This window comes from Gymnodraco acuticeps, unplaced genomic scaffold (genome assembly GCF_902827175.1).
Source record: "Gymnodraco acuticeps unplaced genomic scaffold, fGymAcu1.1, whole genome shotgun sequence".
Taxonomy (NCBI): Eukaryota; Metazoa; Chordata; class Actinopteri; order Perciformes; family Bathydraconidae; genus Gymnodraco; species Gymnodraco acuticeps.
The window spans coordinates 719,611-791,699 of record NW_022990567.1 but is presented as its reverse complement, the minus strand read 5'-3'; the positions used below and the strand labels follow the sequence as shown (position 1 = coordinate 791,699).

At 43.8% G+C, this 72,089-nt stretch overlaps 2 protein-coding genes across 2 annotated transcripts; both read right to left on the bottom strand.

Moving 5' to 3' along the window:
• Positions 1-43,790: 43,790 nt before the first annotated feature.
• LOC117553788 (extracellular calcium-sensing receptor-like) lies at positions 43,791-49,793 on the bottom strand. The gene is made up of 10 exons (XM_034227858.1): positions 49,748-49,793; positions 47,955-48,102; positions 47,395-47,689; positions 47,168-47,254; positions 46,674-46,943; positions 45,953-46,159; positions 45,591-45,866; positions 45,009-45,233; positions 44,801-44,924; positions 43,791-44,710 (listed from the first exon to the last, which is right to left on the bottom strand). The coding sequence occupies exons 2-10, from the start codon at positions 48,062-48,064 to the stop codon at positions 43,791-43,793; spliced, it is 2,514 nt and encodes an 837-aa protein (XP_034083749.1). The 5' UTR covers positions 48,065-48,102; positions 49,748-49,793.
• Positions 49,794-53,340: 3,547 nt separating this feature from the next.
• Positions 53,341-57,395, bottom strand: LOC117553787 (extracellular calcium-sensing receptor-like). Its single transcript, XM_034227857.1, has 9 exons — positions 57,181-57,395; positions 56,793-57,087; positions 56,472-56,558; positions 56,000-56,269; positions 55,625-55,825; positions 55,259-55,537; positions 54,669-54,896; positions 54,437-54,560; positions 53,341-54,260 (listed from the first exon to the last, which is right to left on the bottom strand). The coding sequence occupies exons 1-9, from the start codon at positions 57,393-57,395 to the stop codon at positions 53,341-53,343; spliced, it is 2,619 nt and encodes an 872-aa protein (XP_034083748.1).
• Positions 57,396-72,089: the final 14,694 nt, after the last annotated feature.

Below are 72,089 nucleotides of genomic sequence, written 5' to 3'. Positions count from 1 at the left end.
GAGAACAGACCCAGAGAAGGTACAAGCAGTGGCACAATGGCCCAAACCTTCCACCAGGAAGCAGCTCCAACGTTTTTTGGGCTTTGCAAATGTCTATCGCCAGTTCATCAGAGACTACAGTCGTGTTGCCGGTCCTTTCAACCAGCAATCCCCTTCTCGTGGACTACTCAGGCTGAGGCTGCCTTCTCTGAGCTGAAGAGACGTTTCACCTCGGCTCCTATTCTTACAAACCCTGACCCATCTCTTCAGTTTATTGTTGAGGTTGATGCATCCAACACCGGTGTGGGGGCTGTTATATCACAACGCTCGGTCTCCGACCAGAAGCTTCACCCTTGTGCTTTTTTTTCCCGACGACTGACAACCCCTGAGCGCAACTATGATGTTGGCAACAGGGAGCTGCTTGCTGTAAAGCTTGCGCTGAAAGAATGGAGGCACTGGCTGGAAGGCTCTGAACATCCATTAATTGTGTGGACAGACCACAGGAACCTGGTCTACATACAAACTGCCAAACGACTAAACTCCCGTCAGGCACGCTGGGCATTGTTTTTTGGGAGGTTCAACTTCACCCTTACCTACCGACCTGGTTCTAGAAACCTTAAACCTGACGCATTGTCCCGGCAGTTTGCAGTGGATCAGGATCCCATAGCTCCTGACACCATAATCCCTGCTACCAGAGTGGTGGGCGCTGTAACATGGGAGATTGAGTACTCAGTGAGGAAGGCACAGAGATACCATCCAGATCCAGGAAATGGTCCAGATAACCGTTTGTTTGTACCTGACTCTGTCCGCTCACAGGTTCTCCTATGGACCCATGCTTCCCGCTTTGCCTGCCACCCGGGTGTGAGTCGGACCCTATCCCTCCTGAGACGACACTTCTGGTGGCCTTCTATGGAAGCGGACTCTCGAGCCTTTTTGCTGGCCTGCACTGTTTGCGCCCGTAGCAAGTCTTCACACCAGGCTCCTATCGGTCTTCTCCAGCCTCTCCCAGTCCCTAGTCGTCCCTGAAGTCACATCGGCCTAGATTTTGTTACCGGCCTCCCGGTTTCACAGGGTAACTCGACCATTCTCACTATTGTCGAGCACAGCCTCTGGAACTGCTGACCTCTTAGTCAATCATGTGGTCCGGCTTCATGGCATTCCAACAGACATTGTTTCCGACCGAGGGCCACAGTTTATATCTCAGGTATGGAAAGCATTCTGTCGAGCACTTGGAGCATCTGTCAGTCTGAGGATGATAGCCTGAGGAGAGACTAACGGGCAGGCCGAAAGAGCCAATCAGGACCTTGGAGCTGCACTTCGCTGTGTCACCTCTGTTACGATCTCAGGCACTTAGGATGTTTACCCAATTGCAGACAGAGAGACAGAGGTAAAGTATTGGTAAGATACTTTATTTTTCCAAAAAAAACACGATGAACAAAAGAAGGTCACTAACTAATCTCAGGATGAGATGACAAAAAATGAGACCAAAAGGAAAATTGCTCACGTAGTGAGGACAAAACTATTCTTGAGCATAAAAGAGCATAGACCTGACCATGGCAAGAAACAAAACGAACTGACACTGAACACTGGGAGACAGGGGAATTTAAACACAGGGTAACTAGACACAGGTGGGAACAATCAGGGGCGGGGCTGACACTGATGAGCACAGGAGACACACAAGGAGTGACAGGTGAAAACAATCAGGAAATTAGACACACCAGGGAACTAACGACAGACATGAAAACACAGGGAAAAGAGACCAGACAATATACATGACAAGGAGAACGGAAAAACACCCACACCTAGACATAGACACGTGACATGACATAATAATCCTGACAACCTCCCGGAATCCCACCTCCTGGAGTTTACATCTGCCCTGGATTGAATACGCTCATAACTCACTGTCTAGTGCTGCCACTGGTATGTCCCCATTTGAATGTTCTCTTGGATATCAACCCCCTTTGTTCCCAGCCCAAAAGGATGAGATCGCAGTTCCGTCTGTCCAAGCCCATCTCCGTCGTTGTCGGAGGATTTGGAAGGATGCCCGCTCTGCCCTTCTCCGCTCCGATGAACGCAATCGGCATATTGCAAACCGCTACCGGACTGCAGCTCCCCAGTTCCAACCAGGTCAGAAAGTTTGGCTTTCTTCAAAAAATATTTCTTTACAAGCTGAGTCTAAGAAGTTGAAACCACGCTTCATTGGCCCCTATGTGATCGAGTGCATAATCAATCCATCTGCTGTTAGACTCAAGCTGCCTCCCTCCATGAGAATTCACCCAACCTTTCATGTGTCCCAGTTGAAACCAGTGTTGTCCAGCCCTTTGTGTAACTATTTAAACATCTTCAGTCATTGCCTGCGCCTGGGTAAAACATAATCCTAACAACCATGACCTACGCACAGTAGAACAGTCCAAGTTTCGGAGCCGTCTATCACCCCCAATCTCAGGGAAAGGTAGAAAAGATGAACCAGAACATCAAACAGAAACTCAGAAAAGCATGTGAGGAGACAGGCATGAAATGGTTAGACGCCTTGCCCCTAGCCCTTATGTCAAACAAGAGCTCTATTAACCGAGGGATAGGTTTCTCCCCATTTGAGCTGACCCATGGCCATCAGTTCCCGGGCCCAGGATCCCTGAGCGTAGGAAAGGAAGTAGAGGTTCGAAACCTTATTTCCAGAAACTTAAGGGGCTGGTATCAGGCTTTTCCACACAGGTTGCTGACGCCAAAGGGGGACCCGAGAGGTACGAGGCCAACACAGCGGAGTTTGTCTGGCTGAAGGTCATCAGGCCCAAGTGGCTCAACCCCAGGTTCTCCGGCCCCTACTGAGTGACTCAGAGGACATCCCATGCCGTCCGCCTAGAAGGAAAGGGGGACAACTGGTACCACTGGAGCCAGTGTGCGGCGGGGAAATCACCTGGAAGAAACCTACACGACATCAGGACGGACTTGGCCCTCGTCTAGGACTCGACCCGGAAGCAGCCATCAGTGGACTGGAGGAGCAGGATCCTGAGGACATCCATCCAGCAGGTGGCCCAGAAGCCGCAGTCAGCAGGCTGGGGGACATCACGAGGAAGCAGAGGAGTCTACTTCTCTCTGATCAGATTCATCAGTTCCACCATTGAAGGAAAAGCTGCCCCTCCCCCTCCGTACCAAATGCCCTTGTTGGCGTATTCCTCTGAGGGGGAGGAGGACCCTGATGATTCACCAACACAAGGATACTGCTTTCTAGTACTCAGGTTGTCCCTCTAATAGTTCCTTCACTACCATGGAAAGTTGTGTTCTGTCTCCATGAAGGTTTCAAGTACTCTAAATCCCAGCTTCTGATGGATTTGTATAATGTTGGGGGACAGACACAGGGGAAAAGAATGACAGTGGTTATGTTGCACAATGCCTTGTGTAAGTTGATCTCTTTGAGATCAAAAGGGGGAATTGAAGATTATATCACCTGATATATAAGAAGTGTGTTAAATTTGAATGGCAGAAAGTCTTGTTGCAGTTTCCAGATATCAAGAGGGGCCCATGAGTCTCTTTGTTAATCATCAATGGTTTTTGCAATTAACATGGGAACTCCAAGAGAGATCTTTCTCAGATATAATCCAGTTAAAGTCTTGTTAAATTAATGATTCATTTCCTGCAAGGCTCAGAAAGAGGCCTGGAGACAATAGTCGGCCTGGATTATCAATAAATGTATTCATTCCAAGTAAGCTGACTTTGGGGTGGAATAAAGTTCAGGTGAAGGCCTTAGGATATAGGAACAGTTAAGCTTTGTTAATTAAATAATTCACATAGCTTTCAGAGGGGAAAAACATGTGACATTTGTGAGGGGCTGCATTATGAAATGAGTGTGCGTGACACATGCTAAGGGAAATGAGTGTGTGCTACTATTTCACTGCTTGAGAGCAGAGGTAATGTTTTCCTCGTTATTATTGATATTAAAGTAACTTACTTGTATTAGTCAACTATAAACAACTATATCTTAGACATATCTTTAAAATGCAAAGGGTGTGTGGAGCTGTGTGTTTTGAACTGATGGGGGAGGGGGCCATAGAGAGGGAAATCTATGCAGAAAATGTGTGTGTGTCCAAACTGCAAGAATGTGAGACAGCGAACACCAGATGTGTTTGTTTTGCCCTCAAACTGAAGAGACACTTTCTCCTGGCTGGCTCGCGCTCATTCGCTGCGACAGGCTGTCGTTTTTATATCGCCCAATAGATGACCCCTCTGGGAGGAGCATCCACACAACTCCTCCTGTTGTTCTTACATATCTTCTGTTGTGTGTTTTGTTCAGTCTTTTTTCCTCCTGCCGTCAAGATGATGGGATCTCCCCCCGGCAAGTGGACCAGAGCAAGGGGCGTCCTCTTTAAAGTGTATTGTATTGTTGTTTATCATTAAAACAGATTATTGTTTAACCCTTATTCTGGTGCTCTGAATTCCTTTATAACTCTGACCCAGCTCACCAAACGACACGCAGAGCCGAGGTGGGTTTCCGATCACTCCTTGCTCCAACACGTGTCGCACTTATCAATCATATCACATATCGATCATATAATATCATAATAGGCTATATCATATATTTCCTTATCTGAGTCAGCTTCTTGAGCCGTATCTGGCCGAGCAACACCAGTGTCACATACTGTATGCAGAAGTATTATTTTAAGCAACACATTAAGTTGACGAAACACTCAACTCAAATGTAATTAAAGTCAGATCCACTCGTGTCTTAGACAGGGCAGTGATATCATACAACTGTTGTACGCTTTCAAACACTCGGTAGTTTATTTATTTTTTGGTAACACTTTACAATAAGGTAAACAAAATGTGCTTAATTACTGCTTAGTTACTGAGGAACTACTCATTAACTAACTTCAGTGGCTGTAGATTGTCATTGTCATTGTCATCAACAGTGTTTGTTAAACTGCTTAACTACTGTTTTAGTAATGGTAAGTGTGAAATAAAAACTTCTTTGCAGCAATGTTGAGCCAATCATCAAATGAGGGAAACTGGATTCGCCTGTCAATACACTGATATTTATTGAGAGACAAACGGCCGGAGGATTAACAAAGCAACTTGCACTGTTCAATGCAAGCTGCCAAAATTAACTCTAAACACACAAGCCAGAAACATCTCTATATATCCTTTAAAGGAGGGGTCCAAACAGCCCGCCTTTTCCCCTAATCGATTACAGATGAACAGACAAAGAAACTCTGTCTGAGCGGGCAGTACCCCTCCCCCACACAGAGAAAGAGTAGTCACTCGTGAAGTTTCTCAGGTCAGCAAAGCATCAGACTAAAATATTCCTTTACAGATCCACCCTTTTATTAATTTATGATAATCAATTAACATTAGTCTAAAGAATATTTCAGTCAATACTTAAATCAATAAGCGTCTTCAGAGTTGTGTGGGCTCACTCACATTAATTACATCAAAAGTAGAACAAGATTGAAAACACTTCAATCACCATGATTGAACACAGTCAATCATAATACAAATCATCTCTCTTCAGTGCTTGTCATCATTTGTCAAAAAGCACAATAATAAACACGTGAAATACAACAATATTATAGAAGAATATATGTTTCAAAAATAAGATCTTTTATCATTTATCACTCAGTTAATCTCATTCATCAAACACAAATTCTAAATCAGCTTACATCTCAAAGATTTACTTCAAGGCAATTACTTATTAAAACACAATTAGAATTTAGGATTTATAATAAATCCAATTGAGGTATAAATCAGAATCATGAGATATCCAGCTAAGGTTCCTAGTTAAGGTATAAATTCACAGTGATGAATCGATCAATCTGTAATCTGTAAAGTTACAGTGTCCTCAATCTTTAACATTACTTTACGTTTACTTCATTACGCTTTATTCAAGAGTAAGGCATGATAACATAATTACATTACTTCAACTATCAATCATTATGTCATTTCAAAATCTGAAGGGAAAACTAAACAATTCTCAAGATGTTTAACAATCTGAAAAGGAAGAATCAAAACATCTGTTCTTTATTCAGAGTGTCAACTGTAATCAATATCAAAACATCTGTTTTACCTGGTAATGATTAAGGATAGTAACATTGTCTGTAATCAATATTAGAAATATCTTATTGTTCAATACCTTATAAATCTGAAAATATCAATTAATTAATTTGTTTAGTGTGAAAGTGTAATCTGATCTGACAAAATATATTTATCACCACTATTTAACACATATCTGTTCATTGGGAATACAAAAACAAACATTAATTGTACATCTGTAATCATCTGGTCATTCAATTCAAATGTTATCTTTGTATCAGAGCTAGAAGAACATGTTTTCCTCCTCTCTTTATGACACAGAATGTCTGGTGTGTAAAGGCATCCTGATACTGTAGATTAGCACTGAGGTGCTGATTGGCTCAAAACTCTTCTTCATCAGAGCGCCATATCTCAATCCCCCCCAATTGCTCTGCTTTTGTGGCTCAATTCAGTGAGCACTTTATGATCTCCCAGTGAAACAGAGGCTCATCTGCCTGCATTCCTTCTGCTATCTGCTTGAGAGCAGTGCACCTGCCTATTCCAAGTGGCACATCCAGATGCCCCCCCCGTGATGGGAGAGGTTATGAAAACATCTGCTCCTCCAAGAAACATGGAACCTTGTATGAAGCCTCTGAAGCCATCGCTCGTCCTGCAGAGTTGTCTGCCTGAGCCCACCGAGCAGAAAGATGAAGAAGCATCCCATCTCATCAGAAAGTTGAAGATTAGAATCCTCTCATCACCTCCTTGCCCGTGGATAAGTTGCTCTCTGCAGCCGGAGAGTGTGATCCTCTCTCTCTGACCCTTGGCCTTCAGAGCTGTCCTAGTTATTGGGTTAACACTTGATAGGGATGTTTTCCTGAGTGCAGACAACTCAAAGTAATGGATTAGCACATTATCATTCAATTACAAAAATAGGATAGGCCCCCTCAGAATGATTTGGGAGCCTTCCTAACACATGCACATTATAAATGTAAGGTTTGTGTTAGTCATTTAACATGCAAGAATCATATACTCATCAGTCCAAAGCAGAGAAATGTTATTTTAAGTTAAATGTGAGCTAGTCCCTGTGGAATAACCCTTTCTCAATGATTCTAAATGTTATATTAATTCACCATTTGATCAAGGATTAGTTTATCAGAAGTACATTTCCTCTTCCATAAAACATAGGTTTGAGAAATGAATGTTCCAATATTAAATCAATTGCTCAATTTAATTTGACTCTTCCCTCTCTTTTCTTACATATTGTCACATATGAAATAATAACTTAGGAGTCTATTTAAGCATGGTATTGTCTATATAAGCTATTAATCGAGAAAACTCAGAGTCAGCATGCAACTCGCAAATATCTCTCCTCCTTCCTATCCCTCTCTTCCACTTCCCCATCTCTTTCTATTGTCTCTTTCTCATCCCTCTCTCTTCTTCCTATCCCTCTTTACTCACTTCCCCATCTCTTTCTATTGTCTCTTTCTCATCCCTCTCTCTTCTTCATCTCCCTCTTTACTCACTTTCCCATCTCTTTCTCATCCCTCTCTCTTCTTCATCTCACTCTCATCTCCCTTTACTCACTTCCCCATCTCTTTCTCATCCCTCTCTCTTCTTCATCTCACTCTCATCTCTTTCTCTCTTACTTCTGTTAGATATGAAGTAAAACATACAAGTCCATGTAAGCATCTGAGTTACCACCGTTACCAAACGGTGTGCCGCGGCACACTGGTGTGCCGTGAGACAAGTCCGGGTGTGCCGTGGGATTTTGTGACAACCATACGTTATTATTGCAATATACAACTACACAAAAATAATTAAAAAAATTAAAAATTTACTATATCAGTACTTTGTAGATTTATATGTACGTAATCTGCGCGACTTGCACATCTCCACGTGCAGTGCTGCATAAACATGGCTGAGTCAGCGATAACTGTCGAGGGGTGGAGGTATGCCCATTATTTTTATATCACGCAGTCTGTTCTTCTTCTCTGTCTTCCGGTTGTTGCCTGTATTGAATGACAAATACACACTACCGCCATGGATGCACAATAAGAACTAGATACAGCGTGGGAGGCGGGGCCTCATTCATTCCTATGAGAGCTGCTCATTAGCGCATGATGATAAAATGGCCCAACTTTTGAGAGAGTGAAACGTCACAGATTACCCAGCATGCCTGAGAAGTACCCGTATGTGCACTCATAGAGCATGCGCAACTTTAACCAAAATGCTCGTTCACATCAAGCACGTCAATTTGCGTACACGTAACAGCACCGTGCGTTCATGACAGCATGGTAATGGATTGTTGTTATCATGGATTTGATATGAACGAGGCGGCAGTTAGCAGCTAGCGGCTAGCTAGTAATGATCTAGTGATATCGGTAATATTAACTCTATTTAATACAACATTTACGGTACAAGATTTAATCATACTGCCCATGTAGTATGACAATGAATTACAGCAAACATGTGCAATATATCCATTATTACAGCTCCGTGGGATGGCAGTAAGACGATATGGATCCGTTCCCATTGTGCATCCATGGGTAAAGATAAACGCAACTCACATTGGTCCTCATACAGCATCTCTGTAAACTACGTGTATTCACTGAATTTCACTCTCTGCCTTTAACGGCTCGTTGTAGCTCCAATAGCTCCAGCCCCACCCTCCCTGTGAGCACAGTGTGCTCTGATTGGTCGGGACACGTAACATGAATGTGAGGGCTGCGCGGTCCCGTGGATTAGATGCGCGTTCATAATGCAGAGGGAAATAACTCTCAGAATAACGTTATTAGCAAATTTTTACAACTTGAGGAACGAATGTTTTTAATAAGGGCTATCCAAGTGTTCATACTGGGTAGTTTATTTAGTTAAAAAATTATCCAACGAGTTACAGACCACTCTATCCCCATGTAAGTCAATGGGAAAAGTGTTTCCGGGCCTGGCAACCAAACGGAAGTGTAGTAGCGCCGTTTGGCCAGCACGAATATTTTCATCTGAGTCCGGCGCACTTCCTGGGGGCTTGACTACCGCCGCCTGCTGGTAAGGAAAGTTATTGCCACTCACGCATGCGCAGTTTGTACGTGCTCGGCGAGTAAAGTAACGAGTAAAGTAACGAGTTACTTTATGTAGATAGTAACGAAGTAGTGTAATATATTACTTTTTTAAAGTAATACATTTATAATTTATAATTTGTAGTTCCGGACCATGGACAATGCAGCTTCCTTGCATTGACAGTTGTCTGTGCTGAATTTCTGCTGAGTTTCCTTTGCCTCATTTTCTATTTTGTGACCTGTCTGGTGTAAATGAGTGTGTTGCTGCTTTGATGAAGCCTAATTTGATAAAGTTTCAAATGAATTTGGGAAATATTTCGTAATATAGTTGTCTTTGTCACATTTTATTTGGCATTAGTAAATAATTATACACATTTACAGATACTTTACATGATATGAGTGATAACGCGTGTTGTAAGGGCTATTTTTTTTTTCACAATAGGTGTGCCTTGAGATTTTTTTTTTTACTTGTCCTTTGGTGTGCCTTGGGCACAAAAAAGTTTGGGAACCACTGGCATAAATGATAGTGGGCGTCTGAGGGTGTCATTACTGCTTAGGTACTCAGATCTTGTTCTTGAGTACAAGTAGAAGTACCAGAGTGTAGGAATACTAAGTTACAGTAAAAGTACTGCATTCAAAATGTTACTCAAGTAAAAGTATAAAAGTATTGTCATCAAAATATAGTGAAAATAGCGACAGTAAAAGTAGTCACTGTGCAGATTGGTTTATTTCAGAATACTATATATGATATGTTTTATAATGATTGATCATAAAAGTGTTCTCAAAGCTGGTGAAGGTGCAGCTAGTTTGAATGACTTTGTATACTGCAGGGTAGCTTGTGGATTTACTCCAGGTGGAACTAAAGTCTGATTCAACACTTGATTAGATTTCTCATCATTCATCCACATCTGAAAGTAACTAAAAGCTATTAGATACATGTAGTGGAGTAGAAATACACCATGTACCTCTGAACTGTAGTGGAGTAGAAAAATAAAGTGGCAAAACATTTAAATACTCAAATAAAGTACCAGTATCTCAAAATTGTGCCCAAGTATAGTACTTGTTGAGTTTATGAACTTAGTTACTTTACACCAGTGGCTATACAGATAGAAAGACTAAGCCTTGCACAGAGGCATGAAAATACATTTTCAAAGTGCTCAACAGTTCTGCCAAAAAAAAACTGACTGCTGCAATTAGATCTTCCTTTGTGCTGAGGCCATAAAACCCCCCAACGCACCGTGCTGTGGTCTGCTTCAGATTATATTTTCCTTCCAGAGGTCATGCCTGTCTCTGACCCCGTGTCTTAAGTTTATTTATTTTTTTTTTTTCTTCTGCAGCACCAAGCAGAGTAGAGAAAAGGAGGGGATTTTGACTAGAAATAATTTGAAACAGTTTAATAAAGAATGTTGAACTATATTTAAAACTGTAATTGAACTTCAATTTATATCAATTCTCCAATTCCAGTGGCCAGTTGGAAACAGATAATGACAAAGTTTTCATTTTGCATCAATCGTGCAAAAAGGTTCAATCACCATTATGTCTGAGTCTTGTCTTATCTGCTTTGTTTCGGAATGTGTTCAATACATTAGGTTTTTTTATTTTCATTATTACCATACAATACATAGATTAAGAATAAATGAAACAAATAATACAACATTGATCTATTTGAGCAGACAGATGACCCGCAGTGATGCCTCTGAGGTTCCCGGGTGTAAAACAGAGGCTTTTTGCTATTTATTTTCCTTTTGCGGAAATTTAGATTACAAAGTATAATTTTGCTCTACATCCCTACATCATCCATTTTTTTCAAGTAATTTACTTTTGGTGAGATAACTAAAGTTTAGTTAATTTTACCTTGGCTGTGGACTGATTCATTATTAGTTGTTACAAAGCATGCACAAGACGGCGGGTAGACAAACAAACACGAAACAATTATACAAACAAACATGAACCCGCAACAAATCTCAGGTGACAGCTAAACTCATCCAGCTTAATTTAATCCGAATAAAAAGACTTCAGCAGGGGTTGGGAAATATATTTAATATGAGTACCTTCTTACTCATATATACTTGTACAAGTGCTAAGAACGGAATCTGCTGAAGAGTAATAACTACTTTATTCTCAATCAACAACCACTATGCTAATTTAGTGGTTTGTCCCCTCCGTCCTGAGAACAAAGGCTGTCTGTATCCAGCCAAATTTAGCAACCCATACATTTCTTACAACGATGAAAACAAATTATAAAAATATATAGCGCTATGTCACATTCTCGCGTACCGCTCTTCCCATTTATGCCGATTTGTTTAGTTCCAAGACGACGATGGTGCGAGGAAGAGAATGTTATAACACTGTGCTTATAAACCCATCATTTCTCCTCTCCTGCTGGTCTCCGCAGGGGGGTTAGGGAAGCTACACACACACTCTCCCCCGAGCAGCAGACAGGAGTTGATTAAAACAGTTTTGACCGCTGAAGTCTCCAGAATTCGGCGATTTGTTTCAATACAAATCTACATTGCTTTTGAACAGAAGTTCCACATTACTGATGCCCTCTTTAAGGTCTCTCCGAATATTTGCCGTGCACACACACAGAGGAAACCAAAAAAATTGCATCTGTCTGTTCCACAGGTAATTTTTGATACTGTCAATCACAGACCCTGGTAAGGCATGTTCAAATAGATTTGAAATAGCACTTACCAGTTTCTGAAGATGCTGTTGGTAACTGTTCGCGACGCCAATTGTGAAATAAAAACTTCTTTGCAGCAATGTTGAGCCAATCATCAAATGAGGGAAACTGGATTCGCCTGTCAATACACTGATATTTATTGAGAGACAAACGGCCGGAGGATTAACAAAGCAACTTGCACTGTTCAATGCAAGCTGCCAAAATTAACTCTAAACACACAAGCCAGAAACATCTCTATATATCCTTTAAAGGAGGGGTCCAAACAGCCCGCCTTTTCCCCTAATCGATTACAGATGAACAGACAAAGAAACTCTGTCTGAGCGGGCAGTACCCCTCCCCCACACAGAGAAAGAGTAGTCACTCGTGAAGTTTCTCAGGTCAGCAAAGCATCAGACTAAAATATTCCTTTACAGTAAGGTAATCATTAGTTAATGGGTAACTACTGTTTTAGTAACGGTAAGGTCATCATTAGGTAATGGGTAACTACTGTTTTTGATGCATTACTTTACTTGAGGGGACACACACTGCTTAAGGAATGGTAAGGTAATCATTAGTGTTACAACCTGCCTTAAGGCTGGAACAATTAGAGTTAATTTCCAAATATATGTTTATTTAATAGGTTAACACAAAACACCTCTGATAAATAGGGTATGTCGGAATCAGAGTGTCAGTAGTGTGAGCAGTGTGTGGGTGTGTGGAAGGGTGTTGGAGCATGTTGGAGGGTGCATCAAACCTAACACAGGCTGTAGGCTGAGGTTGCTGCAGCATGCCAGGATCAGATTCAGAGAGTGATCCTTGCAGCTGGGCAACCTTTATACCTCTGTGTGGCTCCGCCTCTAGATGGGCGGGCACAAACAGGACGACACTCCCAGTACCTGCCAGAGGACAGCAAGGCAGGGAGCACAGCCAGGCAGAAGGGGGGAGGGGTCGTCACATTAGTTAATGGGTAACTACTGTTTTTGATGCATTACTTTACTTGAGGGGACACACACTGCTTAAGGAATGGTAAAGTAATCATTAGGTAATTGGGTAACTACTGTTTTTGGTAACGGTAAGGTAATCATTAGGTAATGGGTAACTACTGTTTTTGATGCATTACTTTACTTGAGGGGACACACCACTGCTTAAGGAATGGTAAAGTAATCATTAGGTAATGGGTAACTACTGTTTTTGTTCGCGTTCCTTGAGTTACCGTACCCAAACGGCCTAAGTATGGTAAGGTAAATAATGATGATTTAAGCAGTAAAAACGTGAGTCGGATCCACCTCCACCAGTTGATCCAGGGTGGGACCCAAGCCAGCCAAAGATGGCAGGTTTAAAAAGTGCCCTGCTGCAGCGGACCATTGCTTCAATCAAAGTCTCCCAGGAACTCCTCATTAAGTAACCATTAACGAATGATTAATTAATACAGTACCCCCCAGTCTGTTTACCAGTAACTAACCATAAGTTCACCCAGGAACTCCTCATTATTATTACACAAACATTTGTATCATCTGTTGTAAACCCAAATAAATAAAATCAAATAAGAACTCATTCTCAAAAAAGATAAACGCCATTCTTAAAATGTATAAACGAACATTAGTTGGATTAATATTCATTAGAGTGCATAATAGAAATAAAATGATTGAGAGAAGAAAAAGAGATATGTTATCTATCAAAACCCAGTCAGATCAACACTCATTGGATTGCACACTTTGTTTGTTTGGATATGTAGCAAATTAACATTTTAAATAGCACTTAATGACTGAATGGAAATGACAATAAATGAAAATGTAAAACGAAAAAAAGCGATCATGAAAATGTTTCCAAAAAATGAATAAAATGATTTTTGACCACTTTGTTGTTCAGATATATCACATATTTGTAACTAAATGATACATGAATTGAAACAAAACACGGTATAAACTGAGGAGTGACTCCCGTGAGGTTCATGTATTTTCTTCACTCCGCTGGGAAACTGCTCTCATGTCAAGAAGCATCAGATCAGTGCATGCACTGCATCGTCCAATCAGTGAGCGATACACAGTAAGGGGGCGGGGCGAGTGTCTGAGGATTTCATCGAAGGATGGTCTTGTGGTTCCTCGATTTTAGCTCCTCCATTATCGCTCCTCGCTCCTCCGGCAAAAATAAGGCCATTGGGACGCTACTCAAGATGGCTCAGACAAATCAACTTCCGGTGAGACAGAGACCGAGGAGCGAGGAAATGAAAAATAAGAGAAGTGAAACGCAGCCTGTGTGTTCCCTCCTACCTGTTCCCTCCTACCTGTTTTCCTGATTGTGTTCACCTGGTGCCCCTGTGTTTTCTCCTCCCTCCTCACCTGTCTCTTGTTTCCTTGATTAGTCCTGTGTGTATTTTAGTTCTGGTTTTTCTGTCTGTCTTTGTTAGATCCTTGTTGTTGTTTGACTGTGTTCACAGGGAAGAGTTCTGTTTGTTTCATTTAGCCTTGAAATAAAGGTATTTTCAGTTAAATCTGCATTTAGGTCCTGCCTGCTTAACTCAACCCTGACATAAGGATCTAACCAAGGATGGGCCCAGCAGATCCATTTGAGCTGGAATTACTAAGTTTTTCCTTTTCTTTGGCTTGCTGCTCTGATAGGTGGAGGGGAGCGTCCGGTGTTCAGCAGAGAGAGGCTGCTCTGGCAGAGGCGCACCTGATGGCTATTGAGAAACGATGCTTAGTGAAGTTCTTACCTGACTGGATTTTGGACTTCCTTTCGACATGTGATTTCCGGCCTGCTAGCCCCAGGCATGCTAGCCCCTTGCCTCCCAATTCCCAACCTGACACCATACATCTCGGTGTGTTCCGTCTGGACTCAACCCCTTCTTCCCCATGTCCTGCTCCTGTCCAGGAGCCGTTCTCGAGTACTCGTCTGGCTTTTGGAGGTCCACGGAGCCTCCAAAAGGCTCCTAAGAGAAGGAGTCGCAAGTCCAGGCTAGCAGCCTGAGCCCCAGAAGCCATGCTTTGGGCTCCAGTACAGGCCCCAGCAGCCATGGTTCCAGCCCCAGCAGCCATGGTTCCGGCCCCAGCAGCCATGGTTCCAGCCCCAGTTCTGGTCCCAGCAGCCATGGTTCCAGCCCCAGCAGCCATGGTTCAGGCTCCAGAACCGGCCCACAAAGTCATGGATCCGTGCACCAGTACCAGCCCACACAGCCATGCTTCCGTGCTCCATTACCTGGCTCACACAGCCAGGGTCCAGGCTTCTGTTCCGTGCCCAACAGCCATGGTTCCGGCTCCAGAACCGGCCCCAGCAGCCATGATTTCCGGCTCCAGTACTGGCTCTCCGGCCGACGCCAGCTCCCCGTGTCCTGTCGGCGTACCGGCCGACGCCAGCTCCCCGTGTCCTGTCGGCATTCCGGCCGACTCCAGCACCCCGTGTTCTGTCAGAGTCCCCTCTCGAGTTCCCTCTCGAGTTCCCTCTCGAGTCCCCTCTCTAGTTCCCTCTCGAGTCCCCTCTCGAGTCCCCTCTCCAGCCCTCCTCTCGAGTCACCTCTCCAGCCTCCTCTCGAGTCACCTCTCGAGTCCCCTTTCAAGTCCCCTCTCAAGTCCCCTCTCGAGTTCCCTCTCCAGCCTCCTCTCTAGTCTCCTCTCGAGTTACCTCTCGAGTCACCTCTCCAGCCTCCCTCTTGAGTCACCTCTCCAGCCTCCTCTCGAGTCACCTCTCAGAGTCCCCTTCAAGTCCCCTCTCGAGTCCCCTCTCGAGTCCCCTCTCGAGTTTCCTCTCCAGCCTCCTCTCCAGCCGCCTCTCGAGTTACCTCTCGAGTTTCCTCTCAAGTCACCTCTCGAGTCCCCTCTCAAGTCACCTCTCGAGTTCCCTCTCAAGTCTCATTTTGAGTGCCCTCTCGAGTCCCCTCTCAAGTCACCTCTCGAGTTACCTCTTGAGTTCCATCTCAAGTCCCCTCTCCAGTCCCTACTCAAGTCCCTACTCAAGTGCCGTTGGAGGTTCCGCTGGGGGTTCTGCCAACTCCATGTCCTGTCCCGTTGGGGGTCCCGCCAACTACTCTTCTGCCGGGGGTCCTGCCAACTCCATGGCCTGTCCCGTTGGGGGTCCCGCCGACTACTCTTCTGCAGGGGGTCCTGCCAACCCTATGTCCTGTCCCATTGGGGGTCCCGCCGACTACTCTTCTGCCAGGGGTCCTGCCAACTCCATGGCCTGTCCCGTTGGGGGTCCCGCCGACTACTCTTCTGCCGGGGGTCCTGCCAACCCTATGTCCTGTCCCATTGGGGGTCCCGCCGACTACTCTTCTGCCGAGTTCCCCTTCTTCACGCTGTTGGAGCACCACCCAATGGCGGTGGTGGAAGGTTCACCTCTGCTCCGTGCGTCCCTTGATGACTGATGAGCTGGTCAAATTATAAAAGAAGGAACTCAAAGCACCAGAATATAGGTTAAACAATAATCTGTTTTAATGGTAAAAGCAACAATACACAATACAGAGCACTCTGCAATAGTACAAAATACAGAGTACTCCGGGCTCAATTCCTACGACTGTGTGATATACAATAATTTAATTATAATAATTAATAATAATAATTAATAATAATAATAATAATTCCTTACATTTATTATAGCGCTTTATCAATGACTCAAAGCGCTTTACATATACACACATTACACATATATGATACATGCAATGGTCAGATACTGTGGACAATACCCACAGGAGCAAGTTCAGGTGAAGTGTCTTGCCCAAGGACACACCGGCTTTACAGACGCAGCAGCGGCGGGTTTCACCCCTTGATCTGATGATCATTGCACAGCGCACTGCGCCACACCGTCCATCTTCACGCCTCGAAGACATCGAGACGCTTTTACAGGTACACATTAGTATTATACATGTACTGTGGACAATACCCACAGGAGCAAATCCGGGTGAAGTGTCTTGCTCAAAGACACAACGGCCTGACACAGTGGCGCAGGAGCGGGTTTCGAACTGGAGTTCCCCAGCACTCCCCCTTGATCTGATGATCGGATGCACAGACCACTGCGCCACCCGTCCCTAAATATATATAAATATACGTACCACGACAGCCAGTCAGAAAAAGAGCGCCGAGCATAAGAATATCATAATATTTATACACACAAGTGGGGAGGAGTTGTGTTGGTTGCTCCTCCCTAGCTATTTGTTATTGGCGATTTCACTTCTGGGCGAGCCCTAGACCGTGAGCTGGTAGTTCTCCATTGGCCGGTTTCACTTCTGGGCGAACCCTAGGCAATGAGTCAGCATCTGTTGACTCTGTAGAGTTATATTTGTATTTATTCATGTTAGCAAACTATGGATAAGCTTAAAATGGGAATAATTTGGGTAAAACTGTGAGCTGCATTTGGGGCCTGTTGACATGTGTTTTTGAGGACAAAGGAAGATGGGGGAAGGTGAGAGCATGTCCTGATTTGCATTCAACTTAGATCTAGCTGCAGTGTTGTGATGTTAAGAGAGGTCCCTTGGGTTTCTCTGGTGCTTATCAATAGTAGCAGTTAAGTGAATACTGTTCAAACAATACCTGTGTTTGTGTTTTATATTGATTTCTCTGTTTTATCCTTTCATAAATGTAAGGACTACAAATGGCTATAAACATTCTGGGCTGGTTGGAGTAAACAGGGTTTTATGGCTCTGTGGGGGAGGTGTAGGTATGCAGGCCTTGAGACCTTTTGTTGTAAAGTGAGCCTGTTTGGTTTCCTGCTGCGTTTCCTGCTGCGTTGCGTCTCCCAATGAGATGACCTGAAAAGATGACCAGCTGACCTAACACCAAACCCCTCCTTCTTACTCTGGTATATATCCGGTGGATCCCTGGCGTTCGGCCTCTTCTTCACATGCTGCGCTCGGGTGAAAGTAGCTCTGCAGTATGCGGACTAGAGCAGGAGTAAGCCGGCATTACTCCTTAAGCATTGCAATATAACTGTAATATATCATGTTGTATTGTAATGATTGTATTGCATTGTCATATTGCCATTAAAGTAGATTATTGTTAACGGTTACTTTGTAGATATGGATTCCTTCCTGTATTATAACCAGCTTCATAGGAACGCGCGGAGATTTGAAAAGCGGATCAGATATCCCTTCAAATCCCCAACAAAATGGTGACCCGACGTCTATAACGAAGCTGAGGAAGAATTCAGACGCTTTCAAACATCTCAGACAATCAGCAGGACTCTGCAACTTTGCAAATAAGGTAAGCAGACGATGAAAGTCGCCTGTCTGTAATTGGATACGCTAAAACTTTAGGATTGTCTGTAGGGCGTTTCACAGTGTTTTTATAGTTTAAATGGAATATACAATGCATATTTTACTATGTTAGGAAAGTTATATACAAAACGTAAACGTGGATCGACAGGTAGACGAAAGTCCTGCGTGACGTAAATAGAGCAGTTTGGCGCGGATCTGCAGGTGTTTATTCCTGAGTGGCGTAGAAATGGTGCAGTTTGTGTGAATGCGAGGTTTGAATCCTGCACGGCAAAACCTGAAAACTCGATATATCAGATCGAGTCGCCGTTTAAAACTGGGGTTTAAATAACAGACCAATGCTAAAAGCTTAAAGCCAGAGGTCTGTTATATATTAAACCAAGGTAGAGCGTTTCCCTTTGTCTGGAAACTTCTGCTGCTGCCATCTAGTGGCTGAAAGGGGGTATCACACCCTTGAAACTTCTGCTGCTGCCATCTAGTGGCTGAAAGGGGGTATCACACCCTTGAAATTTCTGCTGCTGTCATCTAGTGGCTGAAAGGGGGTATCACACCCTTGAAACTTATGCGAGCTTAGAGTTTAATCATTACATTGCTGGCCGGTATTGAAGACGGGAAGCACGTTCCCAGTATATTATAACTGATTTTGGTAAACTGGTACAAAACAATAAGGGATTGAACATTTTTTACAACGACAGCACCAGGAGATGAGTAAACTCAAGAATCTGTAGAGTGTAAATACATTGTGCAAAACACATTTTACACTCGAACTGTTTGCAAATGTAGACAATATAAATAAATGTTCAGAAAGAAGACATAGGCCTACACTTGATTCAAATTTCATTACTGTGATCCGATTGGTGTGCTCTGCAGGTTTACTATTGTTCGAAGTAACAGTGGGATTTAAAATGAGAGAAGATATGGAGATGTTCTTTCATAGTGTGTGGAATATGTGATGCTGGAAACATGTAAGTATTTCAGAGTTGTGTTGGGTAAATATGTAACAATGGATGAAACAATTTTTGGAGTTAGTTTTTGTAATATCATAAGTAGACATTAATTATGTTGTTTAGATGGCATTTAACAACTAAGACAGATAGTATGATTAGAAAGAGACAGAGTGGAAAGGGTTGGATTTATTTAACATCAGTGTGCTAGACTTCTTATAGGTAATGTGTACCGGGACCTGGACTCCCCCTCTGAGTTAGAAAGGCTTTGATCCCGACCCTCCAAGCAGACAACGAGACCTAACCCAACAGGAGACTCCTCCTTCTCCATCGTACAGACAGAGAACCAGAGCTGAACCAACAACAACAACAAGACTACATCAAGACTGCAGCCAGAACTATCTCCACCTGTGGCATCCAGAACCAAACCAGCATGCTGACATACAGAGAGATACTCTCATCAGCCCCTCAGACAGGACATGAGAGCAGAATCCGCCCTCCATAAAAACAGCAGAGAGACTGTAAAGGAGGAGTGCAACAACAGTGGCATGATGGGGCTGCAGATGTGACTGGGCCAATGGCTGCCTACAAAAGTTACAGCGGATGGATTCAACAGCTGATGGACTGAAGAGAAGACAGAATCAGAGGAGTTGGCATGGTCGATTAGAAGTGAGGAGGCCGGGGGTCACGGCTTGAGAAAACCAGGGGAGGAGGAAAGGAGAACGGGAATGAGTGAGTTACACATAAACACACTTATTCACGAAACGCACATTTAAATAACTTGAATTAACTTCATAAATACGTAAAGACAGAAAGATTTATTAATCATTTGGTAAATTAAAAATAGCAGTAAAGAGGAAACTATTAAAGTAAAATGATAATCATCCTAAAACACACTGACAGAGTAGAACCATATTCTTCAATATTTTCATCATGTTAACAAATCATTCTTTAAGACATTTTTATTCACGTGTGAATAAAGTAGTGATCTCATTGGTTACAATATTGATCACCATTAAAAGGATAGTTTTAGGAACCACTCTATAAGACAAATCTTTGTTTGTATTAATGGCTAGTGCCAAGCCACATATTAAATTCCAATCTAAAGTGTTGATTTCACCATTGTGGCATAGTTATTACCAGACTTCGGTTTTAAATCCTTGATAAAGGAGGGAGTAATTGTTGCATGGTCGGACACCCAGGGTTCCACACACTGCTAAAGAGTTTAACATCGTTTTTTAAGTAGACCAGAATTATAATGAGCTATGAAATGCAGAGCGACACAGATCCTAGTAATGTTTTGACTCAAGATAATAGTTATGTACACAAGTTTCTGAAATAGATCATTAGACATTTTAATTAGTAGTGGTACTCGAAGGAAGTGAGTTTTGTACCAAGTTTCAGGAAAAGTGGGAGGCGGAAGTCCCAATGACAAGTGAGAATCATCTTGAAAATTATAGTTGAAATCGTGACATATTTTTGTAGACAAAGGATACTGGCCTATGCTGAAATGTCAAAGTCTCTGCAGAGCACGACACATGGCCAAAAAAGACGGAGACCAACTGACCTTTGACCCTGACCGACAGTGTAACTTGACAAGGCACTGTGGATGACTGACTCTGGGGTGAACCTGACCAAACTTGACATGACAACCAGACAGTGTGAGTGTGAATGTATGCCGGCATGTGATCAGTGTAACTGCATGATTCTAAAACAATAACTAACCAAGCATGTTTTTGGACTAACATATTATTTTGGAGCTCCAAGGGAAACGAGAGGTTTCCTAAAAATTCCACAAAAAGGGGAAACCGCACATGTGATATTTTCCTCTCACATGAGTTGGCGGTTTGCAAATGTAAAACTACAATCTGAAGATTCTGTTTCTTTTAGGCCTGAAGGACGGAGAGGAACACTTCTTTTCACTGAAGTGTTCACTGTGGAAATAATGATAATAATGTTCGTTATGTCCCTAACCAATTACCTGACAGTTTTTGTTCCCCTCCCATTACAGGCTTTTGTTACACATGATTTCATGTGTAAAAGGGGGGAGTGAGTATAATGTATAAATGTCAACATGGCTGTAAAATTCACAATTTACATTTTTTAAGGATTGAGCATTGAATGTAATTAACCTGCTCCATATCTGGGGATAAGATACTGTTTGATGAATGTTGAGATGTTTCTAAATATTGATTTGAATTATAGCAGGTAACAAAGAAGCAGTGGCCAAGGGGCTACTGTGAAACCGAAGAAGTTGACCTGTGATGATGAAACAATTTTGTAATATTTTAACAGACATTAGAGTAACTGAGGTTTGAAATGTAGAAAGAACATATTACAGTTAAAGCTAAAACATAGTAGTGTATTGAGACAGAATTTAATTTAGACAACATCCTGTAACTAGCCTGGTAAAGAAGTAAGAGCCATATACTTTATTATTTAGGTCATTATAGGGATATACATTTAATCTAAATTTATAATAGAAAGACATTTGATGACAGTTTGTTGGAATTCTGTATTCATTTTTTCAGCGTGATAATATCTAAGCACTGACAGGTAGAAGCAGTATCACCAGGAAATCATTCACTTTGTTAGCATCGTGATTTTGGTTGTTTTTGAATCCATAACATTAGTGTGTTTCTTTGCCAGAAACATTAGCAGTTCATATTATATTTGGATTTTAAATAGGATTTCATTTAAAAATAAACACAGATGCTTGTCAGAAATTCAGAGCTATTGAAATATGTTATTTAGTTTACCTAAAGATGTTGAGGTTCTTATTTAGTTGGCACAGTCCAAGTATTAAGATTCTGAAGCTGCACTGGCAGATAGGAGGTCTACAATTAATTTAGAAAACCTGTTCACAGACGGCTGTTGTTTCAAGACACCCCACCAACAGGCTCCAAGTGGGTCAAAACAGCTGAGCGTAGGCTTGAGGGAGTTGTATCAGATTTCTCCACACAGGTCACCGGCGCCAAAAGGGGGACCCGAGAAGCACGAGGACAAAGTGGCTCAACCCCAGGCTCTCCGACCCCGACCGAGTGACCCAGCGGACCTCTTATGCCGTCTGCCTGGGAGAAAAGGGGGACAGCTCGTACCACGGGAGCCAGTGTGCGGCGGGGAAACCACCTGCTAGGACCAGGGGACGACATCAGGACGGACGTGGCCCTGGCAGACGTGGACTACTCGGAAGCAGCAGACTGGAGGAGCAGGACCCTGGAGGCATCCTTACAGCAGACGACCCGGGAGGCATCATCAGCGGGCCGGAGAAGGAGGACCCTGGAGACATCTCTACAGCATCGACCCGGAAGCCGCCATCAGCGGGCCGGAGGACGAGGAGGAGGAAGACATCTCTCTAGCAGGCAGCCCAGAAGCTGCCGTCAGCGGATTGGGAGACAAAGACACGGCAAGCCAGGACGGCACAGGGAACTTGTCGAGGCAGCAGAGGAGTCTACTTCGCTCTGATCAGTTCTACCCGTGAAGGGCAAGCTGCATCTCCCCCTCCCTATTAGCTGTCCTTGTGGGCTATTTCCTCCGGGGGGGGGGGGGGGGGGCGGGGGGCTGATGATTCTAGCACTCAGCTACCCCCTCATGGTTCCTTCACTGCCATGGAAAGTGGTGTTCGGTCTCCATGAAGGTTTCAAATACTCTGAATACCAGCTTCGGATGGATTTACGGACACAGTAGAAAATAATGACCGTGGGTATATTTCAAAATGCCTTGTCTAAGTTTATCTCTGGAGAAGGAGATAAAAAGGGGGATTTGTAGAGTTATATTTGTATTTATTCATGTTAGCAAACTATGGATAAGCTTAAAATGGGAATAATTTGGGTTAAAACTGTGAGCTGCATTTGGGGCCTGTTGACATGTGTTTTTGAGGACAAAGGAAGATGGGGGAAGGTGAGAGCATGTCCTGATTTGCATTCAACTTAGATCTAGCTGCAGTGTTTGTGATGTTAAGAGAGGTCCCTTGGGTTTCTCTGGTGCTTATCAATAGTAGCAGTTAAGTGAATACTGTTCAAACAATACCTGTGTTTGTGTTTTATATTGATTTCTCTGTTTTATCCTTTCATAAATGTAAGGACTACAAATGGCTATAAACATTCTGGGCTGGTTGGAGTAAACAGGGTTTTATGGCTCTGTGGGGGAGGTGTAGGTATGCAGGCCTTGAGACCTTTTGTTGGAAAGTGAGCCTGTTTGGTTTCCTGCTGCGTTTCCTGCTGCGTTGCGTCTCCCAATGAGATGACCTGAAAAGATGACCAGCTGACCTAACACCAAACCCCTCCTTCTTACTCTGGTATATATCCGGTGGATCCCTGGCGTTCGGCCTCTTCTTCACATGCTGCGCTCGGGTGAAAGTAGCTCTGCAGTATGCGGACTAGAGCAGGAGTAAGCCGGCATTACTCCTTAAGCATTGCAATATAACTGTAATATATCATGTTGTATTGTAATGATTGTATTGCATTGTCATATTGCCATTAAAGTAGATTATTGTTAACGGTTACTTTGTAGATATGGATTCCTTCCTGTATTATAACCAGCTTCATAGGAACGCGCGGAGATTTGAAAAGCGGATCAGATATCCCTTCAAATCCCCAACAACTCCGCCCCATCTTCTTACAAGGAGATGTTAACAGATGACCAATGTATAGCTGGGATCACACACACACATTTTATCATGCAGCCATACCACACAAATGTCACATGTTTTTCTCTCTGAAAGCTATACTTGTATATATTTAAACTTCATCGTCTCATGACATCCTTAGAATTAGTTAACTAACAAAGGTTAACTGTTCTTATACCCTAAGGCCTTCTCTGAACTTCCTCTAACCTCGAAGTCAGCTCACTTAACATGAATACATCTATTGATAATTCAGAAGGACCATTGATAATTAGCAAAGAGACTCATGGGCCTCTTCTAATATCTGGAAACTGTAATTAAAGTATAGTTATATTTGAGAAGGTCCAAGAATTGGCACAATATTTCCTCCTTTTATTAATTTAAGTTTCCAGATCATACAAAAAACTCTTACAGATAACCTACTGAGTTCCGCCCTTGAAAGCCCAAAATGACTTTCTGAAAAATACTTATCAACGGGTAATCATTTTACGCAGAAATCACAGGTTGTACTGTACCTTACCTACTCACAAATAGCCAAACAAACACCTTTTGATTATAACACAAAAGTGGAAGAAAAGACCATTTGCGCTAATCTACTTCTACTTAAAATGGGACATCATTTTAGGAATATTCAAGTTTAACACACATCCTATATATCAGGTGACATTAAAATGAATATACCAGCAATACGCTGTATTAAACTTTCTGCTATAACACGTTACTTTAACGCCGGTTTATTTACTCAGGGAGCGCCATTCCTTCACTGTGGACTGCAGGACGCGCCCGCGCATCTCAACTGCGTCATCAGAGGGATGCCGCCCATACCACTAATATAAATCTCTGCTTCCTCAAAAAACACACACTCCCCTCCCAACAGCTGAAGCCTGTCAAACTTGCCTCCCTAAACATACAGTCTCTCTCAAACAAATCACTTGTTTTAAATGAATTTGTTGGAGATACAGTAATAACATTGACTTTTTATATCTTAGTGAAACTTGGCATAAAAATTGTGACTATCGATCCTTAAATGAGGCTACACCTCCAGGATATAAATACTTTGAGAAAGCACGCAACTCCGGGCGTGGTGGGGGGCTAGCGCTTATTTATCAGGAAACTTTTGGCATGGCTGAAATCCGGGTTCCTGATCTGCCATCATTTGAGTGTTTAGCTGCTAAATGCCTAGCTCCAGAACCCCTGCTAATCGTCTATCTATAGACCACCAAAGGCAAATAAAACCTTCATCTCAGACTTCTCAAGCCTACTTACAACTATATGCCCTACTTTCACCAGGCTGGTTATCCTTGGGGACTTTAACATTCATGTTGATGCCCCTAAGTGCTCACTGGCCACAGACTTTCTCAACCTCCTGGACTGTCTCCCTCTTTCCCAACATATACAAGAGCCTACTCATAAACATGGCCACACCCTTGATCTTGCCATCACTGGTGATGTCACGGTTACCAAAACCCACACTCTTGAGCTTGGCCTGTCAGACCACCGGATGGTGCTGCTGGATGTCATGTCTCACCCATTGGATCCTGGCAAAAAACGTACCTTAACCTTCCGTAAGACCAAGGACATAGACTATAGTCAGCTAACGTCTGCCCTCTCCTCTTCCCTATCCAGGCCCCATGCTGCACTCTCACTTGAACAGCATTTGCACCGGTATAATAACACCCTGCATGAGTGCCTAGACAGGCTGGCACCTGAAATGTATAACCCGAGTGGTGTCTTTCCATCGCTCTGCCCCATGGTACACTGACCAGCTCAGAGCGCAAAAATCAGAGGATCGGAAGATTGAGTGCAGATATAGGAAAACTGGCATAACTGTCCACCTGCTCTCTTTTAGAGATCACCAGAAGGCCTATTCCTCGGCATTGAGAGCAACCAGGTCAGCCTACTATTCCAATCTGATTGAGACAAATCATAACAAACCCAAGCACCTATTCTCCACAATACATCGGTTGCTAAAGCCTAGTGATCCCTCATCAACCACTCCTACAACTGATGACTGCAACCACTTTATGGAAGTTTTTAAAACAAAAATTGAAAACATCAGGCTTAACATCGCCAAAGCCTCCTCAAACCAACCTGTCTCTCCACAACATCCTGTACTTGCTCCATCAAATGAACCAACCCTCCACATGGATTAACATCGATTTAATACATTAATGTAGCCTTTGTTTCTGCTAAAAGAGGTGTCAACCAGCTGGGGCAACAAGAAAATCGGCGAGGGGTTAAGAACGGTTTGCAACACGTTCTCACTCCCAACCCGTCACATGTTGACGGTCGGTCAGGGCCCCTCCCCGTCACTCTAATACAGACAGGGTACCCCTTGATAGTCCGTTTTCAACGGACAGGGCGTCCCATAGACCAGCGGTTCTCAAACTGTGGTCCGCGGACCACTGGTGGTCCGCGAGGGTACTGCAGGTGGTCCGTGGAAAAAAGCTAAATAAAATCCACTTTTTATTATCAAGGATTTTCGGGGACCACCTCATATGTGACTAGCTCTATCAAAATCAGTCGCATTGACCTGAAGACACATTTTGAGTTGTATACACTGTCAGGAAAGAGGAGATTCCTAGCTTTCTAATGATATCAGGCAGTGGGGTAGTGGTCGTTGGGCTCATCGGACATTTATGAGAGAAAATCTCTAATGTCCGAGTGCAAGTCAATGCAACACAAGACACGAGCCTTGTAACCCCTCCCCCGGCCCTGGCGCGAGCGTGGAAATATGATTGGCGGCGATTTCATTTGAACAGGACGGCGCAAAACGAGAAGCATCCGGACCCAAGTACTGTAGACGGAAGGAACGAGGTATTTGCGGTCTACAATGACAGAGAAGAGACTGTCAAGTTTGGCTGTACTCAGCATTGAATCAAAACGCACTAAAGCTTTGGATCTTAATCAGTTTGTGAGGCGTTTTGCTGAACAGAATGGTAATCGCCGCATCATAACAGTGATTGAGTGATTGACAGCTGATAGGAATAATATGATTGTTAATATTATCATATTAATTCAGACAAACATCGATGAGACAGTTAATTAATGTACTTATTGCAGCAGTCTGCATACATTTGGTACCCCTGGTCTAAGAGTGAAACAAACTAATTCAGTTATTGTCCAGTTAAAATGCATTCAATTATGTCTGCCATTGTAGTGCCGAGAGACGGGAGTCGGAGGCGGGGTATCAAAGTTACAAGCTATACTTTTATTTAGCATCTGAACACACATGTAAACAACTTCATGCCCGGGAAGCGAAGACCGGCGGAAACAGGAAGTCCGGCTCACTCAAATGTCCGTGCGGAACAATACCCCAACCCATAGATCCGTGGGTGAATAATGTCAATCACCACACAAGCCCCCCCAGTATTCACCCATAGTCAAAATCCTCGTGCCTGGGAGGAAGTACCACCCGACCCCGGCATGTACGGACCACAGGGGCAGAGCCGCAGGCGAGGGCAGGGGCGCCAACGAGGGTGAGGGCATCCCCACAGGGGGCGGGGGGCGGGCCATGGGAGGGCGGCCCCGACGTGGGGGCAGAGCCAACTCCAACGGCCTGGAAATGTCCACGTGAGCAGGCTTAATCCGATCAACGGACATAGTCTCAGGCCTGCCACCAACGTCCACCACCAGGCTCTTGTCCCCGTGAAGTATGACCCTGAACGGACCGTCAAAGGCCTGGTCAGCACCCATGCGGAGGTAATCGAGGCCCAGCTGCACAGCTCGGATGACCGCTCTGGAGAGGCAGTCCGCGACCACGTTAGCCTTGCCAGCGATGTGTCGTATGTCCGTGGTGTACTCGGAGATGTACGAAAGCTGGTGTTGCTGTTGGGCGGACCACGGCTCGGCCACCTTGGACATGCAGAAGGTCAGTGGCTTGTGATCCACGAACGCCGCAAACTCCCGGCCTTCCAGCAGGAAACAGAAGTGGCGAACCGCCAAATAGAGACCAAGGAGTTCTCTGTCAAAAGCTCTGTACTTGCGCTCCCTGGGAGTCAACTGGCGACTGAAAAAGGCGAGCGGTTGCCAGGCGCCGTCGACCCATTGTTCATGCACCGCGCCCACTGCGTAGTCAGACGCGTCGGTGGTGATAGCGATGGGGGCCCTGTATGACGGGTGAGCCAACATGGCGGCTTCGCTCAGGGCAGCTTTGGTGGCCGGGGGACTTGTCCCTGAGGGCCTCGTACAGCGGGCGCATGGTGTGGGCCGCCCGGCGGATGAAACGGTGATAAAACGTCACCATCCCGAGGAACTCTCGGAGCGCCCGAGCTGTAGTCGGTCGTGGAAAGGCAGACACGGCCTCCACTTTGGACGGGAGGGGGGCGGCCCCATCCTTGCTGATGAGGTGCCCGAGGAAATGGATGGAGGACAACCCGAACTGACACTTCGCCGGGTTGATCATCAGGCCGTGTTGGTTGAGCCTCGCGAAAAGGACCCGGAGATGTGCCTGGTGCTCTCCGGAGGAGGAGCTGGCGACCAGGATGTCGTCCAAATAGACGAAGATGAATGGCATGTCTCTGAGCGCTGAATCCATCAGCCACTGAAAGGACTGAGCTGCGTTCTTAAGTCCAAACAGCATTCGCAGGAACTCGAAAAGCCCAAACGGCGTAATTACCGCAGTTTTGGGGACGTCCGAGGGGTGCACCGGAACCTGGTGGTAGCCCCGCACCAGATCCACCTTGAAGAAAACCAGCTTGCCCGCCAGGTGTGCAGAGAAGTCCTGGATGTGAGGGACAGGGTAGCGTTCTGGCGTAGTGGCGTCGTTAAGGCGGCGGTAGTCACCACACGGTCGCCAGCCACCGGCTGATTTAGGGACCATGTGAAGCGGCGAAGCCCAAGGGCTGTCTGAGCGGCGGATGATGCCCAGACGCTCCATGTTGACGAACTCCGACTTGGCGACTGCCAGCATGTCAGGGTTGAGCCGCCGGGTCCTAGCGTAGACAGGGGGGCCTTCAGTGTCAATGTGGTGCTCTACCCCGTGTTTGGTAGTGGCAGCAGAAAAGGTGGGCTGCGTCAAGTCGGGAAACTCACTGAGAAGGTGCTGGAACTTGTCGCCCTGTGAGAGTGAGCTGGAGAGCCCGCTGAATGACGCCTCGCCGCGGGTACACGTGAACGAGGCAAACGTCAGTGCATCCACCAGGCGGCTGTTCTTGACGTCCACCAGCAGTCCGTGAGCGCACAGCAAGTCTGCGCCGAGGAGAGCGAAGGAGATGTCAGCCGTGACAAAATCCCACTTAAACCGCTGACCCTCGAAGCACAGGTCCACTGTCTTTGTGCCATAGGTGCGAATAGGGGTGTCGTTAGCGGACGTTAAAGGTGGGCCGTGGCCTCCACCGGCAGCGTCCTCCACGGTAGCCGGCAGGACGCTCCGCTGGACTCCTGTGTCACAAAGGAGTCTGCGACCAGAGAGGGTGTCCCTGATGAACAGGAGCCGGTTGGATGTGCCCACGCTCGCGGCCACTACCGGGCGCAGGCCTTGGCGTTTCCCGTTACCTTGTAGGTGCAGGGAGGACGGCACATCTTCGCTTTCGCCCCGTAGCGTGCATGGTAATAACACAGGCCAGGGCTGGAGTTGCTGACGTCGGCCCCGGAGCTTCTGCTAGGTGGCATGCCTGTACCAGGGAAGGTGCCGCTGCGTGTCGGGGCCAGCACCTCCGGGGCAAAACACTGGGTTGCCAGGAAGAACCGGTCGGCTTCGTAGTGCCGAGAGACGGGAGTCGGAGGCGGGGTATTAAAGTTACAAGCTAATCTATACTTTAATTTAGCATCTGAACACACATGTAAACAACTTCATGCCCGGGAAGCGAAGACCGGCGGAAACAGGAAGTCCGGCTCCCTCAAATGTCCATGCGGAACAATACCCCAACCCATAGATCCGTGGGTGAATAATGTCAATCACCACACCATCTTATATATTTCTATTTAAGGCTTTACTGATGTGCCACAATAATGTCACCTAATGTTATTCAGTTAAAATATCAATATTTTGGCTCTCCAAGTTAACATTGATTGATATGATATGAGCGCTGTCTGCTTAGTAGTAATAATGTAGCTCAAGCCTTTATGCAATTTAGGCCTATAGGCCTACATCGTTTATGTTACTTATATGCCTGTGTGTCCATTGTTTTGAGTCTGTGTGTGTTGAGCGCAGCACCGTCTGCTTTTTGCAGCACAGTAACTAAAGCATACCGGTAGTTTTTTTGTAGACCTGTCTGCCCGTTTTGTGCACGTGCGTGCGTGCGCACTTGTGGCATTGTTTGGGATTACCTAATTAAAATACCGTCCGCCGTCCTCTTTGAGAAATATACACAACGCAGACAGACACCGGTCACAAAAATATCAGATAGGCTTCAATTGACTTTTGATTGTCTATGATTAACTATAAAAAAATATCGGCGTTTTAACACTACGTTTATATATGTAGTATACTTATTTGTATGGTTTGCATATGAGGTGGTCCGCGAAAACCCTTGATAATAAATAGTGGTCCGCATAAACAAAAAGTTTGAGAACCCCTGCCATAGACCTTCATAGACCTCCCATAGCGTTGATAATAGACGCCATGAGAACGCTCCCCGACGGTCGGTTGTTATTGTCAATATTAATATAATAATTATTTATTTTGTAATAGTCACACTCGATTTTGCCGATTTTCTTGTTGCCCCAGCTGGTTGACACCTCTTTTAGCAGAAACAAAGGCTACATTAATGTATTAAATCGATGTTAATCCATGTGTGTGGTTGTGGAATTAATGGACGTGCCGTTGTGCGATTGCGTTGCCAGGAAATGTACAAACACTTCACCTACAACTCTAATTATATTTAAAAACATGTTAGAAGGCCTCACAAAATACTTTAATGTAAATTTAAATTTAAATGTGAAGGGATGTGTGTAATGTGATGATTGACATTATTCACCCACGGATCTATGGGTTGGGGTATTGTTCCGCACGGACATTTTAGTTAACCGGACTTCCTGTTGATGTGAAATCCGAAAACATTTTTTAAAAATAAAATAATATCCTACTTTATTCCGAGTTTGCTTGCTTTTCTCTTTGGAGGTCATCACATAACGGCATTGTAATACACGGTTCGGCTTCATTAAATATTACATATCTGCCGTAGTTCGCTATTTAATAGAGCCCTGATGAGAAGACTTCTAGACAAACAGGAAGAACTGCCGCCGAAACTGAATATGTGACGTGGATCATAAGTATATCAGCAATTAAACAAAATCTTCAATTTCTCTTCACAATATAAGTCTCCTTGCAGATACTAATTCGGCTGACTTTTATATTTGATCCAATCGGTATATTGGTATATTTACACCATAACGGCGCACAGCTGATATAAAGGGACACCTGCTGGTTAAAGCACGTTATTGAAATGTATTATTTTTATTATTAGATATTAATAGGAGACAGACAGACAAACTAATAAGGCTTTATTTAAACATTAAAGAATACTTTAGGCTAAGGTCTTATTTTGAATAAGAAAAAAGCTTTGGGGGTAAATATTAAGCCTGACAAAGTACTAATATATTGCTTTCCTGCAATTTAACTACTGCATGTTTAAGCACTTATTTTAACTGAAACTGATATTATACATAATGTATTATACTCTTATAAGATGTATGTAGATAGTATAAGAAATGTGCAGAATACGACAGTTTAATGGTGGAGGTATGCACACATATTGATAGATGTCTTGTAATGCACTGTTGAGGAACCTGCGACCCAAGTTGTTAATCTCCGACCTTGTCAGGTATTGAACATTCAATAAATAAAGAACACAGAATTATTCAATATAAAACACAGAATTTGTGTGATTATACTAAATGATTTACAAGTAGGGAATGAGTCCTTACCCCAAGTGAAGGAGTTCAAGTATCTCGGGGTCTTGTTCTCGAGTGAGGGAACAATGGAGCGTGAGATGGGCCGGAGAATCGGAGCAGCGGGAGCGGTACTGCAGTCGCTTTACCGCACTGTTGTGACGAAAAGGGAGCTGAGCCAGAAGGCAAAGCTCTCTGTCTACCGGGCCATTTTCGTTCCTACCCTGTTGGAGTTTTGAGGTTTTTACAACCCCACTCGGCTCCGCGTGTCGTTTTGACGAGTCCTGCTTAAAATCATAACAGGAAGGAAATCAGACAGAGAACACCCAGATACCAGTTTAAACAATCTGTTTTAATTATCAAAGGTAATAATGCAATGCACTATAATACATTACAATACCATATAATACAATATACTAAAATCATATTGTAATGTTTAAGAAGTAGCCGGCCCACTTCTGCCCTGGTTCGCGTGCTGCGGAGATCCTTCCGGTCCTGACAGCATGTGAAGAGAGGCCGAACTCAGGAATCGACAGAATATATACCAGAAGACAGAAGGAAGGGGTGAGGTCAGCTGGTTATCTTTTCAGGTCCTCTCATTGGCAGACGCAAAATATGCTTTGTCACAGTGACCCAGCGCTGGCCATCAGAAAACCAAACGGGCCTATTTTACAACAAAACACATCTTATCACCCAAGTCATGTGTTTCTTTATGAAAGCCATACTTGTTAGGAATAAAACAGTCATTATCCCATGACATCCTCAAAACTAGCTCACCAACAACGCCTAACTGTCTTCATACCCCCCCCCAATCATCTCTGAACTTTTATTCACCCGAAGTAAGCTCACCCTTAGTCTAAAAGGACCATTGTCTCTCTTAACTGTGTGACTAAATTCTCAAGGCCTGCAGGATGCGCATAATTAACTTAGAACGAATTTAGCCACTATATCTAATGGTTAACCAAGAAAAACACTCAAAAGGGTAATCTTTTCACTCAAAACAGAACTCACAAGTAATTCTGCATTTTACCCCTCAAAAATAGCCTAAAGCACCCTTTTGATGAAAAGGGTAAAAGTGAAAGAAAAAGACTATTGCGCAAATCTACTTTAAAGAAAAAGGGAACATTGTTTCAGGAATCTATAAAAAACCTCTCTATATTTAAGAGGAAAAATGTATTTTGTTCCTTCAACTATTAATACACAGGAATGTATATACCCACACATATATTTAGGGATAACATGATGCAATACACCTCTTATACATTGGTGAGATTAAAATGAATATACCAAAAATATGCTGCATCACATCTTCTGCATAATTCTCTTCATAAACTTCCGCAATTCCCCCTTTTTATCTCTTTCTCCAGAGATAAACTTTAAACAAGGCATTTTGAAACATATACCCACTGTCATTCTTTTCTACTGTGTCCGTCCCCCAAACATTGTATAAATCCATCCGAAGCTGGTATTTAGAGTACTTGAAACATTCATGGAGACAGAACACCACTTTCCATGGCAGTGAAGGAACCATGAGGGGGCAGCTGGGTGCTAGTGCAGTCTCCTTGTGTGGTGAATCATCAGCCCCCCCCCCTCAGAGGAATACGCCAACAAGGGGCAGCTGATAGGGAGGGGGAGATGCGGCTAGCCCTTCACGGGTGGAACTGATCAGAGAAGTAGACTCCTCTGCTGCCTCGACAAGTCCCCTGTGCCGTCCTGGCTTGCCGTGTCTTTGTCCCCCCAATCTGCTGACAGCAGTTTCTGGGCTGCCTGCTAGAGAGATGTCTTCCTCCTCCTCCTCCTCCGGCCCGCTGATGGCGGCTTCCGGGTCGATGCTGGAGAGATGTCTTCCCGATTCTCCTTCTCCGGCCCGCTGATGATGCCTCCCGGGTCGACTGCCTTGACGAGGGCCAGGTCTGTCCTGATGTCGTCTAGGGTCCTCGCAGGTGTTTTCCCGACCGCACACTGGCTCCAGTGGTACCAGTTGTCCCCCTTTCCTTCTAGGCGGACGGCATGGGATGTCCTCTGGGTCACTCGGTCGGGGCCGGAGAGCCTGGGGTTGAGCCACTTTGTCCTGATGACTTTCAGCCAGACGAACACCTCTGTGTCGGCCTCGTGCTTCTCGGGTCCCCCCTTTTGGCGCCAGCAACCTGTGTGGAGAAATCTGATACAACTCCCTCAAGCCTACGCTCAGCTGTTTTGACCCACTTGGAGCCTGTTGGTGGGGTGTCTTGAAACAACAGCCGTCTGTGAACCGGTTTTCTAAATTAATTGTAGACCTCCTATCTGCCAGTACAGCTTCAGAATCTTAGTACTTGGATTGTGCCAACTAAATAAGAACCCCAACATCTTTAGGTAAACTAAATAACATATTTCAATAGCTCTGAATTTCTGACAAGCATCTGTGTTTATTTTTAAATGAAATCCTATTTAAAATCCAAATATAATATGAACTGCTAATGTTTCTGGTAAAGAAACACACTAATGTTATGGATTCAAAAACAACCAAAATCATGATACTAACAAAGTGAATTATTTCCTGGTGATACTGCTTCTACCTGTCAGTGCTTAGATATTATCACGCTGAAAAAATGAATACAGAATTCCAACAAACTGTCATCAAATGTCTTTCTATTATAAATTTAGATGAAATGTATATCCTCATAATGACCTAAACAATAAAGTCTATGGCTTTTACTTCTTTACCAGGCTAGTTACATGATGTTGTCTAAATTAAATTATGTCTCATTACATTACTATGTTTTAGTTTTAACTGTAATATGTTCTTTCTACATTTCAAACCTCAGTTACTTTTATACCTGTTGAAACATTACTCACAGGTCAACTTCTTCAGTATTCCATTCTGGAATCACATCTCTCACAGTAGCTCCTTGGCCACTGATTCTGCATCTGTGTTACCTGTTATAACTCAACCAATATTAGAAACATGTCAACATTCATCAAACAGTATCTTATCCCCAGATATGGAGCAGGTCAATTCTAAAACCGTCAATCAATGGTCAGATTGAACAATCGAGTTGGGGCAGCCGTACACTCCCCCTTTTTACACATGACTCATGTGTAACCAAAATCCTGTATGGGAAGAAAACCTTCAGGTAATAATGGATTCTAAGAAAATATCAAACATTTTTTCCCAAATGTACATCCATCATTTCCACAGTAAACACTCCAGTGAAATGAAGTGTTTCTCTCCATCCTTCAGTCCTAAAAGAAACAGAATCTTCATGTTTTAGTTTGAGTTCCACATTCTGCAAACTGCCACCTCCTGTGGGAGTGCACAAGTGCGGTTTTCCAATTCTGTGGAATGTTATTGAGGCCCAGAAAAATGTGTTAGTCCAAAAACATGCTTGATTAGTCATTGTTTTAAATCATGCAGTTGCACTGATCACATGCAGACATACACTCACATTCACACTCACACTGTCAGGTTGTAAAGTCAAGTTTGGTCAGGTCCACCCCAGAGTCAGTCATTCACAGTGCCTTGTCAAGTTACACTGTCGGTCAGGGTCAAAGGTCAGTTGGTCTCAGTCTTTTTTGGCCATGTGTCGTGCTCTGCAGAGACTTTGACATTTCAGCATAGGCCAGTATCCTTTGTCTACACAAATATGTATATATGGAGCGCCATCATTTATTAATTCACAATTACAACTATAATGTTCAAGATATCTCTAACTTTTCATTGAGACAGCTGCTTCCCACATTCCCCGAAAAGTGTTTAGCCAAAAAATGTCACTTCCTTATTGTACTACTACTGCAGTTTATCAACACCTAATCTATATTCAAATGTCTAATAGATCTATTTCAGAAACTTGTGCATATAATTATTATCTTGAGTCAAACCATTACTATGATCTGTAAAGCTCTGCTATGTTTTTCATAACTCATATTCATCTATCTTCAAATCCGTTCCACTTAAAAAACAATGTTAACCTCTTTAACAGTGCGTGGAACCTTGGGTGTCCGAATATGTAACAATCACTCCTTCCTTTATCAAGGATTCTAAAAACAGAAGTCATTTCATCAATGGTTTGTAGCTAAATTTAGGAATTATCACTTATGGTAGGTATGTTTTTACTCTTTAACATCTCTAAATGTCAGTTAATTACTAACTAAATTAATGTCCATTAGGAGGTGGTGACGCTAGTCTTCCAAACTCATAATCTGGTGCCGTGCGCTTCCTGTGAAGCTGCATAAGATTTTAAAAACCACTGCAGGGTGGGTCGAGTGACCCCTCCTCCTTATTAGTCGTCAATAATATGCACCATTACAATGGGTGATTGAAGGCCTCACATTATGTCCAATTACAGCATCAGTCTTCTTTACTCTAAAATTACTTTTTAAATAGGAATATTTAGAAATGGAACAGATATTCAATCTTCAGAAAAGTTCTCAACCAATGTCTATCTAGTGAATAGCCAACATATTTGAAAATGTCAGATGTATAAAAATAAGCCTAAATACTCCCTTACCATCAAAGTCCAAATCTAGACATAAGGTGAACAGTTTTGGTAATGGACAATTTAACCTAAAAACAAAACAAAATTGGACTTGTGTCCTTGTTATTTGTTCTTCAAAATACATTAGCAAATACCTTGTGAAGTATTCGCAACATAACTAACCCTCTCTAGGATATGAAATCCATTCATCTTTTTACTCATAGTTAGTTTATATGTCAAGATTATTAGGTGTGACCTAATAATCAGATGTGTTGTTTGCTAAACAAGGATATTAAACTTTAATCTTTTCAGCATTCCAGACCATCGTTTAAACAATCAGCCTCCCTTCTCAAACACTAAACCTATTGTTGTACACCACCCTCTGGAAAACTCTTGCACAGTTATGCTGTAAAATCATCGCATAATTTCTTCAGAGTCTGAACGATCTGAGACAAGCCCGGTCATAATGTGAACAGTCAGTGATGCGTTGTCTTCTGCAGCTGTAGTGAATTGGATCAATGAAACTCTTGTTTTGCACTGGGATGTCCTGAGGGGGAAGGAACCTCTGGATCAATGTGGTACAATCAGCAGACACACGTTGTCCTCTGCACAGCAGGAATCCCCAAAAACTGCAGTTCCTCTTCACACCACTGTTGCCTCGGCAACAAGGCCCAAGCAAAATGTCAAACCCTCCTCAGAGATGCGTTCTTTGCACAGTTCTTCTGTTTCTGTAGTGAGCAACTCTTCACCAACACACTGATTCAGAGTACAACCCAAAGGTGGCGCACAACTATCCAGTGCTGCTATAATCACAGCAAATCAGCAACTGGAGAAAAACTCAATTTAAATCTCTCCCCCAAAGGGTTACAAAATAAAACGGCTGAATGTCTATATGGTCAGGAATGCTGAAACATGTGAATGTTAAAACAAACCAATGGCAGTAGTCTACCCAGATTATTTACTCCATTAAAAGTAGTAAAACCACATCGTAAAATATCTTGTCTAGTTGAAGTCCTGCTTCTAAAATTCTAGTCAGAAAAAAATAAAATAAACTTCATCTTTAAAATCTTTTTTTAATTTGAAACCAAAAAAGGTCTTCCTTCTCCACCCCGATCCTATTTTTACCTCAAAGTCCAAACAAACTGATGATTTATCTTTAAAAACCATGAGGAATGACAGTTCTCATAAAACACTATTCTTCCTTACTTGATTTCCAAATCAAATGAGCAAAACAGGAAAACCTCCTTAACCACTTGCTTATTCTATTATTTTTTTTAATTGTTTATCTAACTTGTGTTACAAGCAGGTTAGATTTGTAACAGAACACAAAACTAACTGTATTTAGCGCTATATTTGAAAAACAAGTAATCTGATTACAGTTAATGAATATATATTTTGAACAGTTATTATTGGTGGAAAAGTTTCCTCACAAAATGTAATCTCCATTACTAAAGCTAAAACCTAAAGAAATCATCACGGAACAGTTTTCTGTCCTTACCACTTAATTCTTTCAATACAAACTAAAAAGCGTTGTGAAAACTCCCACTCTTGAGAACATCTCAACACTTTATTCCATCCGAGCACGAATGTTTATGACAGACACGCCCATCCATCCATCCATCCATCTTCTTCCGCTTATCCGTGGTCGGGTCGCGGGGGTAGCAGTTCCAGCAGAGAGCCCCAAACTTTCTTTTCCCTGGCGACATCAACCAGCTCTGACTGGGGATCCCAAGGCGCTCCCAGGCCAGCGAAGAGATATAATCCCTCCACCTGGTCCTAGGTCTACCCCTTGGTCTCTTCCCAGCTGGACGTGCCTGGAACACCTCCCTAGGGAGGCGCCCAGGTGGCATCCTAACTAGGTGCCCGAACCACCTCAACTGGCTCCTTTCGACGCGAAGGAGGAGCGGCTCAACTCCGAGTCCCTCCCTGATGACCGAACTTCTCACCTTATCCCTAAGGGAGACACCAGCCACCCTGCGGAGAAAACCCATCTCGGCCGCTTGTATCCTATTAATCCAAAACGGCCTTTAATGGTATCAATTGTGAACTTTCTTAATATGAATTGTAAATGCAACGTATGTTCTCTTTGGAACACAGATAGGACAGTAGCTGCTGAAACTGGTTAATAGCAGCTTTCTGTTAACCTAGATAAGCATGTTGTTCTTATATTTTTACTTCATGTTTACTCACAAAACAATATAACATTCTTCAGACTAGTAGTTAACTTTATATAAGTTGTACTCTCTCTGAACTCTTCAAAACATCTACTTCTCCTGTCTCTCTCTCTCTGTGCCCTGCAGCTGCTCCTGCACAAGCTTCTCTCATCAATCACCTCTCTGTGTTTAGCCAACAGTGTGCTTTTAGCCTCGTGCAGCACCTCTGTCATGTTTAAACATGAACAGATCCCTCCTGTTTACTTACTCTTTCTTCATAAACACAATTAATGTCTACTAATGATATTAAAAAAACTACCTAATGACAAATAGCACAAAATTCACAATGCAATAGTAACAATCAGTTCTCAAAACTTCTCATGAAAACCACAATGTGACGTAACTGCATCCCACAAAAACTATGCTAAAAACGACAAATTATAGTTTCTTATTTATTTAAATATCTACAACACATTGATCTATTAATTTTCAATGTTATTCACTCCAACTTCAGACCAGTCGTTGATTATTCACTCCTTGTTTTAAATTCAACGCTCAGCAGCCATTTTTGAGGCATTTTGAGAAGAAGCACAAGCAGTCACACTTCGGGCTGCTGCTTCAGCAATTAGAGGAAAGCTGTGAAGAAAAAGGGGGGCTTTCTTTAACCCCTGGTGACCACGCATTTCTTTATCTGACTTTTCTCCCTTATCTATTAGTAATTATTCACAGAAAATTATTCCCCGTACAGTCTATCCAGCTTTATGGTGCGATGTTTATTTCAACAGATAACATAATCTCTTTATCGTCACGTTTGGCCAGATAGATTTAACCCCACAGAACAAGAGAACGAGATTCCGGTCCTTTCAAAATGGTTATTTGAAATTTGCGTATCTACTCTTGGATTCACTTATAATGCAACTGCAGCTCCTATGAGACTGGAAAACATTATTCAATTTAGTTCTGGATGGAATCATTAGAAACCACTGAACTCCCCCGACGAGTTAGCCATGTCGATTTCTGAAAAAACCGCATGGGGCCTTTCACCTTCATCTTACAGTCCTCATCGCTTCACGTGGAGCTAACGAGTTAGTCGTGCGATTCTGAAAAATCCACGAGGTTCCTAACCGTTGCTTTATTAATCTTATTATTCTTAGTTAGTTACCTACCTATGCTAAAATATGCATTGCATTATCTTTAGCGTGAAGACTAGACACTGAGAAATATTCCTGACAACTCTAAAAAATTTGAATATAGCCAAATCACAGATTTTGAGTGTAACGGGTATCCGTGCTTACCTGATATTTTGTATAGAGCTCTGTTTTTAGTTGTCAGAAAGTATTTCGAGGTGTCACCCCTGGACAGCTTCGTCCGCTGGCTGCTGATGTGACTCCCTCTGAACGCCCACTCGTAAACGTCTGGGTCACCACTTTGTTGGAGTTTTGAGGTTTTTACAACCCCACTCGGCTCCGCGTGTCGTTTTGACGAGTCCTGCTTAAAATCATAACAGGAAGGAAATCAGACAGAGAACACCCAGATACCAGTTTAAACAATCTGTTTTAATTATCAAAGGTCATAATGCAATGCACTATAATACATTACAATACCATATAATACAATATACTAAAATCATATTGTAATGTTTTAAGAAGTAGCCGGCCCACTTCTGCCCTGGTTCGCGTGCTGCGGAGATCCTTCCGGTCCTGACAGCATGTGAAGAGAGGCCGAACTCAGGAATCAACAGAATATATACCAGAAGACAGAAGGAAGGGGTGAGGTCAGCTGGTCATCTTTTCAGGTCCTCTCATTGGCAGACGCAAAATATGCTTTGTCACAGTGACCCAGCGCTGGCCATCAGAAAACCAAACGGGCCTATTTTACAACAAAACACATCTTATCACCCAAGTCATGTGTTTCTTTATGAAAGCCATACTTGTTAGGAATAAAACAGTCATTATCCCATGACATCCTCAAAACTAGCTCACCAACAACGCCTAACTGTCTTCATACCCCCCCCAATCATCTCTGAACTTTTATTCACCCGAAGTAAGCTCACCCTTAGTCTAAAAGGACCATTGTCTCTCTTAACTGTGTGACTAAATTCTCAAGGCCTGCAGGATGCGCATAATTAACTTAGAACGAATTTAGCCACTATATCTAATGGTTAACCAAGAAAAACACTCAAAAGGGTAATCTTTTCACTCAAAACAGAACTCACAAGTAATTCTGCATTTTACCCCTCAAAAATAGCCTAAAGCACCCTTTTGATGAAAAGGGTAAAAGTGAAAGAAAAAGACTATTGCGCAAATCTAATTTAAAGAAAAAGGGAACATTGTTTCAGGAATCTATAAAAAACCTCTCTATATTTAAGAGGAAAAATGTATTTTGTTCCTTCAACTATTAATACACAGGAATGTATATACCCACACATATATTTAGGGATAACATGATGCAATACACCTCTTATACATTGGTGAGATTAAAATGAATATACCAAAAATATGCTGCATCACATCTTCTGCATAATTCTCTTCATAAACTTCCGCAACCCTCACCTAACCTATGGTCATGAAGGATGGGTCATGACCGAAAGAACGAGATCGCGGATACAAGCGGCCGAGATGGGTTTTCTCCGCAGGGTGGCTGGTGTCTCCCTTAGGGATAAGGTGAGAAGTTTGGTCATCAGGGAGGGACTCGGAGTTGAGCCGCTCCTCCTTCGCGTCGAAAGGAGCCAGTTGAGGTGGTTCGGGCACCTAGTTAGGATGCCACCTGGGCGCCTCCCTAGGGAGGTGTTCCAGGCACGTCCAGCTGGGAAGAGACCAAGGGGTAGACCTAGGACCAGGTGGAGGGATTATATCTCTTCGCTGACCTGGGAGCGCCTTGGGATCCCCCAGTCAGAGCTGGTTGATGTCGCCAGGGAAAAGAAAGTTTGGGGCTCTCTGCTGGAACTGCTACCCCCGCGACCTGACCACGGATAAGCGGGAGAAGATGGATGGATGGATGGATTTACAAATAAACACCACTGCATATTTACAACGGTTACACATGCTGATGTAACGCAATTGTTTCCAACTTGGGATCAATAAAGTATATCTTATCTTAAGATGATCGATGGCTACTGCCATATTTGCAAAATGTGCCTCTGAACCTTGACAAGTGCATGTTTCAGGCTTATCAATTAACAACAGGAGGGGTCACAGACATAAGACCAGCTGTTTAATAAAGCTCTTCTGACCTTAGCTGTCATGTGGGTATATATTAATGCTGCCCATTATGGGCACAAGCCATTTTCACCCATTTATTAATTATATGTTTTAAATGTGAGTGTTTCCTATCCCCTAAACCTCCAGGGATGTACACAGTTTAATACTGGCAACTTCTTATTATGGGAAATACGTAAACGTCTTTTAAAACTACAATTCCCAGTAGAGACGTGCCATAGAGCATGTTGCAAAACACACAATAGCCAGCATGTATAGTTCTGGGGACGGGGTGGGGGAGGGGGGGACTGGGTGGACCCGTTCAAATCCAGTTTTGGACAGTCTGCCGTGGTTCCATCCCATTTCAAAGTGTTGTTCGACGCTCGGCGTAACCCTCGGCGCACACTCAAACATCCAATCACAGAGCTTGAGGACTATCACAGGGTTTGTCAAGCGAAGCGGAGAGAATACTTACTTCCGGGTGTAAAATTCTCTAAAGCAACTACTATGAGCTGCTCTGACCCTCGGTCCTGACGGACTCCAACTTGTGTTTATTAATCAAACAAGTAAATAAACACAAGGATAATGATGTGTTATTGTTGAGTACATAACAGTGTGTGGTTTAGAAAATAATACAAAATTAGAAGGAAAAAACGATGAAACAATACAGATTTCAGTATTCTGAGCCCCTACTCTCCCCATAATTGACGGCAACAAAAGTCCTACATTATTCAATTAAAATAAATAAGTAAAAACAATAAGTGTGGCTTGATATTGAGTAAGAAAAAGGTTGATAAACGCTGTGAGAATGGTTCTGCGGAGAGCATTTTGCCGCGATCCCAACTCGTCTACTACCAACGTTCAGGGAGCTCTATGCAAGTCAATGGGACGCCGTGCCCGTTGAAAACTGACTCTCAAGGGGTACCCTGTCCGTAATAGAGTGACGGGGAGGGGCCCTGACCGACCGTCAACATGTGACGGGTTGGGAGTGAGAACGTGTTGCTTCACTAGCGCAGTAGCAAGGGGAAGGAACAAGTAAGAGCATATTTATTTGACTAATCAGACAAGTTGAAAATATTTTTTTTACTTTAAGAATGATATCATTTCAAATACACAATATAACAATACTAACGATTCTTAACATGTATTTCATAATTCAAAAGTATCTTTAGAATTTCATGAAAGATTATTTCTTGTGTTTACATTCAGCACAGTAATATTTTCTTCCTCAGTATAAATAACGTATCATTTGTACACATGTGCTGCTAAACGTGTGTAAAACGTACCATTGTCAGCTGAGCTGTGGCTCTGGATAATGTCTGCAGAGAAAAGACAGATATGTGTGCACCTAAAACAGCCCTACTATAACCACATAACAAGGGTTTTGCATTTCATTAAGATTAAGGAAGAGGGAAAACAAAGAAAAAGGAGAACAAAAAGACAAGGTAGATACACATAACAATGATGTGTCTAATGGCCTCCCCGCTCACATCTGATTCTATTCTTCATATAAGATTACTTAATTTTATAGGCAGGGATATTGTATGTTGTACCACCCATCAGGGAAAAGACTGGGGGCAGGACAAAGTCCACATTTTAATGAATTATGTTAGTTTAAAATGGTAAACTATAGAATAAATGCTATGTCATATCAGAAAATAGATTATTTGTTTCAGCAAATAAGTCGATAACCATATATTTTTTCATTCTTAAGTTTTCTCCATGGAATAATGAACACACAATGGGCATTAGTGTTTTTTTTATGAAAGCAACATAAAGAAGCTAGAACATGCAATAATATAAAGGGTTTCAATCTAGGAATAATAGTTGAACAATCCATTTGTGTATATGCACATGATATTTAATCTGTTCGTCTCAAATGCAAAAATGCTAAATATGATAAAGGAAAGCTGTACAATTCAGATGGTAAAGTAAGAGCAACCTAGGCTGAATTATGATTCTTTGCTTAGACAATGGTATCTTTACATCAAACTGTCATATATTTGCTTGTGTTATTATATTAAAACACAGGGAATGAAGGGAATAATATAGGAATAATCAGTTTTACCCAGACATTTCATTATTTATTCTAGAAATAGATTACATATTTAAGTCCTCAGGCAACACCACATGGGTATTTTTAATAACATACCAATTACTATGGCCTTTGGTCCACACCCAAACAGCTTCGAAGTCCATTGAACATTAAACTTATGTAAAACTACCAAGGTGACGATGTTCAGGAACTTCATTTTCAATTTGAATGTGGGAGAACAGAGTTTTTGGCAAGTCATTTATTGCCTCCTTTGAGGTGTCACAAAGGAGGCGGCATTTCATGTTATAGCTTTTAAGCCATAATAGAGCTGGTTCTAACCTTGTTATTTTGTTACATGTTAACACATAAATGCACAGTGTTTATTCCAACAAATTGAGAAACAGTGGGGTCACTGATACATTGTACACTGATGTCACATGGCCAGTACACAAAGGTGGCTGCCAACGTTATTGGTTATTGACCCTTTGTGTTGTCAAACCTGCCCATTGGCCCTAATTACCGCTTCATGTGCCTGTGTTAAAGTGCTTGTGTGAACAATATTTCTTTTTGGACAAAGGAAAGAAAACATAAAAACAAACCTGTTTAAAAGATAGCCAGGCCTCAGACCATTTTATATATTTATTGTGTGTGCTACATTTCCATCTTGGTTATTCCACGACCCATGATAGCTTTCTTTGTGTTCCTCTCTGGTCTCAGCAGTATAATGTAACATTTGGGACCAAACAGTGCCATCAAGAGGCCAAAACTGGAGGCCAGGATGGCAAATACCTCAACAACATCTGCATATTTGCCTGGGGAACTGATATAAGCAGGGACAAATGCCACCCACACAGCACAGAAGATCAGCATGCTAAACGTGATTAGTTTGGCCTCATTGAAGCTATCTGGAAGATTTCTTGCCAGAAATGCTAACAGGAAACTAAGTATAGCCAGTAAGCCAATATAACCCATTAACACTGCAAATCCAACTGTGGACCCGACTACACACTCATACACTATTTTGTCATTGTGGTATTGAGTGTTTTTATGAGGAGCAGGTGAGGAAGAGACAAGCCAAGCAGTACAAATCACTGCCTGAATGGATGTAAGAAGCACAACTGTCCCTCTCTGCTGCAAAATACCAAACCACTTCAGTCTGGCTCTACCTCCTGGCTTTGAGGCGTTGAACACAGCCAGAACCACCATGGTTTTAACAAGAATACAAGAGACACAAAGTACAAAGCTTATCCCAAATGCTGCATGTCTCATTTGACATGTCCACAGTCTGGGACGGCCGATAAACAGCAGTGAACACAGGAAACATAGCTTAAGTGATGCTAAGAGCAGGAAACTTAGTTCTGAATTGTTGGCACGTACCATAGGTGTGCTACGATGGTATGTGAAAATTCCTAGGACAATAGCACAGATACATGTGCCGAGTAAAGACGTGGTTGTCAAACAGATACCCAGTGGCTCTTCATAAGAGAGGAACTCTGTTTCTTTAGGAACACAGTGGTCACGCTGGGGGCTGGACCAGAAGTCCTCTGCACAACTGCTGCACTCCATGGAGTCTGTAAAAATAACGGAAAGTGATAAGATAGGTGTACTGTACATGCTAAAATGGTATCTCAAAAGTGCAATGTTTTAAGCAAAATACCAACCAGTGTTATTACTGATCTTTCCCTCAGAACAAGGGATGCAGTCAAAACAGCACTCAGGTTCCCCCTTCTTCCTTACCATCCGCGTACCTGGAGGACAGCTCTCACTGCACACTGACTGGGGTGGCTGGAGGGAGCAACACACATATCTGTTATTTCTTCTTTACACTGTATCTATGGGACACAAAAATATATCAAATTCAAAAGTAACCTGTTTTGCTTCAAAGTTCCAGAAGATTTTTTCTTCATCAAGTGTGAGTTCTCCACCTCTGTCTGACTCTTTGACCTCGCCCACACTCTGAACTTTAGTTTTTCCATTAGTGAGCCACTTCCAGTTCATGATATCATATATTGGTAAGGCATCACCATTCTCATCAAATGACACTTGATCCCCAAATGGTGTGGTGAAGTTGACCTTTTGCAAGTAATTCACAAGCTGTATCAGAAACAGGGAGAGAAAATTCTATATATTACCATGGTAAACGCAGCTGTACCTCATATTCAATAATCAAACTGCATTTTACACCTATGTATATGTCAAGATATTAATATACCGGGAAGCAGTTCAATCGATAGAAATTGACAGTTTTAAGACATGTTTGGCTCTGAATTTACAAAATTATCCTTTAGTGTCTACCGGTAAAGAAAGACTAGTCAGCTTTCTGTTGCGACCTTTATTATTAGGAATTTAATAGCTTTGTATGTAATCCTATACCCTAAACGCTCTCTGCAAGAAATACTGAAGCATAGGATTTAGTCACATAAAGAATAGGAGTGTAAACTGATATCACACCTGCCATGGCTCCATTCTTTGCAAATTTCCACAGCTGTGCCCACTGAAAGGCCCTCTCCCAGGCTCACACTGCAGCATGTTATCAAGAGCATACACCAGGGCATACACAGCCTTATACACGTTATACTCTGGTCTTAGGTTTGAAACATCCAAAAACTCAGTCTCCACACTTTTTAGATCTTCCTTCCCAGTGCATAGAGCTCCCCCAGCTTCCACCCAACCTGCTGGAGGTGGTGCAAATCTACAGTGAAATGTGTATTCCCAAAACTGATTTACCTGAAACATATACATGTGTTATAAATAATGTCAACATACTTGATTTTCCTTACAAATACCAGATCTGATTGCAATGTTAGACTTACCATGTTATTTCCATAGCTGTTTTTGTGGTTTAGGTCAGGACGTATTTGTAACAGGAAGTCCCTGAACCCTGGTATTTCTCCTCGACGGATGGCAATGCCCAGGGTGCCACCCAGGTACGGCATGAATTGGGGGGTCTGGAGCACAGCTGCTGCAGTCCAGGCTTCACTGGCCATCCACTGCAGGCCTGTCATATTCTGCCTCACCACCTGTGCATTGCATTATTTATAATAGATACATTTACTAGCATGACAGAGTTGATGTCCTACTAATTCATACACACGTGAAATCCAGTGTTTTGCACTTGTCACTAAAGTGATTCCAATTTCATAGCTGTGGGTTAGTGTTGTTTGAGTTAAAGACCCCATGCTAAAACACTACTCAGTGCTTTTAGCAAATAAGTTGTGTGATAAAATCACTTCAATCTATTTGTTACAAACAATGTTTCACAATTAAAACATCGATTTTCATGATTACATTATATATTATTTTGTTAGCCTACAGTTTTTCCTCCCAAAGCCCACACACACACACACACACACACACACACACACCCACACACACACACACACACACACACACACACACACACACACACACACACACACACACACACACACACACACACACATACACACACACACACACGCACACACACACTCCACACACGCACACACACACACCCACACACACCAGTATAATTAAGTTGTAATCAAACCAAACCTCTTCCATCAGATTTATCATGTGACTCTCATGTGCAAACACAATGACCACACGAGCAGTAGATTTCTTCATCACATCCACAATCCTTTTTATTTCAAATGGATTATTGCCCCAGGGCAGAACCTCCAAGTAGGCCAGACAACCTCCACCAGACTGAGCCAGGTCATATTGGAAGGATCGGGCAGCGTGGAGTCCATAATCATCATCACTGACCAGCAGACCGGTCCAAGTCCATCCAAAGCGCCTGAGAATCTGGATCATAGCATGCACCTAGGTAAATACACAGTAAAGGGATTATTGCATAAACTGGTATGATCTGCTAAATGTTTCACAATAGACTGTGTTAAATAATCTCCTAAAACCAATCAGCTATATCTATGGTAAAAAAAGATTTTGACAGGTATTACACAAAAGGAATATATTTTCAGCGAGAAGTTTATTTCTGTGTGCAGATGCTTTAGTATACATTTCCTTTCTTGCTAATTGATGTTTACCTGGAAAGCATCACTTGGGATCGTCCTAAAAAAGGACGGAAACTTTTGCCGGTTACTCAGGCACGAACATGTGGCAAAATAACTCACCTGTAAAAGACACATTTACATTCGAAAAATAAGCCTTTACAAGCTCTCTCAACTGTTTAAAGGTTTATTATTACATCACAATTCACATTAAATTGAAATGAAAACAAAATGATTAAAGGTTATTATGGTGGAAAACTTACCATAGGTACTCTGTACAAACCTAAGACGGCGGAGATGGCAATAGAACGTGTAGAGGAAGAATCCCCGACAATGCCTATGACTGGAGGGTTTCCTACACAGGTCTCGTTTAACATGAACTGCTCCTCTTGACCACTGGCTAGTGATAAAGCTGCACGAAACCCAATTCCTAGTTTGACGCAGTTGTCATAAAGACTGTATCCCAGTGTCACATTAGGCAGCAGGTCAGAGTTTCTGTTGATCTCATCAACAGCAAAGGCCATGGCCTGGGCCTGCCTAAATCCTAGAACATCAAAACTGAGACAAAAAAAACACTTTTGGAAAGTACAGCCTGAAACTTTTTTGCATAACTACTTATACTTTTCACAAACAGTTAAGCCAGTTGAATAGCAACAGTTGCAACAATACCTGAACACGAATAAAAGTAGATAATAGAGTGACATGTCTACAATGGCATGAATAAACAATGTCGTAAATTACAGTAATCTCTTAGTATTACATTGTAATAATGGGATTGCTATCCCCATGTTTCTGCTTTTTGTCGTATCCCTGACACACTTACCCATGGCAGATAGGTTGTTGTGGCTTTGAGGTAAAAGACAGGTCAGGAAAAACAGAAAAGAAGTGAATCTCAAACAGACCACCCAGAACCACATCCCCAGCCTTGTGCATCCCATTTAGTCGGAATTGTCCCTGTAAGTGGCAGGTGGTTGGATAAAGAGGGGAGGCCAAAGCAGAAGAAAAGTAGAAATAAAACATGAAATACACAAGTAACTTGAAATCTGAAAAAGGCAACATGACTTTCCTCCTGTATACCCCTTCTCTGAGCCAGGTCATAAAGTGTTATTGCTATGTCAACCCTTTTTATTGACTTGCATTATTGTTTAATATTGCACACCACCCATCAGAGCATAAGCAAAGGTAGGGGCAGGGCCTAACATACATTTTATTTTAGATTAATTTTTTATTAGAATTATTATGTCATAATTGTTTGCCGTTGATATATATATATATACATTAAAGTGATAATGTGGATTGATACCTTCCAAAAAAACATCTACTTGCTTTGCTGTAAAAGTCAACATTTCTTCCAGACAGCTCTGCAGCTTGACATCAGTAATAATGTGTGTATATTGTATGTATCAGAAGAGCTACTTCATACTGTGTATAATCCCACATTTGTGTGTGATACGCACACCAAATTACACTCATCAAAAACTCAAATCAGCCTCAGGAATGTCCACTAGATGGTACCATCACACCAAGATATTTAGTGATTTTTTTTTAGTGAAACTACCTTTTGCAGAATCATGTGTAAGACAGGTATCCCTATTGAAACTGTCTGTACAATTTGTATTGTTATAGGCACAGGTGGGAAGTAACTAAGTACATTTACTCAAGTACTGTAGTTAAGTACAATTTTGAGATACTGCTACTTTGTACTTTTACTCCACTACAATCCAGAGGTAAATCATTGACTTTTACTCCACTACATTTATTCTGTACCTTTAGTTACTCTACAGATGTGGATCAATAATGTGAAATATAATCAATACTTAAATAAGACTTTAGTTTTACTTGGAGTACTTTAAGTATATTTTGATGCTAACACTTTTGTACTTTTACTTGAGTAACATTTTTAATACAGGATTTTTACTTGTACAGTAACAGAATATTCATACATTCTGGTACTTCTACTTTTACCCAAGTACAAGATCTGAGTACCTCTCCCACATCTGGTTAATGATTTGACTTGTTCTGGCCCAAACCCAAGAAAGCATCTAATAGGGGTGCAAAATATGTTGTAATTCCAAAGGTGGGAAGTAGTAGAGTAAAAATACTTTGTTACTTTACTTAAGTAGGTATTTCTCTGGTATCAGTACTGTTGGAGTTTCTACGATCCGAGTTTAGGATTAGCTGAAAAGAGTACAGGAAGTTTATTTACAAGTTAACAGCGTTTAATAAAAACAATGGTACAATGATACAATGAATTTGCAAATGGATAGCCCAAGCGAGCTTGCTCCATCCATAGGCGCGTTCACACCGGAGTACTTTTCCCGTTTAGTTCCGTTAGTACCCCTTATGTCGCGTTCACACCAAAAAGAGTACTTAGTGCCGGGAACTTTTACCCCCATTTTTAGTGCCTGCTAGAGAGGTGGTACCAAAAAAGTACCAAAAAAGTACCAATTTATATTGGCTGGGCGAATTGCAAACCACGCCCCGTAAAACTCTGAAAAGTTTTTTGAAGCCGCCATTGTATTTGCTGGCATTAGCATTATTAGAATTAGCCCCGTGCACCAACGGAGAGAGAATAACTTATGGCAACACAAAAAAAAACATGGGAGCTGTGGAGTGATGAGGAGGTGTCGGCGTTCTGGTGATTTACTTGGAAGGCTTCAGTAGAGGCTGCTGGGAGTCCCAGCAGCTTCTGTACTGCGCATGTGCGAGATGGTCCGCCATATTGGAGAACTAACATTGTCAGAATAAGTGAGAAATGGATTTAACTTCTGTTAGACAGCCATATGCCATACATTTTTGCATACATTCACAGTAAATATTTATTCAGTATGATAGCTGTCTAACAGAAGTTAAATCAATTTCTCACTTATTCTGACAATGTACTCAACCCCAAATAAAAGAACCCAATAAAAAGAGTTGTTAAATAATAGAGAAGTCACGTTGTAATAACAATAACTCATCTCTCTCGAGTTTTATTTTTCAGCTTTGCCAAAAGTCACTGGCCGTTTCTCAATCGCGAGGATTTTGGCTTCCAAGCCAATATTTCAAGGATGCTACGTCATCGAGTGCCGCCGAAGGACAGTTCCAATCTCCAGCATACTTGGAATTCCACCGAGGCCGCGTCCTTGGTTTGGGGGAAATTTCGAGGCTGCACATGGGTAGACTTCGCGTCCTTAAAATCCCCACAATGCTTTGTGCACGGACCAATTTCAAAAACCCTTGCGGAGAATGGCTGAACCAACGCAGCACACATTTAAATGTAAGTATGTAGTGGCGTAGAACATGTGTTGGTAAATATGTTACTTTGCTACATTTGTTTGTTATCACGAAAAATGTGTTCCGTGAAAGTAAAGCAAGTTCATAATTAGATAGACATCGTGAGGTATTTATTTTTGGTACAGTTTATGTTGAAACCGTTAGAGAGAGTGGCACACTTGTTAGCTTGTTCCATTCTTCTTCGTTTTCCGTAGCCGTGGCTTGGAAGTATACTTGCTTCGTTTCTGAAGGAAGTGACTTGGAAGTACGCGACTACCAAGCCAGCATCCTCGCGATTGAGAAACGGCCACTGTGTCAAGTGTCCTTCTTGGGTTGCCGTCCGGAGTTCTCCAATATGGCGGACCATCTCGCACATGCGCAGTACATATCGGGCAGGGGGACGGATCGGGTAGTGACAGTTGTCAACAGCTTCTACTGAAGCCAGTCCCCACTCCGGGGACTTCGGGTGGCAGTATACGCCGTGAAGTTGTTTGCGGCCTGCCAGTAAGCCGAAAGCAAAAGAAGAAGAAGTGACGTCAGCGGCTTCATTTGCGTAATCTTCCCTCAGGGAAAAGTACTCCGGTGTGAACGCGATTGGTACTTAGTGCCCTGGGGCACTAACATTACATGTTACTTGTTAGACGCTTTTATCCAAAGCCCTGAGCCCTATACTATTCTATCTATAATATATAATTCTATCTATACGGTGCTGCTACATGCTAATGCTACAAACACCGTCTGCCTAGACAGGAAGTCGAGTGTGTCGACAATGTCGTGAACATCCGGTTACAGAATACAACTGTTATTAATTTAAAGTTTACGGTGTGGTGGAACATTATGCAGTCTTTATAAAATATTTCAAACAATGCATACAAAAACAAAAGAATACACAAAGTATAAATGTAAAAATGTATACAAATCTGCAGAGTGCAAAGTAACAGCAGTAAAAGCTGTGACCATGGTGAAAGGCGGTCTTCATATACACGGGGTATTCATAGCTCTGAAATATTTTCCCTTGGCCTGAAAGTGTTACAAATCTACATTTAACATGTATTCCCAAAACATACACTATTTATATATTTCTGCAAACTTCTGTTCCATGTTGTTTTGAAGCACACATCAATTATATCTACAACAGACACATGACCACAAGTAAAACTGCTTTTGACCCGTTGAATCATGTGGAACTTGTGTGCAAACATCCCGACCACAGCTGTTATAGTCTTTAAATAATGAACAATCATTGTGAATATATAAAGTATACATTGCATGTTAAGCAATGTAAATAGTTACATTATATACAGGATATATATGTTAAGAACATATTTATTTGACTAATCAGACAAGTTCAAAAATATTTTCATATTTTAACAAAGTTTTACTTTAAGAATTATATATTTTCAAATACACAATATAACAATACTAACACTTTTTAAGATGTATTTCACAATTAAAAAGTATCTTTAGAATTTCATGAAAGGTTATTTCTTGTGTTTACATTCAGCACAGTAATATTTTCTTCCTCAGTATAAATAACGCATCATTTGTACACATGTGCTGCTGCACGTGTGTGAAACGTACCCTTTTCAACTGAGCTGTGGCTCTGGATAATGTCTGCAGAGAAAAGACAGATAAGTGTAGTGCACCTAAAATAGCCCTACTATAACCACATAACAAGGTTTTTGCATTTCATTAAGATTAAGGATGAGGGACAACAAAGAAAAAGGAGAACAAAAAGACAAGGTAGATACAAATGAACATGATGTGTCTAATGGCCTCCCCGCTCACATCTGATTCTATTCTTCATATAAGATTACTTAATTTTATAGGCAGGGATATTGTATGTTGTGCCACCCATCAGGGAACTGGCTGGGGGCAGGACAAAGTACACATTTTAATTAATTATGTTAGTTTAAAATGGTAAACTATAGAATAAATGCTATGTCATATCATTAAATACATTATTTGCTTCAGTAAATACGTCTATGTCCATATTTTGATTTCTTACATTTTCTCATTGGAATAATGAACACACCAAGGATATTCGTGTTTGTTTATGAAAGCCACATAGAGAAGTTAGAACACGCAATAATATATAGGGTATCAATGTAATAATAAGAAAAAAAAACATTTGTGTATATGCACATGATATTTATTATGTTTTCTCAAATGCAAAAATGCAAAATATGATTAAAGATGTACAATTCAGTAAGAGCAACCTAGGCTGAGTTATGATTATTTGCTTAGACAATAGCATCTTCACATCAAACTGTCATATATGTGCTTGTGTTATTGTATTAAAACACAGGGAATGAAGGGAATAATAAAGGAATAATCAGTTTTACCCAGACATTTCATTATTTATTCTAGAAATAGATTACATATTTAAGTCCTCAGGCAACACCACATGGGTATTTTCAATAACATACCAATTACTATGGCATTTGGTCCACACCCAAACAGCTTTTAAGTCCATTGAACATTAAGCTTATGTAAAACTACCAAGGTGTTCAGGAACTTCATTTTCAATGTAAATGTGTGGACAAGGAGAACAGAGTTTTGGCTTGTAATTTCATTTATTGCCTCCTTTTAGGTATCACAAATGAGGCAACATTTAATCTAATAGCTGATAAAGCCATAATAGAGCTGGTTCTAACCTTGTTATTTTGTTAACATGTCAACACATAAATGCACAATGTCTATTCCAATAAATTGAGAAACAGTGGGGTCACTGATACATTGTACTCTGATGTCACATGGCCAGTACACAAATGTGGCTGCCAACGCCATTGGTTATTGACCCGTTGTGTTGTCAAACCCTAATTACCGCTTCATTGTGTTGTCACTTAGTGTGCTTTGTGAACAAGATTTGTTTTTCGACAAAGGAAAGAAAACGTTAAACCTGTTTATATGTTAGCGAGGCCTCAGACCATTTTATATATTTATTGTGTGTGCTACATTTCCATCTTGGTTATTCCACGACCCATGATAGCTTTCTTTGTGTTCCTCTCTGGTCTCAGCAGTATAATGTAACATTTGGGACCAAACAGTGCCATCAAGAGGCCAAAACTGGAGGCCAGGATGGCAAATACTTCTACGGCATCTGCATATTTGCCTGGGGAGTTTATGTAAGCAGGAACAAAGGCCACCCACACAGCACAGAAGATCAGCATGCTAAAAGTGATGAGTTTGGCCTCATTGAAGCTATCTGGAAGATTCCTTGCCATAAATGCTAACAGGAAACTAAGTATAGCAAGTAAGCCAATATAACCCATTAACACTGCAAATCCAACTGTGGACCCGACTACACACTCATACACTATTTTGTCATTGTAGTATTGAGTGTTTTTTTGAGGCACTGGTGAGGCAGAGACAAGCCAAGCAGTACAAATCACTGCCTGAATGGATGTAAGAAGCAAAACTGTCCCTCTCTGCTGTCCAGCACCAAACCACTTCAGACTGGCTCCACCTCCTGGCTTGGAGGCCTTGAACACAGCCAGAACCACCATGGTTTTAACAAGAATACAAGAGATACAAAGTACAAAGCTTATCCCAAATGCTGCATGTCTCAATTGACATGTCCACATTCTGGGATGGCCGATAAACAGCAGTGAACACAGGAAACATAGCTTAAGTGATGCTAAGAGCAGGAAACTTAGTTCTGAATTGTTGGCACGTACCATAGGTGTGCTACGGTGATGGATAAAGATTCCTACGACAACAGCACAGATACACGTGCCGAGTAAAGAGGCGGTTGTCAAGCAGATACCAAGAGGCTCTTGATAAGAGAGGAACTCCGTTTCTTTAGGAACACAGTGGTCACGCTGGGGGCTGGACCAGAAGTCCTCTGGACAACTGCTGCACTCCATGGAGTCTGTTAGAATAAGGGAAAAGAGAACACTGACAGTTAAGTTGAATGGGCCACTAATGCCCAAAACTTTATTGCTCGCCATGCAGTGGTGGACATGTGCTTTTATTTACACCTGGGCATCAAGAAAGAGACAAATGTATAATTGCTGGTTTAGGATGTCGTTTTATAATGATACCAACCAGTTTCATTGCTGTACTTTCCCTCAGAACAAGCGACACAGTCATAACAGCAAACAGGCTGTCCCTTTTTTCTGGTCATGCGGCTACCTGGAGAACAGCTCTCACTGCACACGGACTGGGGTGGCTGTCAGGATTGTAAAAGTTATAGAACAGTTATTCAACACTTTTTGATTGTGTTATTGTGTGTCATAAAGTACCAAGATAAAAAGAAAAAACAATAAACAGGATTAACCTGTTTGAAGACAAAGCTCCAGAAGATGTTTTCTTCATCAAGTGTGAGTTCTTCACCTTTGGAGGCAGACTTCTTAACAACACCCACATTCTGAACATTTATTTTTCCATCAGGGAGCCACTGCCAGTTCATGATGTCATATATTGGTAAGGCATCACCATTCTCATCAAATGATACTTGATCCCCAAATGTTGTTGTAAAGTTGACCTTTTCCAAGTAATGTATAAGCTACACAGGGATACAACACAGACATATAATTTGAGAAGGTGAGAACAAATATTTAATGTTGTTGATTTTGCATAAGTATTGTGATGTTCTGTACATTATGATATATTGTGGATTTAGTCATGCTGGTCTACAAATATTATAGTCAAAAACGTCAACCACTTTTGCGATTAAATAATTACGTTTGTCATAAGAAATAGAGCTTTTTTTTGTCTAGTAACTTCTATGATTAAATATGTTGTCTTTTACTCAAAGACAATCTGGAGAGTATGTCTTCTTTCCCGCAAATATATTTCATTAAGTAACTCTAGATGAAGCAGGAGATTTAAAAAACTAAACAGGTGTAGTGCAAACTGATATCACACCTGCCATGGCTCCAGTGTTTGCAAAGCAGCACAGCTGTGCCCACTGAAAGGCCCTCTCCCTGGCACACAGCGCAGCATATCATCAAGAGCATATGCCAGGGCATACACAGCCTTGTAAATATTGTATTCTGGCCTGAGGTTTGAAACATCCAAAAACTCAGTCTCCACACTTGCTAGATCTTCCTGCCCAGTGCATAGAGCTCCCCCAGACGCTTCCACCCAACCTGCTGGAGGTGGTGCAAATTTACACCGAAATGTGTATTCCCAAAACTGACTTACCTGAAATGTAATAAAAAGAAAATATTAACAGAAAAAGCAATTATAAGTATTGAATTTGCAGAAATGATTGTAAGGTAACACTCTTACCATTCTATTCCTATGATTGTTTGACTTGTCTGGATTTGTTTTTAATAGAAAATCCCTGAGCCCTGATATTTCTCCTCGACGGATGGCAATGCCCAGGGTGCCACCCAGGTACGGCATGAGGCGGGTGGTCTGGAGCACAGCTGCTGTAGTCCAGGCTTCACTGGCCATCCACTGCAGGCCTGTCATATTCTGCCTCACCACCTGTAATATATATACAGTATATCTTATTTAATCAAATGTTTAAGACTGATGTATAAATAACATAGCTTATTTAATAGGAATGAATACTTAAACTACTATGAATTACATTTAAAGCAGATATTTTAGATGGGTAGATGAAAAATAGATAGAGATATAGATTGATACTGTAAATACTTCTTCCATTAGTTGAATCATGTGGATCTGATGTGCAAACACAATGACCACACGAGCGGTTGATTTCTTCATTAAAAGGACAATCCTCTTAAGTTCAGCTGGGTTGTCACCCCAGGGCAAAATCTCAGAGTAGGCCAGACAACCTCCAATAGACTCAGTTAAGTCCGATTGGAAGGATCGGGCAACATGGCGGCCATAATCATCATCACTGACCAGCAGACCGGCCCAAGTCCAGCCAAAGTGTTTCATAATCTGAATCATAGCACGCACCTAAATAAATATAGAGCACAGGGATACCTGTTCATATCTCACAATAAAAGAAGAAGATTTTTACCACTACACTTATTTTATATATCAACGTAGTTTCATTAAGAATACACAACGCCAACACAGTACATTTACACACAATTACAGCTCAGTAAACTCTTTGTAAAACATATGTATTGCATTTCTAGAACATAGTTTGTTTCACCTGGAAAGCATCACTTGGGATTGTTCTGAAGAAGGATGGAAACCTCCGCCTATCACTCAGGCAGGAACATGTGGCAAAGTAACTGACCTATAAATACAGTATTCACAAAAATGTGACTTTTAAAAAATTACTTCAAATCAGGGTAAATAAATAAATAATTTCAGCTATTACAAATGAACTGTTTTAAAATATGCATTAAAAAGATAACTTCTACCAAATAAAGCCTGAGATTTAATGTAACATTTACCATCCTTTCACTTTTAAGTATATACACATTTGGTGCATCAAAAGAACAGCTAAAACTGAAGACAGGAAACTTACCATGGGCAATTTGAATAAACCTATCACATCAGATGTGGCGATAGAAAATGTTGAAAAGGAATCTCCCACAATCCCAAGGACTGGGGTGGTCCCTAAACAGGTCTCTTGAAGCAGAAACTGCTCCTCTCGACCGCTGGCTAGTGACAATGCAGCACTGAATCCAATTACAAGTGTGGCACAGTTGTCGTACAGACTGTATCCCAGAGACACATTCTGTAGCAGGTTGGGGTTTTTGTTGATCTCATCAATAGCATAGGCCATGGTCATGGCATGTCTAAACCCTGGAGGGTCAAAACTAACAAAAACATTTCTAGATTAACCACTTGAAAATATATATATATATATAATTATCGGTAAATGGTGTCTACTTCATGTGTTTGAAACTTACCCTTGGCAGCTGAGCTGATTTGGCTCTGACGTGAACGTCGGCTCATGGAAGACAGAGGTGTAGTGAACCTCAAACAGACCACCGAGGATCACATCACCAGCCTTGTGCATCTCATTAAAATTAAACTGTTTCCTTAATTTACAGGAGGAGAAAAGAGAGGAAGACTCAGACAAGAACCAAATCAAGAACAGAAATGTGTCTAGAAATGCCCCCATAATGGCCCTCCTTCCTACACCCATTTGGCTTCATGCAATGTTACCTAATTTTATAAGTAGGGCTAAATCATGTCTTTGGTCATGCTGGTTTTCGTCATAGTTTGACACCGCCCATCGGGGCACAGGCAGTAGTGTAAGGGCAGGGCATACATATCAAACCAGATTTACAGGCAATGTGATGATGACATTATTTTTTTGCTGTATTTTCTGTTAATGTCTTTGTCCAGGGTACTTCATTTGTTTGTTAATTTGAAATTGGAGTGCAACCTAAACTCTGTAGAATGTTGCTGAATGGAAAACATCATCTTTCTAACTTGAATACATAAAGAGGAAAAGAAAAGTAAACAAGAATAAATAAATATAACAGAGATAGCAATTATTTCCAGTTCCGGATCAACCCAGAATAGTCGATTACTCAAGGATTGGATGTTAATGTGACGGATTTGTCTGGCAGTTACCCTGTTGTTTTATAGCAAGATATATGGTTTTGAAACAGACATCATTCCATTCAGAATATGGTGTTGATGAATATCTGATTCTATTTCATACCTACTGACCGCCAGAGGCGGTGCTTTAGCACTGGATATCTTCTGTCTCGCGCATGCGTAGGTCGAATATTTATATCAACAAAGTCACGTGTGACCTCGTACGACCCGGAAGGCATAAATTCCGGTGCCGTCGACGAGTTCAGTCCTTTTCATCTTCTCGCAGCGTAGGTTACTACTTTATGAGTAGATAGGGTTGCCAACTTCCAGAAATGGAAAAACGGGACACATGCATGTGTCCCCTGCGTGCACGTGTGCACGCGCGCGAAGATTTTCGGGTTTCTGGCAGATTTAGTTACTTTTTTTTGTTACTTTATTTCGGTTTTAGGGTTAGGTTAGGGTTATGTTATTTAATTATTTTGGGGGAGCCAGCCCCTAGGGTTCGAAAATGTTTTTGGGGGTCAAACCCCCAAAAACCCTCAAAATGAAAACTATGCATACCTATAACACAATACAAACACAATGGTCTTACACCTGCATTAGGCTACTACATCACATTGTACATCAGCATGTTCAAACCGGATAGGTGAGCACTAGGGACATCTGGGCACCTCGATGTACAATTGGCTATTTTGTCCAAAATGTTAAAAAATAAAATATTTGAAAAATGGTATTAAGTAATGCAAAGTATACATGTGAACATGCACGGTATACATCATTATTAGACTTAAGGTTATCCTTCAACCAACCATTGTTGCTCGCTTGTGCAGTTCTGTGCCAGCATGCTGTTTCAGGTCGTTTTCTCCACCGTGACCTATTGAAAACTCCCTCCGACACAAGGTGCAGAAGACCCGAGACAGATCTCCACTCACGGGCTTTACCCAACTGTGTTTTTCTTCCCACTGTGTGTTGTAAGACACAAGTCTTTTCTTTTTAGAAGGGCCAGGGCCCAGAACCACATCTCTCTCTTCTCCTCTTTCATTATCACCTCCACCGGCAGCGCTCATTTCCCCGCACAACTGAACAGGCTGACATGCCACACACAAACAATGATGCCGCGCCCGCGAAAATCTCACACACACACACACACACACACACACACACACACACACACACACACACACACACACACACACACACACACACACACACACACACACACACACACACACACACACACACACACACACACACACACACACACACACACACACACACACACACACACACACACACACACACACACACACACACACACACACACACACACACACACACACACACACACACACACGTGCGAGCATTGTGCCTGCCCTGTCAACTGAGCGGTCCTAGCGCCCTTCGGATACAGCACACAAATACACAGGCACGCAGCCAGACATACTGCATTGCGCGCAAACAGAAACATATTTTTTATTTTTCCCTTTACCGGGAATCCGGGACAAACAATGTCCCGTACGGGACACGCCCCTTTTGGCTCAAATATGGGACGTCCCGGCTAATACGGGACGGTTGGCAACCCTATGAGTAGAAGCCAAGCTAGCTTACTGAACAATTAAGATCCTAGCTCATCGCTATCTGTAGCCTTGTGATCGTTAGATCGGAGCTGCGGGCTAGAAAGCGCTCACGCTCCAAAGGCTGCGACGAGCTAGCTGTCCGTCCTCCCAAGGGAGGGGACCGCGGTGTTCACCGCTCGGATCTTAGGAGCTCCGGATCGGTAAAGAGCGGACGCTCCTGCACGTCAGCCGGCGCTACCGTTTTTGCTGTTTGTGCTATATATTCTCAAACTAATGAGATAATTGTATACAATTAGCCGAGGGCTCTCGCTAATTGTCACTGCCCAGTTAGCTGAGCGCTTTCGTTCAAGCTAAACTGTTACTGCACTAGTGAAAAGAGTGTCTCCGCACCTCTTTTCACTACAAACATTTGGTTACTTACCTGATTCTATCGTCCAGTTAGCTGAGTGCTAGCCGTTCAAGCTAACTGTTACTGCACTGGTGAAGAGAGCGTCTACCGCCCTCATCTCACTACAAACATTTGGTTACTTAACCGATTCTATCGTCCAGTTAGCTGAGTGCTAGCCCGTTCAAGCTAACTGTTACTGCACTAGGGAAGAGAGCGTTTCCGCCCTCTTCTCACTACAAACATTTGATTCTATCATACCTGATTCTATCGTCCAGTTAGCTGAGCGCTTTCGTTCAAGCTAGACTGTTACTGCACTAGTGAAATGAGCGTCTACGCACCTCCTCTCACTACATACATTGGTTTCTTATCTGATTCTATCGTCCATTTAGCTGAGTGCTAGCTCGTTCAAGCTAACTGTTACTACACTAAGTGAAGAGGGCGTCTCCGCCCTCCTCTCACTACAGACATTTAATTTCTTACCTGTATATCGTCCAGCTAGTTTGAGTGCTCCTGTTCAAGCTAACTGTTACGGCGCTAGTGAAAGAGTGTCTTCGCCCTTCCACGGCGCACAATTGGTTCCTGTGCCATCCTCCAGTTAGCCGAGTGCTCTGGCTCATAGCTAACTTACTACAGCGTTGGTGAAGAGAGTGTTTCCGCTCCCCTCTCCTTGCACACAGTTGGTTTCTGTTCCATCCTCCAGTTAGCTGAGTGCTCTCGCTCAAAGCTAACTCGCTACAGCGCTAGTGAAGAGAGTGTTTCCGCTCCCCTCTCCCTGCACACAGTTGGGTTCTGTTGTATCCTCCAGTTAGCTGAGTGCTCTCGCTCAAAGCTAACTCGCTACAGCGCTAGTGAAGAGAGTGTTTCCGCTCCCCTCTCCCTGCACACAGTTGTCTTAAGAACCATTCCATCTCCAGTTAGCAGAGTGCTTTCGCTCAGACTAACTTGCTACGGCGCTAGTGGAGAGAGTATTCCCGCTCTCCTCTCACAGCATACATACCACTAACTGACCACACACTTGTTCGCACCCCAGTTAGCATAGTGCGTACGCTCACGCTAACTACTTTGTGCTCACTCCCCTCCATTGTGGAGTTTGTTTCCTGGCCAGTTATTTACAGTCAGCTGAGTGCTTCCCCTAAGAGTGGCGCTATGTTTAACGGCTGTAACACCTGTATGGCTTCTCTGCAACCAGAGGATGGCCATGACCTTTGCCCCTCTTGTCTTGGCCTCGAGCATCTGAGGGAGGGCCTTTCGGAGGACTCGTGCATGAATTGTACCATCATGCCTCGTGCGGTAAGAGCTGCTAGACTAGCCAGGGTTGAACTACTGACTGAGGGTGGCCTTCCCCCTGCACAGTCGACTACATCCCAACCTACCCGTCCTAGGCGTCGGGCAGCAGAGGCTGCGGGTGCCCCGCCCAAGAAAAGGACTAAGCCTGATAGGCTGTCCTCTAGGGTGGACCTACTCACTACTGAGGTTGCCCAGATGAAGTCAATCCTCTTGGCTCTCCATTCTGGTGTCCGTACAGAGCACGCCGCTGCACCCAGTCCACCCAGCCCGCCCATGCCTGAACTGATTCCAGAGGACGATGTGTTCTCATTGGCAGCTTCAGCCACTCAATTTAATGAGTATGAAGGAGAGGGCCCGTCCCAGGCTTCTGGGCCTGGCTCCTGTACCTCAGATCATGTATCCTCGGGGGGGGGCGGATGTCGGCTCCATGAGTACCGTCATCCGCATGGCACTGGCTCGCCAGCAGTTGGATGTACAGCAGCCCAAAACAGTGCCTAGCAGTGCATTCTTCAGGCGCACTTTGGCACCCGCCACCTTTGCAGTTCCTCCCTCTTGTGAGTATCTGAGGGAGTTACATGCATGCTGGAGGGACACTAAGACTTTTTCCCGTCTTACGTCCGATGGCCGAGCCCTAGCAGCCATGCAAGATGCGGCAAAGGTCGGCCTTGATCACATGCCGGCTGTGGAGCCTACCATTGCTTCCCTCATAGTTTCCCCTGATGAAGCTCTGAGGTCGGAGGCCAGGTGCCCTCGACCCCAATGTCGGGTCACTGATGACCTGCTCACTAAGGCTTACGATACAGCGGCACGCATGGGCCGTATTGGCAATTCCCTCTCTCACCTCATGCTCGCCCTCTCAGCTTCCCTGCAGCAGGAGGCTCTTAGCGCTTCTGCTATCAGCCTCAGTGACGCCTCATTACAGGCGTTTGCTCTGATGTCAAGAGAGCTTGGGCGCCTGATGTCCACTCTCGTCCAGACTCGTCACCAGGTTTGGCTGGCACAGTCACCTTTATCAGAGGCATGTAGGAGGACTCTCCTTGCTGTCCCAGTGGAGCCCGGGGAACTGTTCGGTTCAGCTGCCATACAGGTGCTTGAACAGACGGGTCCAAGCTAGTCAGACCAGGCAACAGTTCTCAGCTCTTCGCAGAGACATGCCTCCCCCCGGTAGGCCGAGAGGCTCCGCATCTGCCTTCCGAGGCCGCTCCCGTCCACCAGCTCACCCCGGTACCCGCCAGGGACCTCGGTATCCCACGGGGGGGGGCGGCCCGCTACGGTCCTGTTAACTCGCCACCAAGGCAGCCTCGGTATCCGGTGCCTAACCATCGCCCCCCCAGAGCCTCCAGAGGCCGGGGGGCAAGGCGCTGAGGGTCTGGGGCCGGCTGTCGGTTATTTCTCCCAGCAGCAGCTCAACTACTGGGTAGCTCAAGCTTCAGACCCCTGGGTGGTTTCCACCTTAACCCAAGGGTACAAGCTTCAGTTCCGACGCCGACCCACAGCCTTCAGCCGGGTCAAAATGACCACCATAAGCTACCCGGCAAAATAAATCGCCCTAAACCAGGAGCTGTCAGTCCTCCTTGCCAAAGGAGCAATCGAGCCTGTAGACCCCATCTCAAAGCTTCTACTCGACCTACTTCCTGGTAAGGAAGAAAGGCGGTGGACTTCGCCCAATCCTAGATCTAAGGGGACTCAACAAGTTCCTAAAGATCTTACCTTTCCATATGCTGAGCACAGCGGACGTTCTTCGTACCGTTGCCAGGGGGGAATGGTTCACGTCCATCGATTTAAAGGACGCTTATTTTCATGTGCCTATTGTACCTCATCACAGGCAGTTTCTTCGCTTTGCCTTCAGAGGCCGTCATTTTCAGTTCAGGGTGCTCCCATTTGGACTCTCCCTCTCCCCAAGTGTGTTCACCAGGTGTGTCACGGCAGCCCTATCACCCCTGCAGTCTCAGGGTATGAAGATTCTGCCATACTTAGACGACTGGCTAATCTGTGCACCGTCCCGGTTGCAGTCAACCCAGGACACGGCTCTCCTTCTCTCTCATGTCACCCGGCTAGGCCTCAAGGTGAACATGGAGAAGAGTTATCTGAACCCCTCTCAGAGCCTAACCTTCATTGGAGTGGCTCTGGACACAGTCACTATGCGGGCCTGTCCATCTGCTCAGCGCCTGGACAACATTCTCCAGCTTCTTCCCCTCTTCAAAAGGGGCAGGTCTCTGGCATTTATCCTGTTTCTCCGCCTCTTGGGCATGCTGACAGCTGCCTCAACTGTCATTCCCTTGGGCTTGTTATCACTGCGCCCCCTGCAGAGATGGCTGAACGGCCTCCACTTAGACCTCAAGTTGCACAGGCACAAAATAATCAGGGTGTCACAACAGTGCCTCTCCACTCTATCCCCATGGAGGGAGAGGTCATATATGTCGAGGGGCGTGGCCATGGGCTCCGTCCCTTTCCGCAGAGAGACCGTTACGACGGATGCCAGCTTCTCGGGATGGGGTGCGGTGTGGCAAAACAGGACAGCCCGGCAGTGGTCCCGGCAGTGGTCTGTTCTGGACGGCACGGAGCATATCAATGTGCTAGAGCTACGAGCTGTGCACCTAGCACTCAGGCACTTCCTGCCATACCTAAGGGGGAGGCATGTGCTTGTCCGCTCGGACAACATTACAGCAGTGTACCATATAAACCACCAAGGGGGCACCAAATCTGCACGCTTGCTAGAGGTGTCCCAGACTTTCCTGACCTGGGCAGCTCCTTGCCTGGCCAGCCTACGGGCAATGTATCTGCCCGGAGAGCAGAACCAAGTCGCAGACTTCCTCTCCCGTCACAAGCCCCCACCAGGGGAGTGGCGGCTTCATCCAGAGGTGGTGGCCAACATCTGGGGTCTCTTCGGCAGGGCAGAGGTAGATCTCTTTGCCTCGAAGATGTCGACCCACTGCCTCCTGTGGTTCTCCTTGAGCGAGAAAACCAGCCCTTTGGGTCAGGACGCCCTGGCTCATTCATGGCCAGGGTGTCTTCTCTATGCCTATCCACCCCTCCCTCTGATCCTACCAACACTCTGCTTCTTTTGGTGGCCCCCTTCTGGCCAGCCAGGACTTGGTTCTCCCTGCTGCACAGACTCTGTTGCGGGACACTTTGGCGTCTCCCCAACAGGAAGGACCTCTTGTCTCAGCTGGAGGGTCAAATATGGCACCCCGACCCCTGCCGCCTCCAGCTGTGGGTCTGGCCACTGGAGGGCCCGACCTACTGCTGAGCGACTGCATAGAGCCTGTCAGGAGGACTATTCTCAATGCGAGGGCACCATCTACTCGTAGACAGTACGAAAACAGGTGGAAACTGTTCTCTGACTGGTGCCAAGGGAGAAATGAGGACCCAGTACATTGCTCGGTGCCTACTATCCTTGAGTTCCTACAGTCCCTCCTGGATGACGGCCGGTGTCCCGCTACCGTCAGGGTGTATGTGGCTGCTATATCAGCCCAACATGCAAAGGTTGACAACAGTACAGTGGGGAGCCATAGACTGGTATTCCTCTTTTTAAGGGGAGCACTGAGACTTCGCCCCCCGAACATCCCAAGGGCCCCTTCATGGGATCTGCCCTTGGTGCTGGATGCCCTATGTTCGCCTCCCTTTGAACCCTTGTTAGAGACAGAACTGAGGTGGCTCTCAGCCAAGACTGCTTTTCTTCTTTCCATCACCTCAGCAAAGCGTGTAAGCGAGCTTCATGCCTTGTCTGTAAACAGCTCGTGTCTGAGGTGGAACTCAGATGGCTCAGGTGTCACCTTATGGCCGAACATAGCGTTCCTCCCTAAGGTGCTGACACGCTCTCACTTTAATCGGCCTATCCAGCTGGCAGGGTTTGACCCCCCATCAGGAGAGGGGGAAGAGAGGTCAAGACTCCTATGCCCGGTGAGGGCCCTTAGAGCTTATGTCCAGACTACCGCAGGCATGCGTCAGTCTGACCAGCTCTTTTTATGTGCCACTCTACCAGGAGTGTCTCCACGTCATGGGCAACCTTGAGAGGTGTGCCCCTGGAGGACATATGTGCTGCCAACACATCCTCACTCCCAGGTCGGCCTATGTTGACGTTATGTCAAGTCCTATGTCGGCTTTTTCCAACGCAAGGGGGGGGGGGCCTTAGCGTCCATTTTCAACGCAAGGGGGGGGGGGCCCTTAGCGTCAATTTTCAGCTTTCCGGGATGTCCATATGCTTCTATGGACGCTCATGGAAGCACGGCATTCGTTTGTGTCGGCTGACCTTAAAGGCAATGTGAGCGTCCATTCTCATTGGATAACGGAGAATTGTACACCCGGAAGTATTCCCCTTACTGTCGATTGATTTTACAGTGATATCTGCACTACTCATCGACTAAAAAACACCAGATTATCCTTGTTAATTACACAACATTGATTGGTTTAAATTGTGTGCAATGCTTTTGTATTTTTCCCCTTCGATTCGGAGAAACAAATATTTTTTCGGAGTAAAGGATGGCAGAAGACACTACACTACCCAGAATCCCCAGCTATCGTTTGGACTACACCATGTGCTCTGTTTGACAAACCCCGTGATAGTCCTCAAGCTCTGTGATTGGAGAGTGTGCTCCGAGGGTTACGCCGAGCCTCGAACGGCAGACTGTCCAAAACTGGATTTGAACGGGACCACCGCGTCCCCCCCTCCAATATGGCAGAAGCCATCGATCAGCTTAAGATAAGATATACTTTATTGATCCCAAGTTGGAACATTTGCGTTACATCAGCATGTGTAACAGTTAAATATGCAGTGGTGTTTATTTGTAAATCATTTAGTATAATCACACAAATTCTGTGTTTTATATTCAACAATTCTGTGTTCTTTATTTATTGATTGTTCAATACCTGACAAGGCCGGAGATGAAATATCTACATACATCTTATAAGAGTATAATACATTATGTATAATATCAGTTAAAATAAGTGCTTCAACATAGTTAACATTGCTGGAGGTATGCACAAATATTGATAGATGTCTTGTAATGCACTATTGAGGAACCTGCGACCCAAGTGTTTAATTCAATGCATAACTACACCATAGTTGTATGATATGTCAATAAACCTTAGAAAATCTTGAAATCTTGAAAGGGATGTGCAAAATAGTCATTATATACAGTCTTTAATTAACTATTAGTAGAGAATAACGAATAATGAATATACTTTATAGGGATCCTATTAATATCTAATAATAAAAATAATGAAATTCAATAACAGGCTTTAACCACTAGGTGTCCCTTTATATCAGCTGTGCACCTTTATGGTGTAAATACAGCCTATCTACCAATTGGATCAAATATAAAAGTCAGCCGAATTAGTGTTGATACTGCAACGAGACGTATTGTGTGAAAATAAATGTAAGATGTTGTTTAATGGCTGATATATTTATGATCCACGTCACGTTTTCAGTTCCTCATGTTTGTCTAGAAGTCTTCTCATCAGGGCTCTATAAATACAGAACTACGGCAGATATGTAATATTTAATGCAGCCGAACCGTGTATTACAATGCCGTTATGTGATGACTTTTAAAGAGAAAAGCAAGCACACTCGGAATAAAGTATTATTTTATTTTTTTTAAATGTTTTCGGTCTGTTTCCGGTATTTGTTAATGACGATGTGCTGTGAGATGTGAGACTGGAATTGCACAGGGGGAAATAACGTATCTTTAGATGCAGATTTTGTTAAACTAATAAGTTTGCGCTGTGGACCAACACTATACATTGACGGGGAAGGGGGTAGCAATAAAGATAACACTATTAAACAGTTACACAACATAACAGAAATAATATCGATAGCAGCGTCCCTAACAACCACCTTGGTAACAATGAAAACGTTATGGACGCAATTTCCTGAAGTAATCTTCGTAATAACTAGCAAACTAAAGATCATGTACATCCACTGCACACATAATCTGAAATAACAACTCATATTTCTCGCATCAAATGACATCAAAACGCATTTTAATGGCCAAACTAACTTTAAAATAGGCATTTTCCACTGAGAATAAAACGAAGTTCGGCTATGTTTTTTTTTTTCTGCAGGGAGAAATTTGAAGATCACGTGACGTCAAACAGAGCACATGGTGTAGTCCAAATGATAGCTGGGGATTCTGGGTAGTGTAGTGTCTTCTGCCATCCTTTATTCCGAAAAAATATTTGTTTCTCCGAATCGAAGGGGAAAAATACAAAAGCATTGCACACAATTTAAACCAATCAATGTTGTGTAATTAACAAGGATAATCTGGTGTTTTTTAGTCGATGAGTAGTGCAGATATCACTGTAAACTCAATCGACAGTAAGGGGAATACTTACTTCCGGGTGTACAATTCTCCGTTACCCAATGAGAATGGACGCTCACATTGCCTTTAAGGGCAGCCGACACAAACGAATGCCGTGCTTCCATGAGCGTCCATAGAAGCATATGGACATCCCGGAAAGCTTAAAATGGACGCTAAGGGCCCCCCTCTTGCGTTGAAAATGGACGCTAAGGCCCCCCCCTTGCGTTGGAAAAAGCCGACACAGGACTTGACATAACGTCAACATAGGCCGACCTGGGAGTGAGGATGTGTTGGTGCTGCGGCCACATGGGCATCTCCGAGCACATTCGCCAGATTCTACAGGGTGAATGTTGCCGCCCCTCACCCGCTGGGTGTGGTCCTCCTGCAGAGTCCGCCTAGACCATCCTTATAAGGTGAGTATTCAGACTTCCTCGTGACTCTGTTGGTATAGGTCATCCAGTGCTAAAGCACCGCCTCTGGCGGTCAGTAGGTATGAAATAGAACGATAGTTACGTATGTAACTACGGTTCTATGAATACTGGATGACCGCCAGAGTTCTTGGTCACTCGGAATTTCGTGTTTCTGCGAGAAGATTCCATAGGACTGAACTCGTCAACGGCACCGGAACTTATGCCTTCCGGGTCGTACGAGGTCACACGTGACTTTGTTGATATAAATATATTCGACCTACGCATTTGCGAGACAGAAGATATCCAGTGCTAAAGCACCGCCTCTGGCGTTCATCCAGTATTCATAGAACCGTAGTTACATACGTAACTATCGTTTTATCTCTATCTTTTAGTCTTTCGATAGCTCGGGTTGTTTGGAATTGGGGCCACAAGTTGTATATACAAACACCAAAAACAACCAGGTCAGAATCGCTTTGTCTGTCTATATACGTAGATCTCCAATGCTCTGTTTCAGCACTCTGGACACTGCACCCCACAACAAACAATGTTGTTCTCAAACCGCTAAGTAATAGTCACAAGGTTCTCTTTACCAGAGTATTTTTAAACATGAGTATCTGTACTTGAGTAAAGGATGTGTGTACTTTTGCCATCTCTGTGTAACAGAAAACCCAAGAATAAGCAATATATAGGCCTGTTGCATCAAACCTCTGACAACAAATAGATAGCCAGGAGGTGAAATCAAAACTGGGGTAGATTTTTCAAATAGGACTTAATTTTGATCTTAATTTTCATGCAGTCTTTATAAAATATTTTGAACAATGAATACAAAAACACAAGAATACAAAAATAAATTGCTTTTATTTTTATAAAACCACAATACAACACAAATACAGAAATATGATGAAATACAAATCAAAAATGTATACAAATCTGCAGAGTGCAAAGTAACAGCAGTAAAAACTGTGTTACGATTATTGTGTTATGTCATGTTTTCTATGTCTTGTTTTGGGTGTTTTGCTGTTCTCCCTGTCATGTTTTCGTCTGGTCCTTTTCCCTGTGTTTTTCCTCCCGTCGTTAGTTTCCCTGGTGTGTCTAGTTGTCTGATTGTTTTCACCTGTGGCCCTTGTGTTTCTCCTCCCCTGCCCGGCTGTTTCTCGTCTTGTGATTACCCCTCCCTGTATTTAGTCTTGTCTCTTCCTGTGTTCAGTATCGGTTCGTCTTGTGTCATGACTAGTTCGTCGGTGAGTGTTTTGTTTTGTCTTTGTTTATCACCTAGCCTTGAAATAAAGGAATTTTCACTTTGATCTGCATTTGGGTCCTGCCTGTTTCACACACCGTAACATTACGAACCGACCCACAAATGGACCCAGCAGATGATCCATGGGAGGTTGAATTACAGCATTTTACCTTCTATCTGGCTTGCTGCTTCGATTGGTGGAAGGGAGCGTCCAGTGTTCGGCAGAAGAGGGCCGCTCTGGTAGAGGCGCACCGGTTGGCAGCAGAGAAACTATGTTTTGTGGAGTTCTTACCTGACTGGATTTTGGACTTCCTTGAAACATGTGATTCCCGGCCTGCTAGCCCCAGGCATGCTAACTCCATGTCTCCCAATTCCCAACCTGGCACCATACGCCTTGGTGGGTTCCGCCTGAAGTCAACCCGTGCTTCTGCCCCAGTTCCTGCTCCTGTCCAGGAGTTGTATTCCGGAACTCGGCTGGCTGATGGAGGTCCACAGAGTATTCAGGCGGCTGCTAAGAGGAGTCGTCGCAAGGCCAGGCTAGCAGCCCGAGCAGCCATGGTTCCGGCTACAGAACCGGCCCACACAGCCATGGTTCCAGACCCAGTTCTGGCCCCAGCAGCCATGGATTCGGCTCCGGAACCGGACCTTACAGCCATGTTTCCAGCTCCAGAACCGGACCTTACAGCCATGTTTCCGGCTCCAGAACCGGACCTTACAGCCATGATTCTGGCTTCAATTCCGGCCCCCGCAGCCATGGTTCCAGACCCAGCTCTTACCCCAGCTGCCATAGTCCCATCTCTGGTCCCCTCTCTAGTCTCTTCTCGAGTTCCCCCTCTAGTCCCTTCTCTAGTCCCTTCCCTAGTCCCTCCTCAGGTCACTTCTCTAGTCCCATCTCCAGTCCCCTCTCCAGTCCCCTCTCGAGTCCCTTCTCGAGTCACCTCTCGAGTTCCATCTCTAGTCCCTCCTCTAGTCACTTCTCGAGTCCCCTCTCCAGTTCCCTCTCCAGTTCCCTCTCCAGTTCCCTCTCGAGTTCCCTCCTCTAGTCCCTGCTCTAGTCCCTCCTTTAGTCCCTCCTCTAGTCCCTCCTCGAGTCCCCTCTCGAGTTCCCTCCTCTAGTCTCTCCTCTAGTCCCCTCTGGAGTTCCCTCTCTAGTTCCCCTCTCGAGTCTCCTCTCGAGTCCCCTCTCGAGTTCCCCCTTGGTTCCCCTCTCGAGTCTCCTCTCGAGTCCCCTCTCGAGTCACGTCTCAAGTCCCTACCCAATGTCCCGGTCCGTTGGGGGTCCTGCCAACTCCATGTCCTGTCCCATTGGAGGCCCCGTCGACTACTCCTCTGCCGGGGGTCCTACCAATCGTATGTCTGTCCCGTTGGAGGTCCCGCCGTCTACTCTCCTGCCGGGGGTCCTGCCAGCTCCTTGTCCTGTCTCGTTGGAGGTCCCGCCGACTACTCTCCTGCCGGGGATCCTGCCAACCCTTTGTCCTGTCCCGTTGGAGGTCCTGCCGTCTACTCTCCTGCCGGGGGTCCTGCCAACCCTTTGTCCTGTGCCGTTGGAGGCCCCGCCGACTACTCTCCTGCCGGGGGTCCTGCCAATCCTATGTCCTGTGCCGTTGGAGGCCCCGCCGACTACTCTCCTGCCGGGGGTTCTGCCAACCCTATGTCCTGTCCCGTTGGAGGTCCCGCCGACTGCTCTCCTGCCAGGGGTCCTGCCAATCCCGTGTCCTGGTCCTCTTCCTTGGGGGATCCTGCCGAGGCCTGTCCCACCAGCTCCGACACCGGGTCCTGCCCGGCCTCCGGCGCTGTCCCGTCAGCGCCTTCCTGCCCGGCCTCCGGAGCTGGCTGGTCTTCGCCCTCGAGCCCGGCCCTCTGAGAGCCGCAGTCTTCACCCTCGATCCCGGCCCCCTGAGAGCGACGGCCTTCGCCCTCGAGCCCGGCCCCCTGACTTTCCCGGCCGAGGTCCTCGCCCTCATGCTCGGCCCCCTGAGTTCGCCCGTGGTGGCCTTCGCCCCTCCATAACCCCCACCTTGGACTCTGTCTTGCCCCCGGGCCGTCCGCCCGAGTCCCCCTTCTCGGCTTCTGCCTTGCCCCCGGGCCGTCCGCCCGAGATCCCTTCCGGGTCCTCCGCGGTGCTTCTGGGTTGTCAGCCCAAACCCGTCCTCCTGATCCCCTCCACCCACCCTGGTGGCCCTGTTTTGTCTTTGTTTATCACCTAGCCTTGAAATAAAGGAATTTTCACTTTAATCTGCATTTGGGTCCTGCCTGCTTCACACACCGTAACAAGATGTGACCATGGTGAAAGGCGGTCTTCCTATACCAGGGCATTCATAGCTCTGAAACAATTTCCCTAGGCCTGAAGTGAGATAGAACTGCGGAAAGTGTTACAAATCTACATTTAAAATGTATTCCCAAAACATACAATATTGATATATTGCTGTATATATTACAAAGTCACGCGTGATATCGCATGACCCTGGAAAGCATAAGTTCCGGTGTTGTCAAGGAGTTCAGTCTTATGGAATCTTCTCGCGGGAACACGAGATTCCGAGACAACAACTCTGGCGGTCATCCAGGATTCATAGAACCGTAGTTACATATGTTAACTTTCGTTCTATTACATCCTTACTGACCGCCAGAGGCGGTGCTTGGCAATGAATGACTTATATCAACAGAGTCACGAGGAAACCTGAGTACCCACTATATAGGGATGGACTAGGTGGACTCTGCAGGAGGACCACACCCAATGGGTGAGGGGCGGCAACATTCACTCTGTGGTATCTGGCGAATGTGCTCGGGATGCCCATGGGGGCGCGGCACAGCCGGCCGATTGAGATGAGAGCGTGCCAGCACCTTAGGGAGGAACGCTGTATTCGGCCATAAAGTGACACCCGAGCCATCTGAGTTCCACCTCAGACACGAGCTGTTCACGGACAAGGCCTGTAGCTCGCTTACACGCTTTGCTGAAGTGATGGCAAGAAGGAAAGCAGTCTTGGCTGAGAGCCACTCCAGTTCTGCCTGTGACAAGGGTTCAACGGGAGGCGAGCATAGGGCGTCCAGTACTATTAGCTTTGTTCGTTATT

What these genes read in the sequence shown, in the direction of transcription:
- LOC117553788 (XM_034227858.1), bottom strand. Translation starts at nt 48,064, where the DNA reads ATGCACAAGGCTGGGGATGTGGTTCTGGGTGGTCTGTTTGAGATTCAC. An exon ending in ACAGCTATGGAAATAACATG is followed by an intron (nt 45,867 to 45,952) that starts GTAAGTCTAACA and finishes TATATGTTTCAG; the next exon opens with GTAAATCAGTTTTGGGAATA. An exon ending in GGAACTTTGAAGCAAAACAG is followed by an intron (nt 44,925 to 45,008) that starts GTTACTTTTGAA and finishes TGCTCCCTCCAG; the next exon opens with CCACCCCAGTCAGTGTGCAG.
- LOC117553787 (XM_034227857.1), bottom strand. Translation starts at nt 57,395, where the DNA reads ATGGGGGCATTTCTAGACACATTTCTGTTCTTGATTTGGTTCTTGTCT. An exon ending in GTTTATTCAAATTGCCCATG is followed by an intron (nt 56,559 to 56,792) that starts GTAAGTTTCCTG and finishes CTGTATTTATAG; the next exon opens with GTCAGTTACTTTGCCACATG. An exon ending in GGAGCTTTGTCTTCAAACAG is followed by an intron (nt 54,561 to 54,668) that starts GTTAATCCTGTT and finishes CAATCCTGACAG; the next exon opens with CCACCCCAGTCCGTGTGCAG.